The 72,089-nt window shown below is 44.5% G+C and overlaps 1 protein-coding gene and 1 long non-coding RNA gene across 2 annotated transcripts; both read left to right on the top strand.

Annotated features, from left to right (window-relative positions):
• Positions 1–26,764: 26,764 nt before the first annotated feature.
• On the top strand, positions 26,765–42,586 carry LOC140723255 (uncharacterized). Its single transcript, XR_012097849.1, has 4 exons — positions 26,765–26,881; positions 30,536–30,700; positions 31,903–32,079; positions 42,474–42,586. It is a non-coding gene; the product is annotated as an uncharacterized lncRNA (long non-coding RNA).
• Positions 42,587–42,593: 7 nt separating this feature from the next.
• Positions 42,594–45,422, top strand: LOC140723254 (uncharacterized). The gene has a single exon (XM_073037866.1). The coding sequence runs from the start codon at positions 42,881–42,883 to the stop codon at positions 44,234–44,236; it is 1,356 nt and encodes a 451-aa protein (XP_072893967.1). The 5' UTR covers positions 42,594–42,880; the 3' UTR covers positions 44,237–45,422.
• The last annotated feature ends 26,667 nt before the right edge of the window (positions 45,423–72,089 follow it).

Genomic DNA, 72,089 nt, shown 5'->3' with positions numbered 1-72,089 from the left:
CTGGTATCTGGAATGACCATCAATTCGCTGATGCTCTTCCTGTCTCTAAAAGAATGGGGCATTTCTGCCATCTCCAATTTGTGTTTTGGCTCAGTTTGACTCTCTCCATTGGTATTATTCCTTGTTCCTGCTGAGCAGCATGGGTGCCTGGCCCCACAGTATCTGAAACAGTCTCACGCAAACAATCTTTCTTGACGTGCAGCTGGGACCTTCTTTTATGTATTATTAACTTAAAGTGCCACAATTTTAAAGCAATATAAAAAATTCTTGCTGAAATGAATGGTTGGTCCACACAGCTGTTAAAAGATCTTAGAGTAAATTTTTGTAATATTTCAGGTTTCTGTAGAAAAGTACAACACAGAAACAGGCCCTTTGGGCCATCTAGTTTGTGCTGAACTATTTAAATTGCCCACTCCCACATCCCTACCATCCAGGTACCTATACGAACCTCTTAAATGTTGAAATTGAGCTCACATTCACCACTCATGATGGCTGTTCATTCCACACCCGGATGACCGTCTGTGTGAAGAAGTTTCCCCTCATGTTCCCCTTAACATTTCACCTTTCACGCTTAACCCATGGCCACTGGTTGTAGTCCCACATCAATCAGTGGTAAAAGCCAGCTTGAATTTAGACCTTCACTTTAGTCGAAAATACTCAACAGGCGCTTTCTAAATGGTCACCTATGTCGATGTCATTGATAGGTCGAATAAATGCTATAAAAATGGTTATTCTACCAAAATTTTTATATATATTTCAAGCAGTTCCCTCTTTTGTTCCAAAAACATTTTTTGATAAAATAGATTCTTTGATTTTATCTTAGGTTTGGAATAATAAAATCTCTAGAGTAAATAAACTTTCATTACAAAAATCAAAAAAGATGGAGGACTGGCTTTACCAAACTTTAGATTTTATTATTGAGCAATTAATATTCGTTATATTACTTTTTGGATTTATGATATAGACGACCACGATCGCCCTTCATGGCTACAGTTGGAGGAAAATTCAGTAATGGGGTTTTCGTTAGCTTCTTTATTAGGAGCTCCTCTTCCGTTTTCGTTCTCCAGAATAGGTAGACAAGCTCTTAACCCTATTGTTAAACATACTTTAAAAATTTGGTTTCAATTTTGTAGATTTTTTAAATTAAATGATTCTTTACTTCCTAGTAATATTTATTCTAATTTCTTTTTTATACCATCAACTTTAGGTAAGGCTTTTTTAACATGGAAGATTAAGGGAATTAAAACTTTTTTAGATTTGTTTTTACAAGACTGTTTAATGTCTTTCTCACAGTTAATGGATAAATATGGATATCTCTAATACACATTTTTTCAGGTATTTACAGGTTAGGAATTTCTTACGCGATTTTTTACCGAATTACCCCTTGGCCTGCTCTTCAAATTTGGCTTATGTTATTTTTCAGTTTAAACCTTTTCAAAAATGATTAATAGCTATCATTTATAAACAGTTAATGAATGCTCACATGTCACCTAATGATAGGGTTCAACGTACCTGGGAAGTAGAACTTTAACATTCACTTTCAAATAATCAATGGAGTAAAATTTATTATTTAGTCAATAGTTCATCTATCTGCACACAACATATCTGAATTCAGTTTAAGATAGTACATAGGGCCCATATGTCCAAAGATAAATTGGCGCATATATTTCTGAATATAAGCCCTATTTGTGACAGATGTAACACAGAAATGGCTACTTTAACTCATATGTTTTGGTCATGTGTAAGTTTAAATAATTTTTGGAGGGATGTGTTTGGAATATTATCTAAAGTTATAGATATAGATGTTCAATCTAATCCACTTACAGCAATTTTTGGGATTATTCCAGAGGAAGCAAGCAAAGTGTCTGCTTCCACCCAACATGTGATAGCTTTTTCAACTTTACTGGCGAGGACAGCTATTTTGCTACACTGGAAAGAATCTAACCCGACTACTGTTTTTTATTGGCTCTCCTCCATTATGTCATGTCCAAGCTTGGAGAAAATTAGAAGTAGGATATTTGATACATCCTTTAATTTTGAACAAGTCTGGCGACCTTTTATTCAATATTTTCACATGATTTAATTTATTTTTATTTATTTATTTTTTAAATTCTCTTTGGGGAAAATCCTTATCCATGAAGGTTTGGAGATGACTGGAAGGATGTGTTTTTCTCTCTCTCCCTCTCTCTCTCTCTGCTTTCTTTAATTCTATCCTCAATTAGACTGCCCAATCTTTCTTTGTCTTTCCTTTTTTTCTCTTTCTTTTTTTTTGTTTTTTATTTCAGTTTAGTTAGTGTATTTTTTCCCTTATCAATAAAATCTCCAATCTTTTTTTATGATTATTATGAGGAATTGTAGTTCTTTTTTTGACCATTGTATAAATAACAGCATAATATTTTACTTATTTGATTTTGATATTATATACTTTTTGTTTTTACTATTGCTGTCTATATGTCTTTTAAATTATCTACTTGTTAAACTCCTCTTCCGATTTGTATATTCTTTATTTGGAAATCAATAAAAAAGATTGAAAAATGAATTTTTCAAAATCAAATCTCCCCTCAAATCTTTGATATTCCAAGGAATAAAGTCCTGAGAAGATGAACTGATCTCCAAAAGTCATGAAGTTAAAGATGAAACATTCTTTTCAACATTTTAAGCAAGATTAGAGTATTATTTTTTTTTACAATTTCAGAGTGGAAAAAAAAGGAAAGGAGCACCATGCAAAAGTTTGGGAACCCCAAGAGATTTGAGCTCTCAGATAACTTTTACCAAGGTCTCAGACCTTAAGTAGCTTGTTAGAGCAATGGCTTGTTCACAGTCTTCATTAGGAAAAGCCAGGTGTTGCAAATTTCAAAGCTCTATAAATACCCTGATGCCACAAACCTCGTCCCAACAATCAGAGCCATGGGCTCCTCTAAGTCCCTGCCTAGCACTCTGAAAATTAAAATACATGATGCCCACGAAGCAGCAGAAGGCTATAAGAAGACAGCAAAGCGTTTTCAGGTAGCCATTTCCTTAGTTCGTAACGTAATTAAGAAATAGCAGTTAACAGGAATGGTGGAGGTCAAGTTGAGGTCTGGAAGACCAAGAAATCCTTCCGACAGAACTGCTCGTAGGATTACCAGAAAGGCAAATCAAAACCCCCGTTTGACTGTAAAAGACCTTCAGGAATATTTAGCCAACTCTGAAGTGGTGGTGCACTGTTCTACTGCGCAGGGACACCTACACAAATATGACTTTCATGGAAGAAACATCAGAAGAAAACCTTTCCTGTGCCCTCGCCACAAAATTCAGCATCAGGTGTTTGCAAAGGAACATCTAAACAAGCCTTATGCATTTTGGAAACAAGTCCTCTGGACTGATGAAGTTAAAAAAGAACTGTTTGGCTGTAATAAGCAAAGGTATGTTTGGAGATAAAAGGGTGCAGAATTTCATGAAAAGAACACCTCTCCACCTGTTAAGCATGGGAGTGGATTGATCATGCTTCGGGCTTGTGTTGCAGCCAATTGGCACAGGGAACATTTCACTGGTAGAGGGAATACTGAATTCCATTCAATACCTGCAAATTCTGGAAGCAAACATCACACCGTCTGTAAAAAAGCTGAAAATTAAAAGAGGATGGCTTCTGCAACAGGATAATGATCCTAAACGCACTTCAAAATCCACAATGGACTACCTCAGGAAGCGCAAGCTGAACATTTTGCCATGGACCTCACAGTCCCCCGACCGAAACATCATCAAAAATCTGTGGATAGACCTCAAAAGAGCAGTGCATGCAAGACGGCCCAAGAATCTCACAGAACTAGAAGCCTTTTGCAAGGAAGAATGGGCAAAAATCCCCAAACAAGAATTGAAAGATTCTTAGCTGGCTACCGAAAGCATTTAGAAGCTGTGATACTTGCCAAAGGGGTTGCTACTAAGTACTGACCATGCAGGGTGCCCAAACTTTCACTTCAGGCCCTTTTCCTTTTTTATTATTTTGAAACTGTAAATGATGGATACAAAAGAGTAATCTTGCTTAACATATTAAAGAGTGTGTCATCTTTAACTTTATGCCTTTTGGAAATCAGGTCATTGTTTTACTCGCTTAGCTTTTCACAGGAACAGAAAGGTGCCCAAATTTTTGCATGACACTGTATGCAATTTTCTTGCTAAATGATGCTTTAAAAAGTCGGGCTTCCAAATATCACTCCCCTTTTTCCCACTTGCAAATTCTCCAGCAATTTTTGCATCACCACAATACACACAGGTAACACCAGTTTCTGTATTGGACATAAATATTTCCCCTGTACCCTCCCTCAGGTGACTGACGGTGATGAACTTGGTGATGCCAATGAATATGAAGGGAAGGGCAGTAGTCTGTCTCATTGGAGTCTGGCACATTTGTGATGTGAAAGCTACTTGTTGCCCAGGGCAAAGTTGTTTGATGTCATTATGTACCCAGACAGAATAGGTCAAAACATATCCTCACGTGTAGAAAACTCCAGAACAAGCAACACACACAAAATGCTGGAGGAACTCAGCAGGCCGGGCAGCATCTATGGGAAAGAGTACTAATGCTGAGTTCCTCCGGCATTTTGTGTGTTGCTTGGATTTCCAGCAGCTGCAGGTTTTCTCTTGCTGTGGTTGGAGGCAGAACAAAGGTGATTTTCTCAACAACTGATAGAAAGATTGTGTTCTCTTTTTCCGAGTTCCTAATCCTTGCATTCAGATTGCTCGAGCTCAGCTCTGTCTGTGAGATCCATCTGCTCCCATTCCCTGATTAGCCGGAAGCTCCCCGGGGCCCTTGTACGGATCGTGGGGCTGAGAGAGAGGAAAAAGACCTGGCCTGTGCCGAGTTTGCGGGCCACAGTCTCCGGTTCTCACAGCAATTGTCACTCAATTAGAGTCGAAAAAGCCCTTACCTTTCCGCTCCTCCCGACATTTTGTATACTGCGCGCATGCGTAGTTATCGGAGACGGCCGCAACTCTGCGCCTGCGCATTTGATCGGTGCTTCAAACGACAGCGAAATTTTAAACGCGCGACTTTATGGGTAATCATGGTACCATTCAAAATTTATGCAAGCACCGGTTCCACGTCCATATCTCAATTTTTTTGTGTGTAGAAAACTCAGCAGCTTTCTTAACGCAGAAAGCGGCTCCCATAAACGATACACTCAATATCAACAGGCATTTCGTGTATCTGATGCCAAAGTACAATCCTCTTACAAATGCAGATGTGAAACAAAAGAGATTCTGCTTTTGCTGGACATACAGAGACGCACACACACTCTCTCCGGTCCTGTTCACCCTGTACACATCAGACTTCCAATATAACTGCCATGTGCAGAAGTTTGCTGATGACACGGCCATAGTGGGGTGTGTCAGGAATGGACAGGAGGAGGAGTATAGGAAACTGATACAGGACTTTGTGATATGGTGCAACTCAAACTACCTGCGTCTCAATATCACCAAGACCAAGGAGATGGTGGTGGACTTTAGGAGATCTAGGCCTCATATGGAGCCAGTGATCATTAATGGAGAATGTGTGGAGCAGGTTAGGACCTACAAGTATATGGGAGTACAGTTAGATGAGAAGCTAGACTGGACTGCCAACACAGATGCCTTGTGCAGGAAGGCACAGAGTCAACTGTACTTCCTAAGAAGGTTGGCGTCATTCAATGTCTGTAGTGAGATGCTGAAGATGTTCTATAGGTCAGTTGTGGAGAGCGCCCTCTTCTTTGTGGTGGCGTGTTGGGGAGGAAGCATTAAGAAGAGGGACGCCTCACGTCTTAATAAGCTGGTAAGGAAGGCGGGCTCTGTCGTGGGCAAAGTACTGGAGAGTTTAACATCGGTAGCTGAGCGAAGGGCGCTGAGTAGGCTACGGTCAATTATGGATAACTCTGAACATCCTCTACATAGCACCATCCAGAGACAGAGAAGCAGTTTCAGCGACAGGTTACTATCGATGCAATGCTCCTCAGACAGGATGAAGAGGTCAATACTCCCCAATGCCATTAGGCTTTACAATTCTACCGCCAGGACTTAAGAACTTTTTAAAAGCTATTATTAATGCTTTTTGAGATAGTGATTTAGATGTATATCATATTTTATTTTACTTTTACTGAGTTAAGTATTGTATGTAATTAGTTTTGCTACAACAAGTGTATGGGACATTGGAAAAAAGTTGAATTTCCCCATGGGGATGAATAAAGTATCTATCTATCTATCTATCTATCTATCTATCTATCTATCAATGCTGGAGGAGCTCTGCAGTTCAGGCAGCAACTAAGTAGAGGAGTAAACAGTCTAGACATGCTGAAGGGGCTCGGCTTAAATGCTGCCCATTTATTCCTCTCCACATTTGCTGCCTGATCTGCTGATTACCTGCAATGTTTTGTAGAAATTAACCATTTTGTTTTTCAATTAAGCAGTCTCCAAATGTTTCTCATCTTTCATTCATAGCCACATCCTGCTGATCTGGTTCCTCTTCCTCCTCCTGCTTGTAACCTCCAGACCCCATCTCTCTCTGGAACCCCAAAGCCCTGACTCAGGCTGGCAACTCTTTGGTTTCTGTCTCTGCTCCATCGAAGATTCACTCGCTAGTCTGCTGTCAGGCTTAAGAGGTGCATTGCAGCAACCCAGCTGCCTGAGGCACACTCCTTTGAAATTGGTGAAAATGACCCAAAATTTGAAAAGAGCAGGGAAAAAGGAGTTTAACCACCTTCGTCCAGAGCCCTGGGGAAGGTCAAATACTCAGCGAGATCATCGTGTTAATTAGCCTGGGGAAAATCATGCAGGAAATTCATGCAGGTGTATCAGATGATGAGAGGCATTGATCGTGTGAAAAGTCAGAGGCTTTTTTTCCCCCAGGGCTGAGATGGCTAACACGTGGGGGGCATAGTTACATACACAACGCTGGAAGAACTCAGCCGGTGAGGCAGCATCCGTGAGAAAGGAGTAGCCAACGTTTTGGGCCGAGACCCTTCATGAGGAGTGGGGGGGAAAGAGAGGGCCGAAGCCCAGTAATAGAGATGGGGAGGGGGAAGGGCTAGAGGTGCCAGGTGGAAAACCAATCAGTGGAAAGTTAAAGGGGGAGGGGATAAGCCTGAAAAGGGGGGAGGGCATAGTTAAGGTGCTTGGAAGTAGCTCAAGGGAGATGTCAGAGATACAGTTTTTATACAGATAGTGGTGGGTGTGTGAAATGCACTGCCAGCGACGGTGGTACAGACGGGTACAATAGAGTCTTTTAATAGAATCTTAGAGAGGTACTTGGAGCTTAGGAAAATAGAGGGTTCTGTGGTAGGGTAATTCCAGGCATTTTCTAGAGTCGGTTACATGGTCGGAACAAAATTGTGGGCCGAAGGGCCTGTAATTTGCTGCAGATTACTCTGATTCTAAGAAATTCAAGGGAAATCTCTTCTCCCACGGAGTGGTGACAAGTTGCAACAGGGAGAGTGAGAGATAGATTTTAAAATACTGATATGGAACAGAAACCTGGGCAGGGAGCAGATAGATCGAGTGGCCTCTCTAGTGTACATTGTGAGTGTGACAGAGACTGTAAGTACCTGAGACACGGGATTTGATACAGAACTGATTTATCTTTCACAGATCCACAATATTAAACACCAGTCTAGTTTAAGGCTAATATCAGCAGAACGGACTCCTCCAAGGCTCAGTGACCAGGGTTCAGTCCTGGTTGCGATGAGCAGCCGCAAGAACTGCAGAATCTGACAGTAACAGTCCCTCATGAACCTGCAGCTGCCTTCAGTCACCGTGATGGTTAAACATTTAACACGGAGCTGATTTGAACTTCCTCCCTGATGTGAAGTTGCTGGTGTTGCAGCAGCTGGGATGATGGAGTAAAACTCTTTGCTCACTCCGGACAGAAATGTGGCCTCTATTTATTGTGAACTCACCGGAGCATCACAAGGTGGGTTAACTGAATGAGTCTCTTCGCACACACGGAGCAGGTGAACGGCCACTTCCCAGTGCGAAGCTGTTGGTGTATCTGCGATGGCCGACTGAATCCCTTCCAAACTGAGAGCCAGTGAATGACATCTCACTGCTATCAACCACATGACAACGTATGCAGTCAGATCAAGGATATGGACACGTGTTCGGGCTCTCCTTGTAGCGAGTGGGGCACTGTTTTCTCCCGCATCTCCAACTCCACATTCAAGGATTGGTGGCATTCAAACGCTCGTAAAGGCAACACGTACAACACACTGGAGGAACTCAGCAGGTCGGGCAGCATCCATGGAAATGTTGCGTAGAGGGGGTTTCTTCTTTGTGAGGGTATTTTTTTCTTTTTTGTTACTGCGTATGTTAATCAAATGGGTTCTTTGTTTTGTTAAAAGTAGGAATGCTTCTTTGCTGCGAGAGAGTGCTGGAAGCTTGTTTGGGTTAAATTTACTGATAACGAGAATTGTATCCCTTTGTAAACCAATTGGGATTAATGTTATTCTCTCTCTTCTGGGTCTGTAAGCTATTGTTGGCGGGCTTTTGGGGAGATCGCCGCGAGGGGGTGAGAGAGAGAGAGAGGACGCGATGCTGTAAACTGGGTGAGGAACGGACCCCGAGTGGAGGTCCGAGGCCAGGATGTTCGGCGAGGAGAGAAGACGAAAATAGATGTGCTTGGTTGATCACTTCGAGTGGTCCTGAGCTACGAGTCGAGGAGTTCGAAGGGGATCAAATGGTGGCCAGAAGACTGTTAATTGAGCTCCAACGGTTGTGCACGAAGTGGTTTGGACTTTGATAAGTTTGGCGCCTTTTCTTTATTTTCTTTTCCTTCATATATACTGTATCATTATTAATCACTTAGTTCTAGTAATATTTATAAAGTGTAATCATTTAATCGCATATGGTGTACTGTCTGTTATTTGGCGGGTTGGGGGACATCACACAGCATCCACACAAGCTGGCTACCCAGTTTGGCGGGGCCGAAGGCTGCTCCCCCTAGACGGAAGCGAGCTGAACGAGCCTAAGGCCTGCCAGGGGCTACATTGTGGGGGCTTGTCCGGGATTGAAATTTAGCGGGAGCTATGTGATCCCCCTCTTCAACTTATGCATGCTGCAGTGATGGAATGCTGTCTGCCTCTGCTGGTGTGCGATTGCTGGTTATCACTGCACGCGTGTTCGGTGGGGTGGCTGTTGTTAGCCCGGAGGTCGTTGTTTGAGTTCAGACTAGCGCTGACGAAATGGTGGTGGGAACATGGGCTGTCCATACTGTTAGGAGAGTAAAGAACGACAGGTCGGGATGTTTCAACTCTGATTGTAGGAACACGGTTGTAGGAATAATGTCCAGCCCTAAAGGGGCGGAGGCGTGGACGGAGCGGACCTCTCAGATGTTAGGCGAGTGGCAGTGCTTGGCTGAAGGAAATCGACAGGGATTGGTTGAGAGTTTGAGTAGGCAGGCTGGTGACGTTGTTAGACCTGTCTGTTCCAATTACCTGGAGGTGACAGCTGCCAGTTATGGGAAAGCGGGAGAAAATGCGTTTGGTTCGACTGGAATTCAAATGCCACAGCTGGGGGGCTTACCATATCTGTGGCAGGAAAATGGTGGAAAGTTTCCAGGGTACCGTCTTTGACTGGGGGGGGGGGCAGATAAATTGCTTGCGGTGCCAGGGGGATCTGTGAAGGGGATCAGCTCCTCCCTCAGTTGTTCAGTAGATCCGAGAGGTGTCGGGAAAATTAGAGGAGGCCCAGTGGGGGAACGGCTTGGGGTCTCTGTGGGAGCACGTTCCCAGCAATGTACCACGGAACTTCCGAAAGGAACAGACCCTATTCCTGAAGGCTTAGAGGGACCACGCACTCAGGTGTCGTTACGGATGGATGGAAGCCACGTTAAAGCCATCCTCGACACCGGGGCGGTCAATTTGCTGTACAGTTTGTTTTACAACCGGTGTTGGAAGTATTTACCCTTGACGACAATGAGGGCACTGGAGATTTGGGGTACCAGTGCCGGTGATTATCCAGGCGACGATTATTGGTCAGTGAAAATGGAGTTCTTAGAGGCCAATGCGGGGTGACTGAGGTTCGTGAATCGTCAATGCTGATGTGTCCGGACATTGTTGAGACGGGCAGCGTTTCGATTCTGGAGGGGACCAACACCCTGCTGGTGTGGATGCGCCTGGGGACCTGCCCGGAGGAGGCGTGTGAGTGCTGTTTGGAGGCATTGTCGATGCACCCAGAGTTTCGAGCTGCTTGTGAGGACTTGTGTAATAGCATTGGGCCGGTACCGACTTCAAACGAGAGCCGGTGGTGGTACGGCCTGGGGGAAGTATCTGAGGGTGAGACGCTCTTAGTGGACGCTCCGAAATACCACGAGGGAGGGGAGTTGACCGCTGAAGACACCTCGGTGAGAGAGGTCGCGGCGACTGGGCCCTGAAGCCGTGGGAGACGTAGGCAGTGTGAGTGTGGAGTATAGTGCGCTGAAGAGGCGCAATGTCAGTGATCAGAATACGGCCCTGAGGGCCGAAGAGGCGATGGCCTGTCTGAGTGGTGCGAAGTGGTTTAAGGTGCTGGATCTGTGGAGTGGATTTTGCCAGATCCCGATGAGCGAGGCCGACAAGGAGAATACGGCCTTTATAGATCCCCTAGGATTCTTCCCGTCCGGAAAGATGCCACAGGGCATATCCGGAGCCCTTGCAACCTTCCCGCGGGGCATGTGGAAGACCATGGGGGATGTGGAGGTGTCTGGAGTTTTGGCGTATGTGGATGTTCTCCTGGTATTTGGATTTGCCTCGGGAGAATCTGAAGCGAGACTGTTGCAGGAGCGACTGAGAAATAAAGAGCTAAAGCTTTCTCTGGTCACGTATCAGATCTGGCGAAGGTCGCAGCTCGTGAGTGACTGTCTCTACGGAATCAAGTTTGATGTGGAGATGCAGAGGACAAATTCTCAGCAGAGACCGGAGAAAGTGATCCGGAATCAGTTGGAAGACCAAGAAAGTTATCTGATTAAGAGTAACAGCAAACCGAGAGAGCGGAGAGGGGAGTTTGAGGAGGTGAAGCAATTGCGGACAGATCTTGGAAGAGGGAATCGGAAGTTTGAAGGGAACCTGAAGATGACCATCGACAGTCCAAATGAAGTGGAAACCCTGAAGGTTGACCTTGAAGAAGTCATCAGGAAAGAAAAGCTGGAGATAAGTGCAGTGAATACAGAATTGTTGAGACTGTGGCGGGAGTTGGAGGAGCCAGAGAGGAAGCTGATATCTCGATTGCGGGAGGCTGAAGAGGCTGGGGGAGCAGTGCAGGCCACGTGCTTCCATTTGGAGAAGATCAAACAGCAGCTACCGATCGCAGAAGTGAGGAAGAATACGGATTCGAAGGATGATGCGCTGGATGTGTGGTACATGCTGCCTTTTGCTAACTTCCTCTCGATTGAGGAAGAGAACTTTAGCCCTTCTACCACTGAGTCCGGTGTAGTAGGGAAGGTTAGCCGTGGACAGCAGGGGGCTCAGAGTTGCAAGGGGTTATGAGTGAGAGATTGAGAGAGGAGTTGGCAAGCGGACCCGAGGTATCCCCGGTTGTGTCCGGGCCTGGAGGGTTTTGCTGAAGGGGTACGGAGGTCTCGGAGGGTTAAGGAACTCCCAGATAAGTTGACCTATGTAGCGCCTGAGGAACAGGGTGTGAGGTCTACTGTTTGGGGAGCAATGTCACTGTTTGTGCCTGGGTTAGGGTGTGCATTGGCAGGAAGAGTTGGGGAGTTATTTTTGGTGGGGGGAGAGTGTAAAGGGCGTTTCTTCTTTGTTACTCCGTCTGTTAATCAAAATGGCTTCTTAGTCTTGTTAAATGTAAGAATGCTTCTTTGTTATAAAAGAGTGCTGGAAGCTTGTTTAGGTTAAAATTTACTGATAACGAGAATTGCATTCATTTGTTAACCAATTGGGATTAATGTTATTCTCTCTTCTGGGTCTGTAAGCTAGTTTTGGCTGGCTTTTGGGGAGTCGGCCCGAGGGGATGAGGGAGAGAGGACGCGATGCTGTAAGCTGGGTGACGGAACCGAGGCCAGGTTGTAGATGTACATCTGTACAAAAATGACAGGAACAATACAAATGGACCGTGAGCAATGGCTACAACCGCGACAGCGCAGGGATCTACCTGCAAATTAACTGTGATTGTGCAGGTAGCTCTTTGCATTAGTTTCCATTCAATAGTACCGATCACAGAAACAACATACCATCTCGATTTCAGACAAAACCTAGGTTCAGCAGCAGATTCTATTGGTGCCAGATATTGTTTCAATCAGAAACCATTTCTGCCCAATCAATTCTAAGCGCTGACTATAGACAGCGCAATGCGACAGATTATGTGAACACAGGACAGGGCCTTTCTGTGAAGTTTCTGTCCATATTCCACTTCAATCGACCGCTTCAACGTCGAAGTTTTGCAATTCCCGCGATGTGCTCTTCGGTGAGATTAAACAATGTTTCAGTGTCGTCAGGGACAGTGAATATGGAGCACAGAAGCAGATATAACGGCGGTCTGAAGTTATTTATTTATGTCAATTTGACAGATATTTAAAATATCCATTTTAGTAATGCAGTGAATAATGTTCCATGTTTGCCGGAGCATAGAGAGCAGGTGTTACTGAGGTTAAAGTAATGGAGAGCCCTGTCTGTTTACCTATGTCAGTAACCGAGGGATATACTGTGCCCATGATTGTAAGCAGGTTCCTCAAAGTCGTTCTGCACAGCAGCCGCTTCATGTGACGTCACCGCCGACTGTGCAGTGAAGCTCCTGAAGTTTTCAGAGGTAGTTATGTCTCTCAGAAGGCAGAATTCTGAGCAGCGCCAGTGTGACCACGGAGTTAATGTTACAATCCACAGCCGCTTGCCATACTACAATTACCTATCATGGAGCATGAGAGTCTGTGGAACGCTCTGCTACAGTCTGCGGTGTAGGACAAGTCTTGCTTAAATCTCAAGCGCAAGTCGATCGTTTCCTGACCGGTCAGGGCATCAAAGGATATAGTGTGAAGACAGGTGTATGGGGTTGTGTGGAATCCGGGATCAGCGATGAACTGGCGGAGCAGACTCGATAGGATGAATGGCCCAATTCTGACATTTCGTCTTCTGATCTTATGGTCTTCTGGAGTTAGAACTGGAACATAGAGAGTCCTTCATATCCCTCCCGTCCATGTGTATTTGGTATTAGATTAATAAATCGGGAAGATGGGGAGTTAGAATCTCTGCTGAAATTAGAGAAAACACGTTCGACAATTTACTCCCACTCAACAGGAACAAATGTTGTCAATTATTTTCTCAGTGACTCTAGAACTAAAGGAGTCTAATCACGTTCATTATTTAACACAAACGTTAAGAGATTATAGCCATACCATCCGGACAACTGCTGTCGCAAGAAACCCCCTCCTCCGCGGTAAACAGCGGGTTTCATTTCACAAGCAGGGGTTGTTGACCCCACCCAACCGGAATCATTTGTGGAATTTGTCTCCCTGAAAGTCCACAAGACAAAATGACCATAAGACATCGGTGCAGAATCAGCCCATCAGATCCATCGAGTCTGCGCCGCCATTTCATCATGACTGATTCCGTTTCCGTCTGAGCCCTAGTCTCCTGCCTTCTCCGTGCATCCATTCATGCCCTGACCAATCAAGAGTCGATCAAACTCTTCCTTAAATATACATAAAGAGTTGGCCTCTACAGCAGACTGTAACAAGTAATTCCACACATTCACCACTTTCTGGCAAAATAAATTTTTGAGGTTGCGTCCTCTGGTCTCAGACTCTCCCACCAGAGCAAACATCCTCGCCACATCCACTCCGTCAAACTCTTCGGTCAGGCTTCAATGACGTCACCTCTTAACCTTCTGAAATCCAGTGAATACAGGCCCAGAGCCATCAAACACTTTTCATATGACAAGCCGTTCAATCGCAGAATCATTTTCGTGAACTTCGTTTGAAGTCCTTCCAGGTTCACAGCATTTTTTCTACGGTAATAGCCTGAACTGCTGACAGTGCGGCCTCACCAGTGCTTTACAAAGTCTCAAAACTAACCTTTAGAGAATCCAGCACAAGGACTCCCAAGTGCATTGTCAACTCCGTTTTTTTTGTAATTTCTCTGTTTCGAAAATCCTCAATCCTTCCTCCCACTTCTTCAACCAAAGTGCATGACAGCACATTTGTGGACACTGTATTCCAACAGCCACTTCTTTGACAATTCTCCTAATCTGGCTGTCCCCCTGTACCTCCTCAACTTCCTCAAAACTACCTGTCCCTCCACCCTTCTTCAACTCACCTGAAACTTTTCAACAAGGTAATCAATTACATCATCCAAATTCTGGCATACAACGCAAAAAGAAGCAGTCCCAACACATGTCCCTGTGGAACACCGCTAGCCATCGCCAGCTAACCAGAACAGGCTCGATTTATTCCCGCTCTTTGCCGCCTGCCAATCAGCCACTGATTTATCTATGCCAGAATCTTCCCTGTAATACCACGAGTTCGTAACTTGTTAAGCAGCCATAATGTATGGAATCTTGTCAAAGGCCTTCTGAAAATCCGAGTCCACAGTTTCGACCGATTCTCCTTTACCTCTCCTGCTTGTTATTTCTTCAGATAATTTCAACAGATTTATCAGTCGAGATTGTCCTTTGAGGAAACCATGCTGACGACGGCTTATCTTATCATGTGATTCCAAGTACCGTCAGAGCTACTTAATAATAGACACCAACACCTTTCCAACCCGAGATCAGCCTAACTGGCCTACAATTTCGTTTCTTCTGACTCTTTCCGTTCTGGAAGAGTGGAGTGACACATGCAAACTTCCAGTGTTCCGGAAACTTTCCAGATCCCAGTGCTTCTTGAATGATCATTACTAATGCTTCCACAATCTCTTCAGACACCACTTTCAGAATCCTGGGATCTCACCATCTGGTCCAGGTGAATAATCTTCCTTCAGACCTTTTAGTTCCCCAACAACCTTCGCTCTAATGATGGTAACTTCACACACTTCATGAACCATGACACCCGGAAATCCCACCATATTGCTCGTGTCGTCACAGTGAAGACTGATGCAAAATTCTCAATCAGTTCGTCCGCCATTTCCTTTCCCCATTACTATCTCTCCAGCGTCTTTTCCCAGCGTCCGACACCTAGTCTCGCATTTTGCTTCCGACTGTATGTTTCGAAAGAAACTTTCGATATCCTCTTGGAATGTCGCTTATTCCAAAGGGCCAAATGATTTAACACGGGAAAGAGTGATGGGCTGATCCAAAATGGGAACCATGGAGGGAGTGAGGGAAGAACTTCAGTAAAAAATTGTTGTCAGAATGTCGTTTGGGAGGGAGAGATGCATTCACTGAAAATTTTCACCTGTGTTAAAATGCCCGAAGGGAGGGTATGACGACCTGATTGACAATCAGCGAAGGAGTGAGCCGCGGATTGAAAATGGCCACCTGTGATGAAATGCACTGACCTCTTCAGGCTGTAGACCGGGGAAGGTGTCTTCAATGGATTTCTGTGCCAACTGGAGGCGAGGTTTAAAGGTGCGAGTTGGTTAGCGTCAATCAAGACCATCTTCTACAGGGGACATGGAGAGCGGGAGAGGGGATGGGAAGAGAGTGGGGAAAGCGAAGTGGAGAAGAGGAGGAAAGATGTGTGAAACCATCATCACCCCTGTGTCCTCCATCTCCACTTACCCTTCACATTTCTGTCCCTCTCTCCACCAGTCTTTCCACTCACTCTGCACTCTCTCAACCCCCTCGCTCTCCGCCCACACTCTCGCCTCTAGCTCTGCACCGCTCCGTCAGCACCCCTCTAACCACCACTATACTCTCCTCTGCACATCCTTTGTCCTTCATTCCCCTTTCCCCCGGTCTATCCCTCTCTTCCCATCCCTCCGCTCCATTAACCCTACCTGTAAGCCTCATAATTTGTATAATCTCTATCAAATGTCCCGGAAATCTACATTCCAAGGAATGAAGTCCTAACCTATTCAATCTTTCCTTATAACGTAGGTCCTCCAATCGCGGCATCAACCTTGTAAATTTTCAAAGTATTCTTACAAACCTATTTACATATTTCATGCAGTTAAGTGACCAAAACTGCAGACAATACTTTACATTAGGCCTTACCAACTTCAACATAACATCCCATCTCCTGCACCCAGTACATGAAGTCCAATGCGTCAAAACATTTCCTTACGACCCTATCCACATAGGACGCCATTTCCAATGCATTGTGACCTTGTATTCTCCGAACCCATTGTTGTACACACTCATCAGTGTCCTACTTTTAATCTGTAAACCCTAGCCTCGGTTCCTACCGAAGGTCCATTTGCTATTTATCCAGCTGATCCAAATCCCTCTGCAAGATATGATGGCCTCCTTCGCTGTCCAATATACACTCACTTGGTGTACATACAGAAACTTGGTTAAGTACATGGATGGGAGGGCATGATCTGACGGATTTACAGTTCGACACAATGATCGGGAGCAGTGCGTGGAAATCGCAATACCCCCAACCCCCGCCTCACCCCACAACACCCCCTACCCCACCCCAGCGTCGGGTTGCAGAACCGGGGCCATGTGCGGTAAAAGTTTCGCTGTGGGATTCCGAGACGAGGGCCACAATCTCAACCATGACTAACATATTCGCCACTGTGGATAAATAACTGGTTAGTTTAATCATTCGGACCAGACGCACCGCCTCTCACTCATCCATGACTCCTCACTGCCGCTCCCCTTCGCAGTGGACTCTTCTTCCAGCCTCTCCCTCTTCCCTTCCAAATCGCTCCACTCTCCTCGCCACCCAAAACACTGAACCCTCCTTTCTATGAACCCGGTCAGTTTACGACACCCTCCACACTGCACTCATTCACTCATTTACGCTGCAAACTCGTCTCCCCCTCTCCTTTCTCTTGACGCCATTTTCACTCACATCTCCTTCCTCGCTGCCCCTATAGCTCACCCCCACCACCTCGGTATCCTGCACACCCATCCTTCCTCACCCCTTTCTGTAGCCCACCACGCCGCCTCCCCCCGCACCAATTCCACCTTTCCATCCCAGTCTCCATAAAAAAAACCCTCCCACTCCCTTTCTTTTAGCCATCTATCTCTTTCTCTCTACCTCGCTCTCCTCACTCTCCAGCTCTCTCCCCTTGCTCCAACCATCTCTAAATCCCCCTCTCTATATCCCCCGTGACTGTCCACTCTCAACATCATACATTGCCAGGTATGATGATGCGGCCATCACTGAATCGTAACTGAAGGATGATTGCAGTTGGGAGCTGAATGCCCAAGGTTACATGTTATACAAGAGGGATAGGAAGGCAGGCAGAGTGGGTAGTGCGGCTCTACTGGTAAAGGTAGGGAGATGTTACATAGGACCGGAAGATGTTGAATCCTTGTGGATTGAGTTAAGAAACAGCAAATGTAAAAAGACGCTGATGGCAGTTATATAGAGGCCTCTAACAGTGGCTGGGAGGTGGACCACAGGTTACAACAGGTAATAGAAAAGGCGAGTCAAAAGGGCAGTCATGGGACATGTTAACATGAAGGTCAACTGGGAAAATCAAGTCAGTAATCAAGGGAATGAGTTTGTTGAATGCCCGAGGGATAGCCTTTCAGAGCAGTTTGTCGTTGAGCCTACTACGGAATCAGCTGTACTGGATTGGGTGCTATACAATGAACGGGAGGCGATTAGCGAGCTTAAAGTAGAAGAACCTTTGGAAAATGTGATCGCAACACGAGTGCGAGCAACTAAAATCATTAGAAGGGAAAAGGTGAAATATGAAAGCAAGCTGAGAAATAATATCAAAGTGGAATATAAAAGTTTTTCCCCAAGTGTATATTAAAAATAAAAGAGAAATTGGAGTGGATCAAGGACCGCTAGAAAACGAGGCAGGAGAAATAATAACCGGGGACAATGAGATGGCTGATGAAACTAATTGAGTATTTTGCATCATTCTTCACTGTGGAAGACACTAACAACACGCCTGATGTTGTGGTGTGTGAAGGAAGAGAAGTGGGTGCAGTTACTATTACAAGAGAGAAGCTGCTCAGAATACTGAAAGACCTAAAGGTACACAAGTCACCGTGACCAGAAGAACTGCACCCTGCGGTGCTGAAAGAGGTAGCGTTATTGATTCTGCTGGCATTAGAAATTATCTTGCGATAATCATTAGACTCCAGCATGGTGTCGGAGGACTGGAACATTGCAGATGCCACTCCACTCTTTAAGAAAGGAGGAAGGCAGCAGAAAGGCAACTATAGACCAGTTAGCCTGACCTCAGTTGTTGGGAAGATGTTAGAATCAATTGTTAAGAGTGGGGTGATGCAGTATCTGGTGACACAGGACAAGATAATATAAAGTCAGCATGGTTTCCTTCAGGGACAATCCTGCCTGACGACTCTTTTGGAATTCTTGAAGGAGATTACAAGTAGATTAGATAAAGGTGATGAATTGGATGCTGTACATTTGGAACCCCAGAAGCCCTTTGACCAGGTGCACCCACATGAACTGCTTACCAAGTTAAGAGTCCATAGTATTACAGGAAATTCACTAAAATGGTTAGAACATTGGCTGATTGGCAGGATGCAGGGAGTTAAAATAAAAAGGACCCTTTTCTGGTTGTTTGCCAGTCACTAGTTCCACAGGGGTCAGTAATGGGACCGCTTCTTTTTATGCTTTTTATAACTGAGTTAGATAATGGAATAGATTGTTTTGCTGCCAAGTTTTCAGATGATGCGAAGGTTGGTGGGGGGGGGCAATAGTGTTGAGGAAACAGGTAGGATGAAGAAGGATTAAGATTAGGAGAATGGGGAAGAAAGTGGCAAATGAAGTTCAATGTGGGAAAATGCAGGGTCATGCAATTTGGTAGCAGAAACAAATGTGCAGACTATTTTTTAAACTGTGAGAAATTCCAGGAATCTAAGATGCAGGGGGAGATGGGAGTCCTTGTGCAGAACACCATGAAGGTTAACTTACAGGCTCATTCGGTGGTGAGGAAGGCAAATGCCATGTTAGCATTCATTTCAAGAGGTCTAGCATACAAGAGCAAGGATCAGATGCTGAGGCCTTATAAGGCACTGGTGAGGCCTCACCTTGAGAATTTTGAACAGCTTCGAGCCCGTCATCTTAGAGAAGATGTGCTGCCATTGGAGAGGGTTCAGAGGCGCTTCACAAGGATGATTCCAGGAATGAAAGGGTTATCACACGAGGAGCGTTACATGGCTCTGGGTCTGTACTCGCTGGAATTCAGAAGGATGAGGGGGAATCTCATTGAAACCTTTCGAATGTCGAAAGGCCTGGACAGAGTGGGTGTAGAAAGGATATTTTCCATCGTGGGACAGTCTAGGACAAGAGAGCACAGCCTCAGGATAGAGGGGCGCCCTTTCAAAACAGATCCAGAAAAATTTCCCAAGCTAAAGTATGTTGAATGTGTGGAATTGGTTGCCACATGCAGCGGTGATGGCCAGATCATTGGGTATGTTTAAGGCAGAGATTGACAAGTTCTTGATTAGACATGGCAATGAACATTACGGGGAGAAGAGCGGGAACTGGGATTGAGATGGAGGGGAAAAGGTTTAGTCATGATTAAATGGCGGAGCAGAATCGATAGGCCAGATGGCCTCATTCTGCGCCCATATCTTATGGTCTCTCTCTCTCCATCTCTCTTTTCCCCACCATCTCTCCACACACTCACTTTCATCTGCAGCTACCCGCTCTCCACTTTCCACAAACAACTTTCTCAACACCTCACTCTCCTCCCATTCCTCAGCAATGGAGGGAGGTAGCATTCTATCTCTACCTCCACCCTCATATAAAGATCACTTAACAAGTCAGTAGCTCTGTAACCGCGAACGCTGCAGATTCCAGATTCTCGGTAATGTTCGTTATATTGAGGAAATCACAGTTAGGAACGCCACGGGCTGGTTTATGTATGTTGCAAGCGGGGGAGGGGGGGGGGGGTGGTGGTAGCGGATCCAAAAGAAAGACACAGACACTGAAGTACTGGGAACAGGGCTAAGATTATCATGAAAGCAAGGGAAGTCAGGAGGAAAGAACGCTGGACATGGATACAAGCCCTGGACGAGACACGCACACTGAGCCTGGTCTTGGACTCAGACTGTGAAAGCGGGACCTGGATGAGGAACTTGGAACTAGATGTCTGGACTAGGACTCCGAGTCAGAGACTGGACAGGGACCCGGGACATGGGTCTTGACTCGGGCTCGGAACCCGGATGCAGTCGAGGACTCGGGACTAGGAACAGACTAGACACAAGATAGCACTGGGATCACAGGGACGTGGCTTGGACTAGACCAGGATCTTGGACGTGGCTAGGGCTGGGCGAGGAATCTCCAGCACCAGGCTGGGCGAGGTACTCCTGGGCTCAGGGAGGCACCAGAACTGGATGAGGACACGAAGCTCGGACTTGGACGGGGCTGGAACACGGCGCCCTGACTTGATCTTGGAACACAGAGCCTTGGTATTGGAGTGCAGGGTCACAGAGTCGGGACCCCTCCTTTGGAACAGGTCTGAGAGCCGGGGTTCTACACAGAACACAGAACCAGCACCCCTTCTTGGGAACAGGACTGAGAGCCGGGGTTCTACACAGAACACAGAACCAGGACCCCTCCTTGGGAACAGGACTTAGGGCCGGAGATCTATACAGAGTCAGGACCCCTCCTAAGGCCGGGACTCTTTCCTTGACGGACACTAAACACAGGGACACAAAGAGACAGATCCAAACTCAGCAATAGATACATCCATATCTTGGCATGGCGAGGCTCCAGCCTCACTCCGGCGGTTGAACTTGACGGCGATACAGGCAAGGACGCAGGCGAGGTTACAGGCAAGGTAGCAGGCGAAGGAAACTGACGAAGGTTAGTGCCAAAATAACTGTTTTTTAAAAAACTTTTTTTATTGAGTTTTCAGATAATTACAGAAAGAAGAAAAAAATACCCTTCCCCTCCCCTTAGCCCCTCCCCCTATCATCCCTATAGAAAAAGAAAGAAAGTAAGAAAGAAAGAAAGAAAGAAAGGAAGGAAGGAAGGAAGGAAGGAAGGAAGGAAAGAAGGAAGGAAGAAAGAAAGAAAGAAAGAGTGCCTGGATATCGGAAGATCCCCACATGCTTCACGGAGTTCGTAATAACTTTAGTATATATATTTCTTTCTTTCCCCAAATAGCCAATTACTTTATCTTCAGAGCACCTATATATTTAATCCTGTCTTTTGTAAATGAGGGCGCCAAATGTTCAAAAATGTTTCATATTTATCTCTTAGATTATAAGTAATTTTTTCAAGTGGAATACAGCTGGAAATTTCATTCTTCCAACGATCTATACTTAAGTATGCATCCGATTTCCAAGTAAATGCAATAGCCTTTTTGGCTACTGCCATTCCATTTTCATAAATTCTTTCTGATATTTATTCAACTTGGGTTTCGATTTTATCCCTTCAATATCGCCTAATAAAAAATAATATTGGATTATGTGGAAGTTGTGTTCCAGTAATTTGGTCCAATAAAACTCTTAAATTTGTTCAAAAAGGTTGAATTTTAGAACAAGACCAAGCAGAATGTAAAAATGTACCAATTTCTTGGTTACATCGGAAACACTGATCAGATAAATTTGGGTTTAATTTATTTATTTTTTGTGGTGTAATATATAATTGATGTAAAAAATTATATTGCACTAATCTTAACCGGACATTTATTGTATTTGTCATACTATCAAAACATAGTCTTGACCAAGTTGTTTCTTCAATTTTAATGTTCAAGTCACTTTCCCATTTTTGTCTTCACTTATGGACTCCTTGTTTAAATGCCTGTTTTTGAATCAAGCTATACATACAAGAAATAAATTTTTTAGTTTTTCCTTTCTGAATTAAAGTTTCTATTTTATTTAGATTTCGGCAATAACATTGTTTGACCTAATTTTTCTCTTTAATAAGCCCTTAATTGGAAGTAACAAAAAAGAGTGTTGTTTGATACTTTATATTTATTCTTTAATTGATCAAATGACATTAATATACCTCCTTCAAAACAATCTCCTATATATCTAATCCCTTTTTGAAACCAATTATATAAAAGTTGATCATCGATTGTAAAAGGAATAAGTCTATCTTGAATTAAAGATCTCTTTGCTAATAAAGATTTCTTTGTCTCATCATCAACATTTATCTTATTCCATTAGTCAATCAAATGTTTTAATATAGGAGATTCTTTCTTTTCCCGTATCCATTTAGATTCCCATTTATATATAAAATCTTCTGGTGTATTTTCTCCTATTTTATCTAGTTCTATTCTAATCCATGCCGGTCTATCTTTCTCAAAAAAAGATGCAATAAATCTAAGTTGATTTGCATTATAATAATTCTTAAAATTTGGAAGTTGTAACCCTCCTAGATCAAGTTTCCATGTCAATTTTTCCAACGATATTCTTGACATCTTACCTTTCCAAAGAAACTTCCTCACATATTTATTTAACTCTTGAAAAAACTTCTGGGTTAATTGTATTGGTAGTGATTGAAATAAGTATTGTAGTCTAGGGAATATATTCATTTTTACGGTATTTACTCTACCTACTAATGTTATTGGTAATATCATCCATTTATCAAGATCTTCTTGAATTTTTTTCAATAATGGTAAGTAATTTAATTTGTATAAGTTCTTTATATCATTATCAACTGTTATACCTAAATATTTTATACCATTTGCCGGCCATCTAAATTGAGTTATTAATCGACATTGACTATAATCTCCTTTAGTAAGAGGTAAAATTTCACTTTTATCCCAATTTATTTTGTAACCTGATATTTTCCCATATTCTTCAAATCTATAGGATAATTTACGCAACGAGTGCAATGGGTTTGTTAAATAAAGCAGAACATCATCAGCAAATAAGATAATCTTGTATTCTTCCTGATTAACTCTGCAACGCTTAATATCTGGGTCCATTCTAATTAATTCAGCTAATGGTTCTATCGCCAACACAAATAAAGCAGGTGATAATGGACAACCTTGCCCTTGTTAACTGAAATGGTGTTGAAATTTGACCATTTGTCACTACTTTAGAGATATTATGAACTAGGTGAAAGATGACGTAAGGTCCTTGCATGGCAGTTAAAAACAGACCAGACTTCTAAAACGATAAATGCAATTCGAACAAGAGTAAATAAAATTACTTATAAACCTTTAGAAATTAATGAAACTTTCAAGAATTTTTATTCTGAATTGTATGAATCAGAATCACAAAATGATAATGTCAAGATAGAAAGGTTTTTATCACAAATAACTCTTCCAAAATTAAATACGGAAGAACAGAATGCAATAGATATGCTTTTTACATTAAAAGAGGTTGAAGAAGCTCTAGGATCATTTCAAAGCAATAAATCTCCAGGAGAAGATGGTTTTCAACCTGAATTTTATAAAAAGTTTAAAGATTTATTAATTCCTCCTTTTGTGGAGTTAATACATCAAGCGGAAAGAACTCATAAACTTCCAGAATCTTTTTCGACAGCTATTTTAATAGTATTGCCAAAGAAAGATAGAGATCTTTTAAAGCCAACATCATATAGACCTATTTCTTTGTTAAATACGGATTATAAAATAATAGCAAAAATCTTATCCAACAGACTATCTAAATACTTACCAAAATTAATACAGATGGATCAAACAGGATTTATTAAAAATAGACAATCGGCAGATAATGTAACTCGGTTATTTAGCATAACTCATTTGGCTCAAAAGAGGGAGGAAATTAGTGTGGCAGTTGCTTTAGATGCAGGAAAAGCATTTGATAGATTGGAATGGGATTTTTTATTTAAGGTATTGGAAAAATATGGATTAGGGGTATCTTTTATAAAATGGATTAAAATAACTGTTGAGATAAGCTGCCGAACTAACTGCCAAGGATTCAGAAGTGCGGGAACAGGAAGAAAGGAGAGAACAGTCCAGCAGACTGAAGCTGAATCCCGAAACGATTTATGGAGCCAGCCCAAAACGAGAATCAGGTGCCTCAATTAAGGCAGCCACTGGACCCAGGGAAAACAGAAAATCCCGGAATGAGGATCGATGAACCGGACCGTAAACCGGAATGCGGATTTCACGGACCGGACCATGACACTCACTCCATGTTTATTGTGATTCTTTTTCTCAGTTAATCTGAGAGGGGGTAAGTTCAAAGGAGATGTGAGAGGCAAGTTCATTCACACAGAGATTGGTGGGTGTCTGGAATGCCTGGGGTGATGGTAGAGGCAAATATATTAGAGACTTTTAAGAGACGCTGAGACAGGCACATAAATGTGAAGAACATGGAGGGAGATGGACATTGTGCAGGCACAAGGAATCAGTTTAGTGGCCATTTGGTTGCTAACTTATTTGGCTGAGCTCAACATGATGGGCCGAACTTTGTTGACGTACTTTGTTACGTCAGCAATATTTCAATGTTATTTTCAGTTCGGTGCATTGTTTTACCATACCGAGCTGCAGAAATCTTTTCAGCATTTTGTCCAACTTTGCAAACTCATTCCTGATTCCCACATCACTCTCTGGGACTGGGAGCCTTTCCCCATCACCAGGTCTGAGGAAAAGCGGGGAATCCTCTGTCACGGTTTCCTTCTCTGTGAGTTCTGTGATTTCCTGTAAACTTGGAAGGTGTTGAGTGATGGACTGAGTGAAAGAGAATGGAGAAGATATTATCTGCTCAATGATGAAACGTCTCAGTGACTTTGATCACAGGAACAGTCACTGGGCAGCCTCGCCACCCATACTGTAAATTACTGTGTTCGGTAATTAGCAGCAAAGCACTGACATGTGGAAATTACAAATCAGAATATTATTAGAATCACAGAGCCCAGCAGCACGGGAACAGGCTTTTCGGCCCTTCTAGTCAATGCGGACCCGTTTTTGTTTTTACTGCCAACAACCTGCATACACTTCCCATCCATCTCCTTACCCAAATTTCTCTTTAGTGTCTAACTCGAACCCACATCCACCACTTCCACTGGCAGCTCATTCCACACTCTCACCAACCTCTGAGTGAAGAATCCCCCTTCAGATTCCCCAAAAATATTTCACCTTTCACCCTGAAATATCAAGTGTGACAGTGGGAGAGTGGGTATGGAACCGAAGGAAATAGCAGAGGTACTTAATGAATACTTTACTTCAGTATTCACTATGGAAAAGGATCTTACTGATTGTACTGATGACTGGCAGCAGACTGAAAAGCTTGAGCATGTAGATATTATGAAAGAGGATGTGCTGCAGCTTTTGGAAAGCATCAAGTTGGATAAGTCGCTATGGATATGAACATTTGGAGAGGTATAATGTGATTAGTAATAGTCAGCATGACTTTGTGAAGGACAGTTCATGCCTTACGAGCCCGATTGAATTTTTTTGATGATGTGACTAAACACATTGATGAAGGAAGAGCAGTAGATGTAGTGTATATGGATTTCAGCAAGGCATTTGATAAGGTAACCCATGTAAGGCTTATTGAGAAAGTAAGGAGGCATGGGATCCAAGGGGACATTGCTTTGTGGATCCAGAACTGGCTTGCCCACTGAAGGCAAAACGTGGTTGTAGATGGGTCATATTCTGCATGGAGGCCGGTGACCAGTGGAGTGCCTCAGGGATCTGTTCTGGGACCCCAAGTCTTTGTGATTTTTATAAATGACCTGGATGAGAAAGTGGAGGGATGGGTTGGTAAGTTTGCTGATGACACAAAGGTTGGATGTTTTGTGGATAGTGTGGATGGCTGTCAGAGTTTACAGCGGGACATTGATAGGATGCAGAACAGGGCTGAGAAGTGGCAGATGGAGGACAGCCCAGGTAAGTGTGAAGTGGTTCATTTTAGTAGGTCAAATATGATGGCAGTGAAAATGTCGGGACTGAGATGAGGGGAAATGTCTCCACGCCGAGGGTGGTGAATGTCTGTAAATCCACACCATAGAGGGTGTTGAAGACTCGGTGATTGTCCTCACATAAAACAGAGGCTGGCAGATTTGTGGAGACCGAAGGGATTGAGAAAATGAGGGTCGGTAGAAGCATGTGGCTGAGATGGGAGAGTAGCCTCCATCTTGCTGATGGTTAAAGGGGCCGAATGGCCTCCTCCTGTTGTTTCTCACTTAATGTTTCAGTGTTCCTGTCCAGTGAGGCCAGAGGAATGTGAATAGAAATGAGTGTTTATAAACATAGACTGATTTAAATGACAAACACGAGGAAATTTGCAGATGCTGGAAATTCAAGCAACACACACAATATGCCGGTGGAACGCAGCAGGTTAGGCAGCATCTACAGGGAGAAGCGCTGTCCACGTTTCGGAACGTTTCAGGACTGACGAAGGGTCTCGGCCCGAAGCGTCGACAGCGCTTCTCCCTATAGATGCTGCCTGACCTGCTGCTTTCCACCAGCATTTTGTGTGTGTTGACGGATTTAAAAGAAACCAGCTCATTTCTGTGTGGGTCTGAATTGTGTGTTGGGTTGGGAGGTGAATCAAAACTAAAACTCTGTGACCTGGGGCTGGAGGGAAAGGGATCGGGGAAGATACGGAGGGAAAATCTAAATACGTATGGAAATGATATAGGGAAATAATCAAATAATGTGGGAAATGCGGCGGTGGGTAGGGCAGTATGTGAAGGGCGAGGAACAGTCACCGGTCACATGGGAGACCCTCCAGCGAAACGTGATCATGTTTTACCGCAGATCGGCAGCATTTGCGGGTTTGTTTCCGTGGCCCCGCCCACCGCCTGTGACGCAGATTGCGCATGCTCACAGGCACGAGCCGCCAGGTAGTGTTTTTTTCGTTCTTTGTGGAAGTGGGTCAGCGGCGGTTCCGGGTTCGGGATCGGGATCGGGAGGGGGTCCTCGCCCCCTTGGACGGGGTGCCGGAGACGGATTATTCTCTGCGGGGCAACACCAACAATTTCCCTTCGGTGAGTATTGAAGCCGGTCCCGAGCGGGGAGGTCTGACGTTGAGTGGTGAGTTAACTTTCCCGAACTCAAACAAAAGAAAATCTGCAGTTGCTGGAAATTCGAGCAACGCGCACAAAATGCTTTAGGAACTCAGCAGGCCGGGCAGCATCTAGGGGAAGAATACAGTCGCCATTACCGGCCGAAACCCTTCGGCAGGACTGGAGAATAAAAGGTGGGGGTGGGGGAGGCCTCGCCTCGCTTCCTTCACAGAATCTGCCGGGGTCGGACAGGGTTGTGAGACCTTCACACCGAACCGTCTGAGATGAGCCGCCGCTCAGCCCCTGTTGTTCTGGTCCTATTAGCAGGATGACGTAAAACACGTTTCTATACTGTTACTGACAGAGAATTGTATAATTGCTGTTCTGTGTGTTATCTGAATGTACTTGCCTGTGATGCTGCCACAAGTCAGTGTTTCTCTGTACCTGTACCTTCCCGTACTTGTGCACTTGGCAATAAATTCAACAGGACCTGAGAAATCTCAGTGAGATTTGATTAGTGATGATCATCTTGGCAGCTCGGTAGGTCGAATGTATGAGACAGTACACTGTTAAATGCGAAACCCTGAACAGTGTTGATGATCAGAGGGATCTTAGACTCCAAGTTCATCACTCCCTGAAAGAGACTGCACAGATTGATCAGGTGGTTAAGAAGGAAAATGACATGGTTGTCTTTATCAGTTGAAGCATTGAGTTCAAAAGTCGGGAAGTTGTGATGCAGTTTTATAAAACTAGTTAGACCACATCTGGAGTGTTTCATACAGTTCTGGTCGCTCCCATTCTCGGAAGGATGTCGGGGCTTTGGAGTGGGCGCAGAAAAAGGTTTACCAGGATATTGCCTGGATTAGAGGGCCTGAGCTATAACGGGAGGTTGGACAAAATTGTGTCGTTTTCTCTGGAGCCTTGCCGGCTGGGGAGAGACTGGATAGACGTTTATAAGATTACCAGAGGATTAGAAGCCATGTCTCAGAAAGGCAGCGTCCATTATCAAGGACCTCCAGCACCCAGGGCATGTGGTTTTCTCAATGTTACCAGCAGGTAAGGAGGTACAGAAGTCTGAAGGCTCACACTCAGTGATTCAGGAACAGTTTCTTCCCCTCTGCCATCCGATTGCTAAATGGATATTGAACCCTTGAACACTACCTCACATTTAAAATATATAGTATTTCTGTTTGTTGCACGATTTTTAATTTATTCACAGAAACATAGAAAACCTACAGCACAATACAAGACCTTCGGCCCACAAAGTTGTGCCAACATGTCCCTACCTTAGGAATTACTATGGTTACCCATAGCCCTCTATTTTTCTAAGCTAGTATTTCTTTATTTTTCTCCAGTGTCTCCAGGTACCTATCTAAAAGACCATATTCTACCCACCTCCACCACCGTTGCCGGTAGCCAATTCCACACACTCACCACTCTCTGAGTAAAAAAACTTATCCGTAACATTTCCTCTGCAACTACTCTCCAGCACCTTAAACCTGTGCTGCCTTTTCATAACCATTTCAGACCTGGGAAAAAGTCTCTGACTATCCACACGATCAATGCCTCTCATCATCTTATACACCTCTATCAGGTCACTTCTCATCCTCCATTGCTCCAAGTAGAAAAGGCCGAGTTCATTCAAACTATTCTAATAAGGCATGCTCCCCAATCCAGGCAACATCTGTGTAAATATCCTCTGCACCATTTCTATGGTTTCCACATGCTTCTTGTAGTGAGGCAACCAGAATTGAGCACAGAGGGGTGTGACCAGCGTCACATATAGCTGCAACATTACCTCTCGGCTCCTAAATTCAATCCCACGATTGTTGAAGGTCAATGCATCATATGCCTTCTTAACACAGAATCAACCTGCGTAGCAACTTTGAGTGTCCTATGGACTGGGACCCCAGGATCCCTCTGATCCTCCAGACTGCCAAGAGTCTTACCATTAATGTTATATTCTGCCATCATGTTTGACCTAACAAAATGAACCACTTCACACTTATCTTGGTTGAACTCCATCTGCCACTTTTCAGCCCATTTTTGCATCCTATCAATGGCCCACTGAAACCTCTGACAGCCCTCCACACTATCCACAACTCCCCCAACCTTTGTGTCATCAGCAAACTTGCTAACCCATCCCTCCACTTCCTCATCCAGGTCATTTATCAAAATCACAAAGAGTAAGGGTCCCAGATATACTGTAAATGATTTAGTTGTTTATTTTTATTATTTTATTTTGTTTTTTTTCCTTCTATAATATGTATTGCATTGAACTGCTGCTGCACGGTTTTCAAATTTCATGACACACACCGGTGATAATAAACCTGATTCTGATTCTGAGTGGACAGACAATCTATTTTTCCTGGGGGTTGAAATGTCTAATATATTTAAGGTGAGAGGAGATGTAAGCAGCAAGTTTGTTTCTTTACACAGAGTGGTGGGTAGCTGGAAAACTCTGCATGGGGTGGGAGACCCGACTGGTCACGTGATCCCGTTTGCCCCTCCCATTTAACAGCAGATGGGCAGCACCTGTGCATCTGTTTCTGAGGCACTGCCCTCCGGATGATGTGACACTCACTTCACGCATGTTCACTGTCTCCGGCCGGGCGGTGTTTTCTTTTCCGCTCAGTGCTGAAGTGCATCATCTGTGGGATCGAGCGAAGGGTCCTCACCTCCTGGGTGGGGGAGCCAGGGGTCGGGATCACTGTCTGTGGGCCGAAGATATTGCGTTCCCATCGGTGAGTACTGAGACCGATCCCCAGCGGGGAGATCTGATGTTGGCCGTGAGCCCCGAACTGAGAACCAATTACTCATTTATTTTCCGATTATCTGGGCTGGTCAAAAATGTGTCGACTTCACAATCTGCATTGAACGATCCAAACCTGGAGCCCAGGCTGTCTATTTCCGCAGAGCTGAAATGGGAGACCCACCAACAGGTCATGTGAGGCTGTTTACCGTCGATCAGCCCTACCCTTCACTTTGTGATGCAAGATGACATGGTGTGTGCTCAGAGTCCGCGGATGGGTCAGATTGCTTCCTCTATGTTGTGTTGGGGGATCTGATGTTGGTCACTGAGTCCCGTTAACTTCCCCCAACTCGCCTCACTTCCTGAGGCTGCTCACATTTGTCCGTGAGCTTTGTGGCTGGTGTCTTCTCCCGGACTGGGGTGGGTGAGAAAGGAGAACATCCCAGGTTTTGGGGATCTTTGATTTCACTGCCTGCTTTACTGAGGGACTGGGAAGTCTAGGGGGAGAGTGGTTTCTGTGATGTGCATGTGGCCGAGTGGTTAAGCAATCTGAAGGTCATGAGTTTGAGCCTCAGGCCAGGCAGTGCGTTGTATCCTTGAGCATGGCACTTAACCACACATTGCTCCTGCACGTTTATAGCCCAGATGGATCAAATCACCAAATCCTGTTCCTGTGTCTTATGTATTACCATGACAGAATGATGGCTCCTTCTTATCCCATATTGTTATGTGTGAGGGACAATAAAAGATTGTTCACAGAGATTATTATATTTGGCTTCAACATTTAAATTTCAGTGGGTTTTGTTCTTAGTAACATTAAGCAGAAATGTTTGGTTCTCCTTTTCATTGTTAATGTGCTTCATTATCTCTCTGGTTAATGTTAGACCTGCGGTGAGGGGTTTATTGGAAGAAAAACCCCAACTGGAAGCAAACCATGACTGAAGATGTGGGAACAGCAAGAAGTGAACTAGCCCGAGGACTGAGAGCATCAACTGGAGAGAACAACTCTGAATCAGCAGATTTGGAGTTCCCAGTGAGGAGGAAGTTTGGTGAGTCTCATTTACTCAAACACTGGTCCTTTATACATTACATACCTGTACAATAGAAGGTGGGAAATAGTTGGTGAGACTGAATGTGCCCAGAAGAACCATTTATGCCTCTGTCAGACACAGCTGCAATCACACCAGGTCTGGTAATGTGCTTCCAGCAGCCCAGCCCTTTAAAATCACTCGCATTTTGTGTAAGTCAAATCTGGATAAAGTGGTGAAAATCGGGCAGAATCTCAAGTTGCTGGAGATCTGCACTAAAAACTGAAAATGTTTGAAGTCATTCTGACAAAATGTTATTAACCTGAATTGTAAAGATTGTTCCTCTCCCCACAGCTGTTCCTTACATACTGAGCAGTTTGGTAATTCCAATTTCTTTTTATTACATTCACTCTGGATTGGTTTATGTTTCCTGAAATGTACCATTTTTAATATGGAACTGGAAATGGCTCACTCTGTGACAGTTGAACAATAAAGTAACCACAACTTTTCCCTGCAAATTACCCTAGTGCCAATTAGTTTGTTATTCCTAGAAATGTGTTCAGTACAGTTGTTGTGAACAAGGTTTACAAGAATAATCTCAGGAATGTTCGGTGTTATGTATGAGGAGCATTTGATTGTTTTGGACCTGTGCTCAATGCAGTTCAGAGGGACGGTGGGGGGTTGTGGGGGGGATGTTTGGTTAAGTAAACCTACCAAATGCTGAAAAGCCTGGTTACAGTGGACATGGAGAGGATATTTCCATTAGACTGTGATCTGACAGCACAGTCTCGGAATAAAGAAGCTTCCCTTTAAAACTGAGTGAAGAAAAAATTTGGCCAGAAGATGTCTAATCTGTGGAATTTGTTGCCACAGAGGTTGTTGAAGCTGCCATTTGGGTATATTTATGACAGAGATTAACATATTCATGATTGCTGAGTAGCTCAGGGTTACAGGAGGAAGGCAGGAATATGGTGTTGGAATGAAAATCAGCTGTGGTTAAATGGTGGGGCAGACCAGATGGATCGAATCACCTAATTCTGTTCCTGACTGAATGATGGCTCCTCCTTATCCCATATTGTTTTGTGATGTGTGAGTGACAATAAAAAAAATGTTTACTGAGATCATTATATCAGCCTTACACGTTTTGTTCTTAGTAACATTAACCTGAAATGTTTGGTTCTCCTTTTTATTGTTATTGTGCTTCATTGTCTCTCTGGTTAAAGTTAGACCTGCGGTGAGAGGTTTATTGGAAGAAAACCCCCAACTAGAAGCAAACCACGGCTGAAGACGAGGGAACAGCAACAAGTAAACCAGCCTGAGAACTGAGAGCATTAACTGGACAGAACAGCTCTGCCTCATGAGACTCTGAGATTCCATTGATTCAGTCAGGAGAAAGTTTGGTGAGTCTCATTTACTCAAACACTGATCCTTTAGACATTACATACCTGTATAAGGGAAGGTGGGAAATAGTTGGAGTGAGACTGAATGTGCCCAGAACAACCAGTTATGCCTCTGTCAGACCCAGTTGCAATCACTCCAGGTCTGGTAATGAGCTCCCAGCAGCCCAGCCCTTTAAAACCACTCCCACTCTGTGGAAGTTGAATCTGGATTAAGTCACTCAGAGACCTTACGGTGCAAACTCTGTATTCCAAGTACCCGGGGCTTACTTAGTTAGTCGCTCAAACAGGAACAGTCTGTGACTGTTCCCACCCAATCCACTAACTGACTAACAATTCCCCTTACACCACAGATATATCCATCCAGATACCCCCAAACAAGACAGGCTGGAACCAAAGATATTTACTACATGACAGGCTGGAGCCCCTAAAGACAAACTACAAAATAGTCATAATGGTTTACACACACAGAACAGACTGAAGCTATCCTATCTCTACATGTGAATGTGCAAGGAGATAAGCATCTTGAAACTCTAGCTAGCTAACCACAAGAAGAAACATGGCTCAGCACATCGGTTGATCATCAGCAGTTTCTTTCAGAAAAACAGCCTGCTATTGTTTAACAAAGTGTTAACCATTTCACAGACTTTATCCTTCCCTCCTTTTGATCATTACATTATCAACAAAGCAGAAACTTTTTACAGAGAAAGCAATTGACGACAGCATTGACTTATCAGTCGGTAAAGACTGTGTACAACAGTAATTGTAACAAAGATATGTACAACTATTAGGACATAATGCAGTATCATGCCCCACATATTACCAAACAGGCCTTCAAAGATCACCATTTCGACCCTTCGGTGAACCCTTGTAAATCCTGCCCTACTTTCCTGATCCTGTCAATCTCCTTTGCAGTGTGCTCGGAGAGGGGAGTAATGTTAGTAGATTCATCATGGATATACGTGCAGCATTCTGTGTCAATAACAGCACAGGTTCCCTATTTCTCAGCTGGGATAAACTCTAAAGCTGTACGATTCTGTATGACTATTTGCCAGATTGCAATCATTTCAGTGGATATTTCTGTTACTTGGGCCTGTGTTACTGTCAGGGCCCCTGCAGTGTTGTGGCCAGCTCCTCAAGTGCTGTATCCAAATTGATTATCTCTCGTGAATTCCTGGCTACTCCATAGGAGAGAAAAGTAATCATCCAAAATGAATCAGTCTCAGTTGTTCCTCTCGGCTGCTGGGCACCTGCAAGTATGGCCAGGATGCATGTTTCCCAGTATTGGAAGTTCCGTTTGGTGGGGGCCTGAGACACCATTCCTCAAAACACTGACAGCCACAGTCATCTATGACTGGACTACAGGTCCTCAACTCACTTCCCCGGATGTTATTTGAGAAAGCCCAGGCTGAGAGTTCCTCACTCTGGTTGAGCGGGATTACTGACATTGGAACCTTAGTTTTACCATGCTGTGGAATCTCAGCACAAACCCAGCAGGCCCCTAGTTCTACCTGTTTGGCATAGGTATGACAGAAAGACAGAAATGTGTTAACATGGGGGCCCCCTTATGTCTCAAAGACATAAACATGAACACCACTAACAACCAATACATTCCCGTTAGTCCGAGAGAGACCTTCTACTCAGTTCCTTCAGTAACATGTTTGGCACCTAATTGATGTATCCACCGAGATTGCCCCTTCAGTTTCACACCCATGTGAGTGGTCGGCACACCTAATATGGTCCTCTCCACCGAGGTCCAAGATTCCCTCAATCCCAGTTGTTTGTCAGGAAAAAAATATCCCAGGTTCCATGGTGGGATAGTCACCCCCCTCTGCAGAGTAGTTCTCTTCCTTGTAAGTCTGTTGTACCTGTGAATGTATGCTTGGAAAATTTTGGTTAGTTGGCATATATATGTCCCCATGTCTTCCCCTCGGGTATGAATATCCAATTTTGCTGGTAGACTTTCTGGGAGCAATGGTACAGAAGGTCTTAGTCCCCAGGGTGTCATCATGGGCCATCCATAAATGATTTCAGCTGGTGACAACCCTGTTTTCCCCTGTGGGGTAACCCTCATGTGGAACTGGGTGATGGTAGGACCTTCAACCGAGTCCAGTCTCCACTGTTAGTTTGGCCAATTTACTATTCAGAGTGCCATTGGCTCTCTCCACTGTGCCAGCGGCCCGTGGGTGGTGTACACAGTGGAATTGTTGCTTGATAGCTAGTTTGTTATGTATTCCTTTGTTTACTTTCATCACGAAGTGTGGGTCATTGTCAGAGCTCAGCATCTCTGCCAGGCCGTACCCGGGAAGTATTTCCCGTAATAATACCTTCACAACAGTCATAACAGTATTATTGGTAGTTGGAACAGCTTCAACCCATCTACTAAACACATCTATAATATCTAAGCAGTATCTATAACAATGTACTCTAGGCAATTCAATAAAATCAACTTGTAGACACAAAAAGGTCCACCTGGCAAGGGAGTCATACCCGATGTGCAGGGTACAGGTTACCAAATATTCCCTCCTTTTCCAGGGGTGTACAATTATGTATATAATCGACCAATATTGGTAAAAACTGTGTAGGAACACAAACCTGTCCCACTGGGGTGATCCAAAAACCTAGGTCAGGGTCTTTCTGGCACCCCCATCTGGGACCACAGTTTGTGCTCCTCCTCAGAGGCGTCCCTCTGAGAAGAACAAAACTCGAGGTAGCTGTAGAGCGGTGAGTAAGTTGTTTACAAAGGTGACATTACTAATGGGGTGGCCAGAGGAAGTCAGGAATCCCCATGTTCCCAGAGAACCCTGTAGTCATGTACAATTCCAAATGCATAACGGGAGTCTGTGTAAACGTTCCCACTTTAGTCTGTTGCTGGGATACAGGGATGAGTCAGAGCAAACAGCTCAGCCTTCTGGGCGGAGACAGCCGCTTCAAAAGAGGCTTGCTCAATTACTTCACTGTCCATCAGTATCGCATAGTCAGAACATCGTTTTCCTGCTGGATCCACAAAGGAGCTTCCATCCTCATAAAATGTTGCCTCGGGATTGAGGGGATATTGCTAAATGGATGGGAGAGTCAGTCCTTCTTTCATGGTGATCCAGACAGGGGGACAGTTGGTGCGACAGACTTCTTGGCCTGAAATTACACAGAGATGGGGTACAGCATCTTGGGATTGGACACTATTAAAAGGTTGTCTTACCAGATATCCCGTCTTCACCTCAGACTCCTTCCCGTATTGGACTAGACCCGCGGCCAAGTGTTGCCAGTCTCCATCGGTGCTGGAGGCTTGTTTCGTTAGGGTGTAGGCCAGGAACCCTGGGCTCTTTGGCTTGAACCTAGTGCAAATCCTAATGGTGGTATGGGGAACTACCAGTTCTGTCTGTCACCAAAGGAAATCCGGAAATTCGGCCAGTAATGCAATACCGTCTCTTCCTTTAACCTGTCTAACCACGGTGACTGGGAATTTCTGTCCATCGAGGGGTGCATAATATTGGCTTTCCTCAGTGGCGCACCCCGTAGGGTCAAAGCACAGAGTCACATGAGGGTCGGCTGCTGGCAGAAGGAGTGGAGTCCAAATTAAGTGCCCTCCACTTGGGGGTCAGAAACTGGAGAAGCTGTCGGTTGTTCACCTGTCAAGGGTGACAGCATTGTCTGTGCAAAGAATCTCAACTTCCAACAGACAGAGCAAGTCTCTCCCTGCTAGATTACACCCCCGTCTGGTGGTGACTGTAAATGAAACCTCACACTGGCTCCCCTGGAATTCCACCTGCAGTGGCTGGGTAAGTGAATATGTACGTTCCGTGCCTTCAAACCCTGACAGAGTGATTATAACGACTGATAGCTGGAATCCCTTTTCTGATACTATTTCCTGATCGAGAGTGGTTGTGGTTGCCCTCATATCAATCATAAACGGAACTGGATTTCCAGCAACTTGCAATATTACATTGGGCTCTTCCTGAGGGTTGGCACTCATGGTTGGAAGCATCTTCTTCTCAATTTCTAAATGGGTTGTTGTCCCCACCTGTCCCTTGGTAGGTTTTTGCTCCCATTTCTGTTCCTCAGATATAGCCCGTTCGCATCCTTCTTCCCACTGAACATGTTCACTTTAAATATTAGTTCCCTTTGGGGTTGATCGAGATTCGAAAGTTGGGTCCTAATGATATGTCAAAGCTTGTCGCATTCGATTTCAGTCATTGTCAGGCCAATCCATATTATTTGTTCTAATCATGTTGGCTAACTTAGTTGGTAAGCATTGGAGCAGTAGGGCATTGAACTGGGGGGAGAGATTCCCATCATTAAAGTCTTGGTCTCCTGCGAAGGTGCCGTAGCAGGCCACAAATCACTCTCAATAGTCTGGTCCCGATTCCCCAGGCTTAGGTTTGCATTCAGGTACTGCTGTTCAGGAGGATTTAAACTAATGTGGCAGGGGGATAGGAACAAGTGCAGAGAGACAGAGGGGTGCAAAATGAGAGTAGCAAAATTCCATATCCACCGTCAACCCTTTAAGTATCATTTGCCAGTCTATCTTAGCTAATTCATATCTCATACCTTCAAAGCTACCCTTCTTTAAGTTCAGAACCTTTGTTTCTGAATTAACTATGTCACTCTCCATCTTAATGAAGAATTCCACCATATTATGGTCACTCTTGCCCAAGGGGCCTCGCACAACAAGATTGCTAACTAACCCTTCCTCTTTGCTCAATACCCAATGTGGAATTGCCTGCTCTCTAGTTGGTTCCTCAACATTCATATGCAATGGCAAGCATTTAAAGATTGCAAGGATGAAATACAACAAGTGTTCATCCAGTTTGGCAAAAGAATAAACCAGGGAAGGTAGTGCACCCATGGCTGACAGGGGAAACTAGGGATAGTATCAAGTCCAAAGAAGTAACATACAAATTAGCCAGAAAAAGTGGCACACCTGAGGACTGGGAGAAATTCAGAGTCCAGCAGAGGAGGACAATGGGATTAATTAGGAAAGGGAAAAAATATTATGAGAGAAAGCTGGCAGGGAACATTAAAACTGACTGTAAAAGCTTTTATAGATAAGTGAAAAGAAAAAGATTGGTTAAGATAAATGTAGGTCCCTTACAGTTAGAATCAGGTGAATTGGTCATAGGGAACAAGGACATGGCAGACCAATTCAATAACAACTTCAGTTCTGTCTTCACTAAGGAGGACATAAATAATCTTCCGGAAATAGTAGAGGACCGAGGGTCTAGTGAGATGAAGGAACTGAGGGAAATACATGTTAGTAGAGAAGTGGTGTTAGGTAAATTGAAGGGATTAAAGGCAGATAAATCCCCAGGGCAAGATGGTCTGCATCCCAGAGTGCTTAAGAAATTAGCCCAAGAAATAGTGGATGCATTAGTGATAATTTTTCAAAACTCCTTAGATTCTGGATTAGTTTCTGAGGATTGGAGGGTGGCTAATGTGACCTCACTTTTTTTTTAAAATGAGGGAGAGAGAAACCGGGAAATTATAGACCGGTTAGCCTGACATCGATGGTGGGGAAAATGCTAGAGTTGGTTGTGAAAATGTGATAACAGCACATTTGGAAAGAGGTGAAATAATCGGACAACGTCAGCATGGATTTGTGAAAGGAAAATCATGTCTGGAGAATCTTATAGTATTTTTTGAGGATGTAACTAGTAGGATGGATAGGGGAGAACAAGTGGGTGTCGTATATTTGGATTTTAAAAAAGTCTTTTGACAAGGTCCCACACAGGAGATTAGTGTGCAAATTTAAAGCACACAGTATTGGCGGTATGTTATTGATGTGGATAGAGAATTGGTTGGTAAACAGGAAGCAAAGAGTGGGAATAAACGGGACCTTTTCAGATTGGCAGGCAGTCAGCAGTGGGGTACTGCAAGGCTCAGTGCTGGGACCCCAGTTGTTTACAATATATATTAATGATTTAGACGAGGGAATTAAATGCAGCGTCTCCAAGTTTGCGGATGACACGAAGCTGGGCGGCGGTGTTAGCTTTGAGGATGCTAAGAGGATGCAGGGTGACTTGGATAGGTTAGGTGAGTAGGCAAATTCATCGCAGATGCAATTTAATGTGGATAAATGTGAGGTTATTCACTTTGGTTGCAAGAACAGGAAAACAGATTATTATCTGAATGGCCAATTAGGAAAAGGGGAGGTGCAATGAGACCTGGGTGTCATTGTACACCAGTCATTGAAAGTGGGCATGCAGGTACAGCAGGCGGTGAAAAAGGCAAATGGTATGTTGGCATTCATAGCAAAAGGATTTGAGTACAGGAGCAGGGAGGTTCTACTGCTGTTGTACAAGGCCCTGGTGAGGCCACAGCCGGAGTACTGTATGCAGTTTTGGTTCCCTAATCTGAGGAAAGACATTCTTGCCATAGAGGGAGTACAAAGAAGGTTCAACAGATTGATTCCTGGAATGGCAGGATTTTCATATGAAGAAAGACTGGATCGACTAGGCTTATATTCGCTGGAATTTAGAAGATTGAGGGGGGATCTTATTGAAACGTATAAAATTCCAAAGGGATTGGACAGGCTAGATGCAGGAAAATTGTTTCCAATGTTGGGGGAGTCCAGAATGAGGGGTCACAGTTTAAGGATAAAGGGGAAGCCTTTTAGGACCAAGATGAGGAAAAACTTCTTCACAGAGTGGTGAATCTGTGGAATTCTCTGCCACAGGAAACAGTTGAGGCCGGTTCATTGGCTATATTTAAGAAGGAGTCCGATATGGCCCTTGTGGCTAATGGGATCAGGGGTATGGAGAGAAAGCAGGTACAAGGTTCTGAGTTGGATGATCAGCCATGATCATACTGAATGGCGGTGCAGGCTTGAAGGGCCTAATGGCCTACTCCTGCACCTATTTTCTATGTTTCTATGTGTGGAAAATTAAAATCTCCCACAATCACAACCTTGTGCTTACTACAAATATCTGCTATCTCCTTACAAATTTCCTCGCTCCCAATTAGGTGGTTTATAATACACCCCTATAAGTGTTACTATACCTTTCCCATTCCTCAATTCCACCCAAATAGGCTCCCTAAATGAGCTCTGTAATCTATCCTGTCAAAGCACCACTGTAATATTTTCTCGGACAAGCATTGCAATACCTCCCCCACTTGCCCTTCTGATTCTATCACACTAGAAGCAACAAAATATTGGAATATTTAGTTGCCAATCACACCCCTCCTGCAACCATGTTTCACTAATAGATACAACATCATATTTCCAGTTATCAAACCATACTCTAAGCTCATCCACCTTTCTTACAATGCTCCTAGCATTAAAATAGATGCATTCAAGAAACTTTCCACCTCTTCCCCTCTGTTTATCCCTAACGGTGCAAACAACTTTATAATCTCTTTTTTTCCCTTCTCCCCTACACCTTCAGTCTGAGCGCTCCTACATCAGGGAGGAAGTTCAAATCATCTGTGTGTTAAAAGTATAGCCATCATAGTGACTGAAGGCAGCTGCAGGTTCATGAGGGACTGTTACTGTCAGATTCTGCAGTTCTTGCGGCTGCTCATCGCACCCAGGACTGAACCCTGGTCACTGAGCATTGGAGGAGTCTGTTCAGTTGATGTTAGCCTTAAACTAGACTGGCATTTAATATTGTGGATCTGTGAAAGATAAATCAGTTCTGTATCAAATCCTGTGTCTCAGGTACTTACTGTCTCTACCACACTCACAATGTACACTAGAAAGGCCACTCAGCCCATCTGATTCCTGCCCATGTTTCTGTTGCATATCAGTATATCAAAATCTATCCCTGCCTTTCCCCTCTCACCCTCCCTGAGATGACAGGTTGCAACTAGTCACCACTCCGTGGGATAGGAGATTTCCCGTGAATTTCATGGAAACATAAATGCACAACACATTACTGATGCTTTGTCTCACATTGTATCCCTTTGACCATGTATCTTACTCTAGAAGCTGCTTAGAATTACCCTGCCGCATAGCCACCTATTTTCCTAAGCTCCATGTACCTATCTGAGAGTCTCTTAAAAGACCCTATTGTATCTGCCTCTACCACCGTCGCTGGCTGTGCATTCCACACACACACCACGCTTTGCTTAAAAAACTTAGCTCTGACATCTCCTCTGTACCTACTTCCAAGCAGCTTAAACCTATTCCCCCTCGTGTTAGCTGTATCAGCCCTGGGAAAAAAGCCTCTGGCTATCCACATGACCAATGCCTCTCATCATCTTATACACCTGCATGATTTTCTCCAGCGTGAATAAGACGATGACCTCACTGTGGTTTTGACGTTCTCTCTCTCTCTCTCTCTCTCTCTCTCTCTGTTTCTGACGTCACAGTCCCGCCTCACTAAGGCGCTTAAAGCGACACTCACAGTAAGCGAACCTGCGGTCTCGTAACACAATGCGCCTCTGAAGTCTGACAGCAGACTAGCGAGTGACTCTTCGATGGTGCAGAGTCATAAACCGAAGAGTTGCCAGCCTGAGTCAGGGCTTTGGGGCTCCAGAGAGAGATGGGGTCCAGAGTTTACCAGGAGGAGGAATCAGACCAGCAGGATGTGGCTACAAAAGAGAGAAAAGAAACATTTGGAAACTGGTTGACCGAAATAATGGTGGTTAATTTCAGGCAGCAAATGTGAAGAGGAATAAAAAGACAACGTTTACGCTGAGCCCCTTCAGCATGCCCAGCCTGTGTACTCCGCTGCTTAGTTGCTCTCTGAATTGCAGAGTTCCTCCAGCGTTTTGTGTGTGTGCGTCTCTGTATTTCCAGCAACTGCAGAATCTCCTGTGTTATATATCTGCATTTTACTTTGGCATAAGATACACGTTGATATTGAGTATATTGTTTATGGGAGCCACTTTCTGCGTTAAAACAGCTGCAGATTTTTTCTATACGCACTATAAAAAAAATGAGGTATGGACATTGAACCGGTGCTTGCAGAAATGGTTAATGGCACCGTGATTACCCAGAGGGCCATGCATTAAGAATTTTGCCGGCGCTGAAGCGCCGATGAAATGCACCAATGTCAGGCTGAGGACGTCCCCGAGTATCACGCATGCGCGCAGTACACAGAAGGCTTTGAAAATCTCGGTTGCAGGTAAGAGCGATTCTCCATGTTTTTATCTTAAACACCGACTTCGGGACAATTCCTGTCAAATCCGGACACCGTGGCCAACAATCCCGGGACAGTCCTGCCCTCTTCCCTCTCTCTCAGCCCCACGATCCGTGCACGGGCCCAGGGGAACTTCCGGTTGATGAGGGAATGGGAACCGATGGATCTCTCAGACAGAGCTGAGCTCCAGCGATCTAAATGCAAGGATTAGGAACTCAGAGAACAAAATCTTTTACATCACCAGTTGAGAAAATCACCTTTGTTTTATCTCCAATTACTAACAACAGAAAATCTGCAGATGCTGGAAATCCAAGCAACACTCACAAAATGCTGGAGGAATTCAGCATTAGTACTCTTTTCCCTAGATGCTGCCTGGCCTGCTGAGTTCCTCCAGCATTTTGTGCCTGTTGCTTGTTCAACCTCCTCTTGTTCTGGACTTTTCTACCCGTGAGAACATGTTTTGACCATTTTCTCTGGGTACTTAATGATGTCAAACACCTTTGTCCTGGGCAGCAAGTAGCTTTCATATCCCAAATGTGCCAGGCTCCAGTGAGACAGACTACTGCCCTTCCCTTCATATTCATTGGCATTGCCATCACTGAGTTCACCACTGTCAGTCATTGGGGGAGGCTTCAGGGGAATACAGAAACTGGTGATACTTGTGTGTATTCTGGTGTTGCAAAAGTTGCTGGAGAATTTGCAAGTGGGAAGAAGTGGAGTGATATTTGGAAATCTGACTTTTTAAAGCGTAACTTAGCAAGCAAACCACATATGGACAATATGCAAAAACTTTGGTGAGAAAATCCTTCATTACCCATTACAGGCCTGCTACATAGGTTGTGAGAGAGTGCAGATGAACTGGATCGAACCCAGAGGAGATCAATGTTCCTATCGACAGTGATTTGCCAGCTGTTAAAATGAATACCTCTTTATAAAAATTCACTGTGCACAACTTGTCACTGGGTAAAAAAAATACACAGTGCAAGATTTATGTACACACTGGTTATTACAAGTTAGAGGGGGTATTGGAGGGAAGATGGGGAGACCTGTAGTGTCCCTGATGCCCTCACGTACAAGAAGTGCATCCAGCTGCAGCTTGTAACCCTGCGCTATAAGGAGTTGGAACTTGAAACGCATATGGGAATTGATGGTCATTCCAGATACCAGCACTCTGCCCAGTCAGGAGATGATTTATCTTGCAACTTGTGTTTAACCTCACTGTAACAGTGAGATACCAAATCAAACCATGGCATCTCAAGTAATCTCATCTGAAATGTTGTCCTACACCCATTGATGGATTTTGTAAATCTTTTACAGGTTAAAAACGAGAAGGAATTTGTCTCCAGGAATCTCAAACACGACACGCCAGTTTTGTTGTCTCTGTCTAGATATTTAAGAAGTGGAGCAAGGGATTCAATCGACCATCCTTCCTGCTCAGACTGTGGGGAGGGATTCACGTGGTCATTTGAACATCTAGCAAGCCCGTCATCTTACAGAGGAGAAAGGCCTTTCACCTGCTCAGACAGTGTGAACGGATTCACTCGGTTATCACAATTGAAGGTACATCAGCAAGTTCACACTGGGCAAGGCCATTCACCTGTTCTGTGTGTGAGAAAGGATTCTGTCAGGCATCCCACCTATGAAGACACCAGTCAGATCACAGTGGGCAGATGCTGGTCATCTGCTGAATTTCGGGGAAGGGATTCCCTTGGTCATCTGACCTAATGGCACACCAGCGTGTTCACACCAGGGGGCGGCCATTCACCTGCACAGTCTGTGGGAAGGGATTCACTGCATCATCCAACCTACTGGTACATCAGCGAGTTCACACTGGGGAGAGGCCATTCACCTGCTCAGTCTGTGGGAAGAGATTCACTCAGTCATCCCACCTACAGAGTCATCAGCAAGTTCACACTGGGGAGAGGCCGTTCACCTGCTCAGACTGTGGGAAGAGTTTCACTCGGTCATCCCGACTACTGGCACACCAGTCAGTTCATACTGGGGAGAAGCCATTCACCTGCTCAGTCTGTGGGAAGGGATTCACTCAGTCATCCCACCTACTGAGACATCAGCGAGTTCACACTGGGGAGAGGCCATTCACCTGCTCAGTCTGTAGGAAGGGATTCACTGAGTCATCCACCCTACAGAGTCACCAGCGAGTTCACACCGGGGAGAGGCCATTCACATGTTCAGTCTGTGGGAAGAGATTCACTCATTCATCCCACCTACAGAATCATCAGCGAGTTCACACTGGGGAGAGGCCATTCACCTGCTCAGTCTGTGGGAAGGGGTTCACTCAGTCATCTGACCTGCAGAGACATCAGAGAGTTCACACTGGGGAGAAGTTGTTCACCTGCTCAGAATGTGGGAAGGGATTCATACTGTCATCCTACCTACAGAGACATCAGCGATTTCACACTGGGGAGAAGCCATTCACCTGCTTAGTCTGTGGGAAGGGATTCACTGAGTCATCTACCCTACAGAGACATCAGAGAGTTCACACTGGGGAGAAGCCGTTCTCCTGCTCAGTCTGTGGGAAGAGATTCACTGATTCATCCCACCTACACAGTCATCAGCGAGTTCACACTGGGGAGAAGCCGTTCACCTGCTCAGTCTGTGGGAAGAGTTTCACTCGGTCATCCCAACTACTGGCACACCAGTCAGTTCATACTGGGGTGAAGCCATACACCTGCTCAGTCTGTGGGAAGGGATTCACTCAGTCATCCACCCTACTGGTACATCAGCGAGTTCACACTGGGGAGAAGCCGTTCACCTGCTCAGACTGTGGGAAGGGATTCACTCATTCATCCAGCCTACAGAGTCATCAGCGAGTTCACACTGGGGAGAAGCCATTCAACTGCTCAGTCTGTGGGAAGAGTTTCACTCAGTCATCCCACCTACAGAGACATCAGCGAGTTCACACTGGGGAGAAGCCATTCTCCTGCTCAGTCTGTGGGAAGAGATTCACTCGGTCATCCCACCTACAGAGACATCAGCGAGTTCACACTGGGGAAAATCCGTTCACCTTCTCAGTCTGTGGGAAGAGATTCACTGCATCATCCAAACTACTGGTACACTAACGAGTTCACACTGGGAAGAAGCCGTTCACCTGCTCAGTCTGCGGGTAGAGTTTCACTCGGTCATCCCAACTACTGGCACACCAGTCAGTTCATACTGGGGAGAAGCCATACACCTGCTCAGTCTTTGGGAAGGGATTCTCTGAATCAATAAACATTACTGAGTCATCAGCGAGTTCATACTGGGGAGAAGCCATTCACCTGCTCAGTCTGTGGGAAGAGTTTCACTCGGTCATCCCAACTACAGAATCATCAGCGAGTTCATACTGGGGAGCAGCCATTCACCTGCTCAGTCTGTGGGAAGGGATTCACTCAGTCATCCCACCTACAGAGACATCAGCGAGTTCACACTGGGGAGAAGCCGTTCACCTGCTTAGACTATGGGATAGGATTCACTCAGTCATCACAAATACTAGCACACCAGTCAGTTCACAGTGGGGACTGGCCGTTGTTATGAATCCCTGGGTTTCCTTTGCTGTGGACTGTCATTTTAAGAGAGAGAGACAGAGATTAGGATGCCGACTCAGTCTGACTTGCAGCTTGTTTACATCGCTCGCAGCTTGTTTAGTTTTAACTGAGGACACAGATACTCAGAGTCAGTTGGAGACGAAGGAGGAAAAACTGAAGGATCGAAACCAGGGAACTAGTGGCCAAGGGTCACTGTTTGGAACTTTCCTATGCCCACAATGGTGGGTTAATTATCGATTCATGTGCATTGAATGTGTGGTTGTCACATTGTTTGATCCATAGGAGTGGATCTGATTTGGGATATCCTGTGGAGACCAGTTATGTGTTAACCCTTGCCTGGCTGTAGTGTGGTAGTTCACTTGAAGACGATACCCCTTGTGACAAGTCACTTTCGTTGATAATCAGTATGTGGATTTGGAATGATGACGGATAAAGTCTACAGCGACTGTTCTTTCATTTTACAACCATGGAACCTGAGGAATTCTACATATTTGCCTTCTCTTGCCATTTACCCTGGATTACAAATATCTCTCTCTTATCACCTATTCTGTAGTTGAACTGAACTTTCATACTTTACCACCTCAAGACTCCAAGCCTTGTTTCCCCCGAGCTCAATAGTTTGGGAGTTATATTTACACACATTTACAAACTTTACACTGTTAACTTCTTTTTATCTTGTTTAAGTTGCAATGTTACAAGTAGATTCTAATAAAGACAGATTTAACATCAAAATCAGACTCCAGGTGTAGTCTATTGCTGCTGGCTTGTTTCTAAAGCATTATGGTTCGTAACAAATTTGGGGCCTGCGTCTGGGATATGAACAAATTTGGGGGCTATTGATCGATGAATTATCGATTTGATTGGGGAAATCCCTTTTGATTTATTTGTGTGTGGAAATCAGCAGCAATGGACATTTATAAATTTCTGGAAGCGCCAACCCCTAAGGCATTAGGAAAAGCCAAAAAGAATGAATTGCTGACTGTTGCTAATGGGCTGAATCTTAAGCAGGTAAGGGGGTGTGAAGGACCAGGGCAACCATAAAACTGGGAGAGGAGGTAAAGGTAAAACAATAGGGGTTTTATTATAAAATATAGGCATCCACCCCCTTTTTCAGAGACTGGGATCCCTGGTTCAACCGGTAATGATGTACATTTCAATGTGTTCACCTCTCAGTCCTCGATTCTCTAAATGAAATCACATTTGATCTTCCTTCATATGATGACCCAACCATTTCAGGGATCAGTCTATTGAAACTTCATTGCACACTCTATAACAAATACTCTCTAACCACTTTGTTAATCCTCTGTACATAAAATGTCCATCTTCCGCAGCCCCGTGTTGCCCCAACCAGTCACCTCCTACCCCTGTCATTGGCCCCACTTACAGGTCAACCATCTGCCGGTGTTTCCCCCCCAATGTGAATCCCTCTGCTCGCCACCATCGTGGGCTCAGACATTTCCACAGATTTCCACCGGGACAAACATCCTGTCCGCCCCCTCTCACACCATCTTTTTCCTTTCAATAAAATCCCTCCTCTCCCTCCCCAGGGAACTGGCATCAAACCGACGGGCCGAGCGGTCTCCTCCTACCTCTCGGTGACACATCAGACTCCGGCCGCAGAAGAAGCTTCACAAATGCCCCAACTTCCCTTGGAGGGAAATGGAAATAAATCAAAAAACGGACATTTACTCCGCTGTGATGTGGAGTTTGAGGCCTGAGCGGGAGGCGAACTCAGCGGGGGAAACGCCCTCTGGACTTGTCCACCTCTGCGACTGGTGGTAACAAGTGATTGACATCGCTTTGCACCAATGGGAATAGAGCAGCCCCTGAATCCTCTGTTGACAGCGGTGGGGGAGGGCTGGTCACGTGATTATTAACCCAGCTATTAAACTGATAAAGCCCGAGCTTACCAGCGCATGGATGACGTAAGACGCTGTGCACGTAAGGGCAGATCCCGGTGTGGGAAGCCCATCCGTGACGTCAGGCGTGATGGGGTCTGTGTGACGTCACCTGTGGGATGCACTCGCATTTAAATGCACCTTAATGTGCGTTTCTTATGATTTCAGAGGGACAACAACATTAATCACCGGTTTCGTAACTGAATCCAGTGTTGTGAGATGTAAAGTCCCCTGTTATGTGTCCGGCTGTGCCGTGTTGTTTGGGGGCTGTTGATCGATTAATTATCGTTTTGATTAGGCATATCCCTTTTGATTTATTTGTGTGTGGAAATCAGCAGCAGTGGATATTGATAAATTTCTGTGGGTTGGATGACTGAGTGAATCCCTTCCCACGTACTTCCTCATCCAGGTCATCCACTCTTGGTCTTCCTGGAATCATTCTTTGACACTTCTCCGGACCCACTCCAATACAAGCACATCCTTTGCTCAGATAATAAGTCGGAAGTACAGATCGGAATCTGCTCACCATACACCAACAGTGATCTGCCCAATGCGTTATAAAGCTATAGTATCGCATCCTTGCTCTTATATTGCTAACATTGCAGTTGTCATCCTTAATCAACTCAATCTGCAAGCAAACCTTTAGCGCCTCTTGCTCAAGGACTCCCAAGCACTTATGCACCTCTAATTTTTTCAAGTTTCTCCCATTTTTTTTTCTACACCCAATTACTTCTACCAAATGTACATGACTTGCATACACTGTATTTCAACTGCTACTTTGCTGGCATTCTCCAGATCTATCGAAGTCCTTCTGCAGACTCACGCTTTGCTCTAAACTACCTGTCCCGTACCTATCTTTGTATCAACTGCAATGTTCGTCACCAAGGTATCAATTCCATCATCCATATCATTCAGATTTAACATGAAACGATGCGGTCTCAATACTGACCCCTGCAGAACAGCATTAGTTACCGACAGCAAAACAGAATTGCCGACATTATTCTGACTCATTTTGCTCTTTGAGGAGGGAGGAAGGCAAAAGAAAGCAAATTATAGTCCAGTTAGCCTAGCCTCATAGTTTCTGCATAGGGAAATCTTGCCTGACAAGTCTGTTACAGATCTTCGAGGAAGTCATAAGCAGGATGGACAAACGAGAGGCGGCGGATATCATTTACTTGGATTTTCAGAAGGCATCTGATAAGGTGTCACACACGAAATTGCTTAACAGGATAAAGTCAGAAGTAATACTGGCATGGATAGAGGAATGGCTGACAGCCAAGAGGCAGCGAGTGGGAATAAAAGGGGCCTTTTCTGGTTGGCCAGCAGTGACTTCTGAGGAGGAATTCCTAGAATGCCTACAAGATGCATTTTTTTTAGAGCAGCTCGTGGTTGAGCCCACTTGGGGATCAGCTATTCTGGATTGGGTGTTGTAATGAACCGGAATTAATTAGGTCACTTGAGTTCAAGGAACCCTTCGGGACAAGTGATCTTAATATGATCAAATTCACCCCGACATTAGAGAAGGAGAAACTAAAGAAAGATATGGAATAAAGAGAATTAGAGAGGCATGGGAGAAAAAATTGTCAAAATTGATTTGAAAAGAACACGGGCAGGAATGAAAACAGAGCAACAATGGCTGGAATTTCTAGAAGCAATTCGGAAGTCACAGAGAGGAAGTGGTATTCTAAAGGTAAGGTGACAAAACCGTGGCTGATAAGAGAAACCAAAGACAACTTATAAAACAAAGAGAGGGCACAGAAGAAAAAATACTAGAAGTTGGAGGATTGGGAAGCTTTTAAAAGCAAACAGAATGCAACTAAAATCATTAAGAAGGAAAAGATGGAATACTTAGGTGAGTTAGCCAGTAATATTAAAGAGGATACTATTTTTTCTTCAGGCACATATAGTGTAAAAGAGAGACAGAAGCGAATATCAAACCACTGGAGAATGATGCTGGAGAGATAGTAATGGGGTGAGGGTGAAAGATGATGGCTGATGAACTGAATAAGTATCGTACATCACTCTTATCTGTAGAAGACACTGGCTGGAATATGGAAGCCCCAGATGTCAGTGGTCAGAATGTGTAAAGTTACGTTACTCGGGAGAAAGTAGAAGGAAAGGTGGGCCGTAATTTTTTTTTACTGGAAGGAGAAATCGATGTTCATGCCTTCAGGTTGGAGCTATGCAGTTGGAATATGATGTGTTTCTCTTTAACCCTGAGGATGTCAGGTGGAGCAACTCCAGCCATTGCTATTTTGCCATCATCCCTGCTAGTGTCCCCTTCAATCAACTTTAGTAATCTCCTCTCCCGTGCCTCCGTAGTTCCCCTCACCCTATTAATAATGATGCATCTTGTTGTACCTTTCCCCTCTCAAAGTGCAGGGTGAATTGTAACATGATCACAGCGTCAACATGGTTCCTTTACCATAAGCTCCCTAATCCAATTTGGTTCTTTGGACAACACCCAATCCAGAATCAACATTTCTCAATAGGGCACAATTACAAGCTATTCTAAAAGCATCTCATTAGTATTTTCCAAATGCCCTCTCTTGAGATCAAGTACCAATCTAATTTTCACAATCTACCTCCACCCATCCCACTCATGGACTACTCATCTCACTCTCATTGGTGGGTAGATGCGCAGGATCCTCACCAGGACTACCAGCCTCTGAGACAGCTACTTTTTCCAAGCAGTAAAGCTGATAAATATCTCTACCCTCTAACCCACCCTTCCACACCACCAGGCACCTCTAACATTTCCTGTCTGTCATCCTATGCAGGCATCCTATGCCGAGCGTCACTTTATGGACTAACAATCAGTCCGTGCACAGTATATAAGCTGTGGATATATGTTGTTACTATTATGTTTTTGTGCTGTATTGGAGCCGGAGTAATAATTATTTCGACATCATTTACACGTGTCTGCTGGAAATGGAATTAAACAACCCTGAATCTTGAAGAAACATTTCAGCAGGCTGCAGCGTCACATTTCTGTCTCTCAGCGTTATTGCGTCAGAGCGCCACCTGGTGACAATGGAGTCCACAAATCAGGGGGTCCTGTTATTGTGGTAAATCACCACCAAGTGGCAGTGTTGTCCACAAAAGGGAGAGGTTTACAGCGATAAGGAGGAGTGCAGGGGCTGCAAGTCGATGAAGTTCCAGACCTGCCCCTAACCACTCTCCTGACCACGAGTCAGAGTCCCAAACAGTCCTTCCATATGAGGCAACTTTTCAGCATCGTGACTGTTGGGGTTATCCATCGTTTCCAGTTTTGCTAGTGTGGCCTCCTCGACATTAGTGAGACCCGATGTCGTCTCTGCATTCTGCACTCTGTCCCGATGAGATTCTGCAGATGTTGGAGATGCAGAGTAACATATACAAAATGTTGGAGGAAGTCAGGAGGTCAGGTAGCTTCTATAGAGGGGGATAAAGCAAAACAGAGATTTCCTGCCGGGACCCTTCATCAGGACTGGAAATCGGGAGAGGCCGGAATAAGATGGTGCGGGAAGTGGAAAGAGTCCAAGCTGGTAGATGATAGGTGAAGCCAGATAAGAGTGAAGGTGAGTGGGTGGGGGAGGTGGGAGATGAAGTGAGACGCTGTGAGGTGGTTGGTGGAAAATGCAAAGGGCTGAAAAGGAGGAAACTGATAGGAGAGGAGAGCGGACAATGGGAAAGTAAAGGGGAACCAGAGGGAGACGATCCGCAGTGGAGAAGAGAGAAGTGAGGAGACAGAATGGAGGAGACTGGCGTGTGGGTTGATGAAATGAAAAGGTGGAGATAGAAGTTAAAGATATCGATGCTCATGCTACCCGAATGTAATTTGAGTTGTTGCTCCGCCAACCTGAGAGTGCACTCATCGTGTTAGTTAAACAATGAACCGGAAGGGGGAGTGGATTAATAATTTTCCCCTGGGATCCCTATTAAATCAATCCTCCCTCACCTTAAAACCGGTGCTCTCTGGTTGTTGATTCTACAAAAATGGGGGTGAAGAAAAATAAACAGAAATACATATACAACCTACAGCACAATACAGGCCCTTTAGCCCACAAAGTTGTGCTGAGCATGTCCCTACCTTATAAATTACTGGGGTTACCCATAGCCTTCTATTTTTCTAAGCTCCATGCACCTATCCAGGAGTCTCTTAAAAGACCCTATCGTTTCCCCCTGCACGAACACTGCCGGAGCCCATTCCATGCACTTATCACTCGCTGTGTAAAAACGTACCCCGACATCTCCTCTGTACCTATTTCCAAACACCTTAAAACTGTGCCCACTGTGGCAGCCATTTTACCCCTTGGAAAAAACCGCTGACTATCCACACGATCAATGCCTCTCGTTATCTTATACACCTCTATCAGATCACCTCTCATCCTCAGTCGCTACAAGGAGACAAGGCTGAGTTCTCTCAACTGTACACATTCCCCATTTCTGTACACTTATCGTTTGGAACACCTGCATAATGTCACCTCAATCTCCAGCACTTCAAGGTGTGAAATCCCTACCTGCCCGACCTCTCTCCAGAACTCAGTCCCTCGAGTATCGGCAGCATTCTCGTAAATCTTTTCTGCCCTTATTCTAGCTTAGCGTCCTCTTTCCTATAGCAGAACGACCAAAACTGAATACAATAATCCAGGCATGGATACCCGAGCAATACCCTAATCCTAATGCAACCTCACTGACCTCTTCTTCAGACCATGAGCCATGAGATATGAGACAGAGGCTGCACAGCCAATCGAGTCTGCTCCGCCATTCCTTCCTGTCCAATTGATTACCTCTCGCAACCCCATTCTCCTGCCTTCTCCCCATAATCTTTGAACATCCCTTTAAAATACACTCAATGACTTGGCGTCTACGCTTGGGTAGCTTTTAAAATCTAGAACAGGCAACTAAAAAAACAAGCTATATGAAGGGGAAAGGTGAAATATGAGAGCAAACTAGACAATTCAATAAACCATTATAAAAATGCGAAAGGGAGGCGAGAGTTGATATTGGACCACTGGGAAATGATGCTCATCTGGTAGAAATGGGGAAGAGATGGTAGATGAACTTGGTAGGTATTTTGCATCAGTCTTCTCCGTGGAAGACACTGGTAGTGTGCCAGAAAGAGTGTCATTGCTATTACAAACGGAAATGTGTTAGGCAAACTCAGTGGGTAAGTCTCCTGGACTAGATGGACTACATCCCGGAGTCTTGAGAGAGGTTGCTGAAGAGATAACAGGCGCAGTGGTCATGACTTCTCAAGAATCACTGGATCCTGGCATGGTCCCGGAGGACCAGAAGAATGCAAAAGTCATTTTACTCTTTGAGAAGGGTGGAAGGCAAAAGAAAGCAAATTATAGTCCAGTTAGCTTAACCTCATAGTTTCTGCATAGGGAAATCTTGCCTGACAAATGTGTGAGATTTCTTCGAGGAAGTCATAAGCAGGATGGACAAACGAGAGGCAGCGGATATCATTTACTTGGATTTTCAGAAGGCATCTGATAAGGTGTCACACATGAGACTGCTTAGCAGGATAGAAATCCGAAGTAATACTGGCATGGATAGAGGAATGGCTGACAGCCAAGAGGCAGCGAGTGGGAATAAAAGGAGCCTTTTCTGGTTGGCCAGCAGTGATTAGTGGTCTTCAGGGGTCAGTATTCGGTCCGCTACTTTTTACATTGTTTGTCAATGATTTGGATAATGGAACTGATGGCTTTGTGGCAAGGTTTGTGGATGATACAAAGATTGGTGGAGGCGTTGGTAATGTTGAGGAAGCAATGCGATTGCAGCAGGACACAGACAAATTTGAAGAACGGGCAAAAAATGGCTGATGTAATACAATATTTCGAAATGTACGATAATGCATTTTGGGAAAAGGAACAATGGTGAAACTGACTGGGAGAAACTTCAAAAACGGAAGTACAGAAGGAAATCTGAGTCTTCGGGCAAGACTCACAGAAGGTTAATTTACAGGTTGAGCCTGTGGTAAAGAAAGCAAATGCAATGCTGGCATTTACTTAAAGTGATGTAGAATATCTAAGCAAGGAGATAATACTGGTGTTTATAAGACACTACTTAAGCCGCACTTAGAATATTTGGGACCCATATCTCAGAAAAGGTGTGTTGTCGTTGGAAAGAGTCCAGAGGATGTTCAAGAACATGATTCCGGGAATGAAGCGGTTAAGGCATGAGGAGCGTTTCCAGCCTTGGGCCTGTACTCCTGCACTGACATATGTTTAATAAATGTGGGTCGGGGGTGTTACATCTCACGGAAAACCAACGAATGTGGAAAGGTCTGGATAGGGTGGATGAGGAAAGGACTTTTCGTATGGTGGGGGTAGCCATAATGGAGCGCACAACCTGAAAACTGAGGAGCGACCTTTTAGAGTAGTTAAAGAGGATTTTATTTAGTCAGAGAGCAGTGAATCTGTGGAATTCTCTGACACAGACGGCGGTGGGGGACAAGTCTGTGGGTACATTTAAGGCAGAAGCTAATAGTTTGCTGATCAGTCAGGGCATTACAGGATATGCCGAGGAGGCAGGTGCGTGGGGCTGAGTGAGAACTGGGATCAGCCATGATAGAATGGTGGAGCAGGCTTGATGGGGCTGAATGGCCTAATTCTTCTCCTATGTCAGATAGTCTTATACTGCGAGAGTCTGACACAGTGAAGACTGACACAAAATACTTATTACATTCGGCCGCTATTTCTTTGCTCTATTACTCACTGCTCTATCATCTTCCAGCGGTACAATATTAACTCTTGACTCTCTTTTACTCTTTATATATCTGAGCAACTTTTGATACTTGATATTATTGGCTCACTTACCTTAATTTATCATCTTGTCTCTCCTGTGTGTGTTTTTTGTTGTCTCCTGTTAATTATCTAAAAGCTTTCCAATCCTCTCACTTCCCACAGTTTTCTTGCTATATTACGTGACCCCGCTTTTGGTTTTATCCAAAACAGGAGAAAATCTGAGGATGCTAGGAATCCAAGCAACACAAACACAAAATGCTGGCGGAACCTAGGAGGCCAGGCAGCATATATGGGAAATAGTAAACAGTCGACGTTTCGGGCCGAGACCCTTCATCAGGACGGGGGGGCGGGGGGGAAGATGAGACGTCAGAGGAAGAAGTGTGGAAGTGAAGGGGTGGACGAAGTGGTCGGTGACAGGTGAAACCGCGAGAGGGGGAGTAGTGAAGTGTGAGGATGAGAGGGGTGAAAGAAGTGTGAGGGTGAAGGGGTGGAAGAAGTGGTCGGTGATAGGTAAAACTGCGAGAGGGGGAGTAGTGAAGGAAAAAACTTATTAGGATTTTATTTCCTTAACGATTCTTGAAAAAATCAATTGCTAATGCCTCCACATCTCCTCAGTCACCTCTTTCAGATTTCTGGGGTGTACACCATCTGGTCCAGGTGACCTATTTACCTTCAGACCCTCTCTGTTTCCGAAGAATCTTCTCTCGTGTAATGTAACTTTACACATTCTGAGCACTAACATCTGGGACTTCCATATTCCTGCTGGTGCCTTCGAGAGATAAGATTGACGTACAATACTTACTCAGTTCTTCTGCCATCACTTTGCACCACAACCCCATTATTACCTGTTCAGCATCATCTTTCAGTCCACCCCTTTTTCAGAGACTGGGATCCCTGGTTCAACCAGTAAGGATGTTGTGCATTTCAATGTGTTCTCCTCTCACTCCTCGATTCTCTAAATGAAAGGGTTATCATATTTGATCTTTCTTCATATGATGACCCCACCACTCCAGGGATCAGTCTGATGAATCTTCATTGCACTCTCTCTAACAAATACTCACTAACCTCTTTGCTAATCTTCTAAGGAGTTAATTTCCATCTTCTGCAGTCCCGTGTTGTCCCGACCACTTCCGCCTCTCTTTTGCACTATATGTAGCTGAAGAAAAATTTGGTATCCTCTTTAATATTACTAGCTAGCACACCGATGTATTACATCTTTTCTTTCTTAATTATTTTAGTTACATTCTGTTTGTTTTTAAAAGCTTTCCAATCCTCTAACTTCCTAGTAATTTTTGCTCTATGCCCTCTCCTTGGGTTTTACGTTTTCTTTGGTTTCTCTTATCAGCCACGGTTTTGTCACCTTCCCTTTGGAATACTACTTCCTCGTTGTGATGTATATATCCTGTGCCTTCCGAATTGCTTCCAGAAATTCCAGCCATTGCTGCTCTGTTTTCATCCCTGCCCGTGTTCTTTTCAAATCAATTTTGACCAATTTTTCTCTCATGCCTCTCTAATTATTCTGCATCAGACTTTTGCTTCTCCTTCTCTAATGTCAGGGTGAATTTAATCGTATTAAGATCTCTTGTCCCTAAGGGTTCTTTGAAATTAAGTGACCTAATTGATTCCGGTTCGTTACATCACCCAATCCAGAATAGCTGATCCGCAAGTGGTCTCAATCATGAGCTGCTCTAAAAATGCATCTTGTAGGCATTCTAGGAATTCCTCCTCTTGAGACCAACACCATCCTGATTTTCCTAATCACTTGCATGACAATCCCCCATGACTATTGTAACATTGCCCTGTTGGCACGCATTTTCTATCTCTCATTGTAATTTGTGGACCACATACTTACTACTGTTTGGAAATCTCTATACAATTCCCATCAAGGAGTTTTTTTTTACATTTGCTATTCCTTCATTCTACCCACTGATTCTACACGTTCAGACCCTATGCCGCCTCTTTCTAATTATTTTATTTAATATTTTACCAACAGAGCCACAAACCCCACTACCAGCTTGTTCTCTCAAGAAATATATAAGTATCTGGGAAGCAAGAGGGCCTGCAGATGCTGGAAATCTAGAGAACTACACACAAAGTGCTGAAGGAGCTCAGCATGTCAGGCAGCATCTATGGATGGGAATCAACATTTCGGGCCAAGATCCTTCCTCGGGACTCTTTTTATTGTAATTTATTTTTTTAATGATGTTCATCATCAACAAACATTTCCATAAGATGTATTTCAGGTACTTTACATATATATTTGCCACGAATCTCCACATAATATTCATCTGAGGTATACACTTATAGAAAAGAGAGGAAAGAAAGAACAAGCGAAAGGAGAAAACTATGTACAAGTAGGCAGTGATCCTTTTTACAATACTTTCATTCATTTGTGAGAATAAAATCAGGTCTATGAGGTGTTATGTAGTTAAACCATTTTTTCCAGTATGAATCAAATTGTTCCAACTTATGACTAACAGATGCTGTTATCTTCTCCATTTTGTAAATGTCCATTATAACTTCCATTCATGCGTTTAAGGTGGGGCTGTCCTGTGATAACAATTTCTTGGTAAAAAAAATCTTTTTACCAGCAACCAGCAGAAAATTCATTAAATATTTATCTCTTTGTTAGCATTCTTGAGGTGTATACCCAAAATATATGGTCTTACTTTCTATGGGGACGTCACATTCAAAATGTCTTTCAGGGCAGTGTGTATCCCACTCCTATAGTCTTTGACAACAGGGCAATCCCAGAACATATGATAATGGTTTGCATTTTCATTTCCACAATTACTCCAGCAAACAGGAAGTTAACTATCATAATGGGATTTCTGAGAGGGTGTAATAAAATATCTTATCAAGGTTTTCCATCCAAACTCCGTCCATTTCTGTGAACTGGTACACCTCAATTGATAACTCCATAATATTGTCCATTCTTCCTCAGATATAAATATTCCTCATTCCTTGTCCCATTTTGTTTTAATGTACACGCTCGAAATTACTCTACTACCATTATCTGAATTATACTTTTCTTTTTTCTAAATAGCTCTATCAAACATGAATTTGCCTTGGTTCCATTTTTAACCCTCTTATTAACATAAGGTGGAGTGGCGGAGCAGACTCACCTATTTCTGCTCCTTTGTCTTGTGATCTTGTAATATTGCCCTTTTGGTACGCATTTTCTATCTCCCATTATAATTTGTGGACCACATACTTACTACTGTTTGGAGGTCTCTATACAATTCCCATCAGGGGGTTTGTTTTTACATTTACTATCCCTTCATTCTACCCGCAGATTCTACCAACAAACAAACAAAGCAGTAAGTGCAGAAAATGCCAAGAGAAACCAAAGACAATCGAAGACGTTCCAGGCTCCTGCAGCAGTTTAATTCAATCTGATTACTTACAAAAGTACAATCAAGTGGCAAATATCATTTACCAAAATCTTTAAAATACAAACTCATGAATGCCCTCTATCACTTCTTAAAGGCTCCATAAATTCAAGCCTGATCCGGTTTTAGAGTCAAAATATTACAAATTATATGATTATCAATACAATGTTTCAGATAGGACAATCCATAATAACCATCCGGATATAATACTACAAGATAAACAATCAGGAACAACAACCTTAATAGATAAAACCAATCCCAACACACACATGTTCCACAACCAGTGGAGCACCTCACCACAGTTATTGTTTCTCTCATCAGTCAGACAAACAAAAGATTTTCTCTGTCAATCAGCTTCCAAATGTTGCTACTCTGTCATTCGTTGCCACGCCCCGCTGCTGATTCCCTTCTCATCATCATACGTTCATAATCCAGAGCCCCAAACTCTGCCCTGTGCAGACACCCCTCGGGTTTCTGACCCTGCTTCGTTGAACATCCAACAGATGGTTTTCCATTCTGCTTTCAGTCTTTAAAGGACAGGGGTGTTTTCAACAACTTTTAGAAGCAGGGAAAATGACACATAATGTGGAAATCAGTCGTGAATAAGGAGGTTAACTACCAAAGTCATTCTTCTTCAGTCCAGAGATGAGAGGGGTGAAGAACATCTCAGACAGAACTGCAGTCAGCTCGTCTTCTTCAGTCAGCAGGGAATTCAAGGGAAGCCTCTTCACCCACAGAGTGGTGACTGGAACCCATCCCACAGGGAGAGAGAGAGAGTGGAACAACAGGGGAGGATTTAAAGGACTGTCCTGGAACAGAATCACTGGCAGGATCCAGCTAGCCTGAGTTGACTCCCTACTCTGCACTAGGCGTGTTATAAATTCACTAAGTACCAGAGACAGAGTTTAAAATATAACTAATTTATTTGTCTCAGATCCAGAATATTAAACTCCACTTGTCACAAGGTTAGATTACTGAGTGAATTCCTACCCACATTCACAACGGATGAACGGCCTCTCCCCAGTGGAAACTCAATGATGCACATTTGGTGGAGATGGCTGAGAGAATCTCTCCCGAAAGTCTGAGCAGATGATCGGCCTCTACCCAGTGTGAACTCGCTGGTGTCTCAGTAGATTAGATGACCGCGCGAATCCCTTCCCACAGTCTGAGCAGGTGAACGGCCGTTCCCCACTGTGAACTCGCTGGTGTCTGTGTAGGTTAGATGACTGAGTGAATGTCTTCCCACAGACTGAGCAGCTGAATGGCCTTTCCCCGGAGTGAACTGACTGGTGTGTCTGTAGGTGAGATGCGAAAGTGAATCCTTTCCCGCAGACTGAGCAGGTGAACGGCCTCTCCCCAGTGTGAACTCGCTGGTGTCTTTGTAGGTCGAATGGCCGCGTGAATCCCTTCTCACAGACTGAGCAGGTGAACGGCCTCTCCCCAGTGTGAACTTGTTGGTGCTTCTGTAGGTCGTATGATCGATTGAATCCCTTCCCACAGTCGGAGCAGGAGAATCGCCTCTCCCCAGAGTGAACTACCCGGTGTCTCCTCAGGTAGGATGAATGAGTGAATCCCTTCCCACAGTCTGAGCAGGTGAATGGCCCCTCTCCAGTGTGAACTCGCTGATGTGCCATTACTTCAGATGACCTTCCCCACAAATTCAGCAGGTGACCGGCCTCTCCTTAGTGTAAACCGACTGGTGTGTCCGTAATTGGGATGACCGAGTGAATCCTTTCCCACAGTCTGAGCAGATGAACGGCCGCTTCCCGGTGTAAAATGACGGGTATGCCAGTAGGTCAAATGACCGAGCGAGTCCCTTCCCAGTCGAAACAGGTAGGATCGGGAAATGAGCAGGAAGGATGATTTTACGAATACCCCGTTCCACTTTTTAAATATCTGGGCAGACACAGCGAGACTGGCGTGTTGTGTTCGAGATTCCCGTAGACAAATTTCTTGTCGTGTTTAACCTGAAAAAAAAGCAAAATTAATCAGTGGGTGAAGGACAACATTTAAGATGAGATCACTTTGGTCGCCGAGGTGTGATCTGACATCACACTGTTACAGTGAAGGTCAACCCAAGTTGGAGAGAGAAATGACCTTCTAACTGGGCACAGTGCTGGGAAATGGAATGTCCATGAAATTCTCTGATGCTCCTCCTGCCTCTATAAGAATCTGTGCCGGTGAGTTATCAGGCGTAAGATTTTTACACAGAGAGTGGTCCGTGTGTGGAATGGGTTTCCGGCGACGGTGGTGGAGGCGGATACAATTGGGTCTTTAAGAGGATCCTGGGCAGGTATATGGAGCTCAGAAAATTAGAGGACTATGGCTACCCCTGGGTAATTTCTCAGGTAATAACATGTTCGGCACAGCTTTGTGGGCCGAAGGGCCTGTATTGTGCTGTTGGATTTTTTTCCATGTTTCTGCTGTCTCCAAACTGTGACTTGGCTCAGTCTGGCTCTCGAATTGGTATTATTCCCTGTTTCCACTGAGCTGCATTGGTGCCTGGCCCCAGGGCAACTGAAACAATCTCACACAAGTAACCTATGTTGACTTTCTTTCATGTACTGTCAATTTAAAGTGCCACATTTTTAAAGCCATGTAAATATATCCTGCTGAGATGAATAGTTGTTCCACACAGCTGTTCAAAGGATTTAGAATGAATATTAGTATTATTTCAGGTTCTTGTAACAGTCATAGAAAGTACAAGATGGAAACAGGCTCGTTGGCCATCTGCCCACTCCCATATCGCTACCATCCAGGTACCTGTACAAACCTCCAACATGCCGAAATCGATCTCCCATGCACAACTTGAGCTGGCTGCTCATTCCACACTCGCACGATGACATGATGACGTTTCGCCTCATGTTGACCTTAATGTTTCACCTTTCACTCCTAACCCATGACGTTTGGTTGTGGTCCCACCCAATCTTAGTAGCAAAAGTCAGCTTGAATTTACTCTATCTATGCCCTCATAATTTTGGTACACTTTCATCAAATCTCCCCTCAGTCTTCTGCGTTCCAAGGAATAAAGTCCAGTTCAAACTCTCCTTATAACCCAAGACCTCCTGACCTGGCAACATCCTTGTGAATTTTCTCGGAACTCTTTCAACTTTTTTAAAATCTTTCCTGGGGATGGTGACCAAAGCTACACACAATACTCCAAATAAGGCCTCATCGTTGTCTTGTACAACGTCAACATCACATCCATCTCCTGTACTCAGTACTTCGGTTTATGAAGGCCTATGTGCCAAATTCTTTCTTTTTGTCCCTATCCAACTGTGACACATCTTTCAGTGAATTATAGACCTATTGTCCCATCCCTTTCTTCAACAACACTCCTCAGTGCCCTATCAGTCACTGTGTAAGACCTATCCTGGTAGATCCTACCAAAGTGTAATACCTCGAAATTGGCTGCATTAAATTCCATTTTCCATTTTTCACACCATTTCTCCACCTGGTCTGGTTCGCACTGCAAGCCATGATAATCTTCTATCAGTCTGCTAAACCCCCAGTCTTGTTTTCATCCACAAATTAGCTGATACGGCGATCCATGTTATTACCCGGATTACTGATATAGATGACAAACAACAACAGATCCAGCACTGATCCCTGTGGCTCACCACTAGTCACATGCCCCCAGTCAGAGAGGCAATCATCTGCTAGCACATTCTGAATTCTGCCAGAGACAGTGTCTCATCCAATTTACTGTCTCATCTTGAATGCTGAGTGACTGAATCTTCTTGACCAACCTCCCATATGAGACTTCGTCAATTGCCTTGCTAAAGTTCATGTAGACAATATCCACTGCCTTGCCTTCACCCACTTTCCTGATAACTTCCTCAAGAAACTAGAGAGAAGATTGGTTAGACATGACCTACCATGCACAAACCCATGCCATCTATCCACGTAGATCCAAATACTTATATATTCTGTTTCTGCACAAATGTTCCAATAAGTTTCCCACTACTGATGTCAATTTCCTCGTTTATTTTTAGAACCTTTCTTGAACAGAGGAACAACATTGGCTGTCCTCCAATCCTCCAGTACCTCACCTGTCACTAAGGATGATTTAGATATCTGTGCTTAGGCCTCGACAATTTCTGCACTTATCTTATGCAGGGTCCTGGGGAACAACTTGCCAGGCCCTGGGGATTGATCCACGCTAATTTTCCTTGAGACAGAAAACACCTCCACCTCTGTAATCTGTACAGGGCCCCTGAAGTTGATGCTGCCTTGCCTCACTTCTATAGACTCTGTGTCCATCTCCTGTGTAAATACAGATGCAAAACTACTATTTAAAACCATCCCCATCCATTTTGTCTCCCGTATAGATTACCATTCTGATTGTCCAGAGTAGGCATGTTTCTGTTCTGATCTTCTCCATGTTTCTGTGACAGAGAAGCTGGTCAGACTTGACTGGAAGGGGAATCTGGTAGGAGTGACGACAGAGCAGCAATGGCTGGAGTTTCTGGGAGCAACGTAGGAGGTGCGTGGTAGATACATCCCAAAGAAGTGGAAGCATTGGAAAGGCAGGAGGACACAACTGTGGTTGAAATGAGAAACCAAAGCCAGCATAAAAGCCAAAGAAAGGGCAAACAAACGAGCAAAACCCGTTGGGAAGCTTTTAGAAACCAACAGAAGACCACTAAAAAATGTCAACTGAGCTCACGGCGTGGAATGATGTAGTCATGTTGTCATGATGCAATGATGTAGTCATTAATGACTCTTGGCTGCACCCAACAGTCTGAGGCATTTAGAGGAACAAAATATCCGGGGCCTCAATATTTCTTGAAAACCAAGGTAACCTGCACCAGTTCCCTTTCAACTTTTATTTAGGCAAGCATATACAAACTAGACATCCTCAATATTTCACTTCTGAAGGCCTCCCACTTACCAAGTACTCCTTTGCCAAAAATCATTCTGTCCCAATCCACACTTGTCAAATCCTTAAAATTGAGCTTTCTGCAATTTGGAATCTTAAGAGAGGTCCAGGCCTCTGTCTTTCCGTATTTACTTGGAATCTCATGGCATTATGATCACTAGACACAAAGTGTCCCCATACACTAATATATGTCTCTCGTCCTGGATCATTTCCTAACCTCTACGTCGAGAACTCTACGTACTGATTAAGGGAACATTTGACGCCTCTACCCCATCTAGTCCTTTTACAGTACGGGAGTTCCAGTCAATATATGGAAAGTTAAATTCACTTACTAAATGAAAAATTGTTTCTTGGCATAGTCTGCGATCTCTCTATAAATAGGTTCCTCTAAATCCCTCAGACTGTTGGGTGAAACCAAATTCCAGTAATGGCTACAATATCATAATTCCATGTCCTGACGTCTGAACAACATCTGTCTTTTGTCAACAAAAACAACCTCTCCCTCATTGTCACAAAACTAAGGAGCCGATTGTGAACTACAGGCGGAATGGAGACAGGCTGACCCCCTTTGACATCAGTGGATCTGGGGTTGAGAGGGTGAACAGCTTTATCAGTACTCCATCAGTACTGGAAAGGAAGGGGGAAGGGCCAGATGTTTGATTGATTAGGGAGAAGTGGGTTGTGGTTCTGTGGGACTTGGTTCTGTGTGTCAGCTGCTCCCTATCCGCGCAAACTCCAATTTACCCAACAACTCACTCTCGTTTGGGTATGATCAAAGTCGCTTTCATATTTCACTCAACCCTTTGCCCTGCGGGGAAACAGATAAAACTTATAACCTGATATAGGAGACACCACTTACCTCTGATGCTGTAACCGGATGGCGTTCGGTGTGGTCCCGGGTAACCTCACCCTGACTTCCCGGGTGGGCGGCAGTGGATCTGGACCAGGGTGCTTAACCTGCGCGGAGAGTTCAGTCTGAGATGAGGCAGAAATTGACACTTTTCGGCACCAATGGAGCTAAATAACTCGTACGTCTCCTGACGACGGTTGTCTGGCATATGACGGGCACACAAGGTTCCCCAAATCGTCTCACCGTGAGCCCCTCACCTTAATTATAAATTAAGTTATTTAAATTCCAGCTTTGTGTGTTGATTATTTATCAGCAGGTAAATAATATTAATATTTGTTTCCAGTTCAAACCTATAATAAAATCATATCCCTCTTCGCATGCCGTCATTATACTAAATTGCACTGATTAAATTGTCAGAGCTTTTCGTGTCAACATACCAATACGTATAACTGGACCACACGGCCGCTAGAAGCTGCTGCTGCAGATAAAGAGGTCACGGCAGATCTGATCTAAAATGTCATTACGCATTCTCCCAGCCCCCCCTTCCCCCCCGTCCATCCCTGAAACACTTCAATCCCGCTGTTTATCAACAATATCGGCTGTAAAATGAGTCAAAGACTTTGCTTTCACTAGCCATTGAGGAGTAGAGTTCAAAACTCTCCCAATCGGCACAGGAACAATCGATATATTCGTCTGAAATAAGACATTCTGAAAACGAAGCAGGTGTTCTTAATCTTTACTTAACTTGTGGAAAATGTAAATTGTGCAGATAGGTAACAGTCGGAAGACAAAAAGCACCACAGACAAAAGTGGCTTAAAATATCTCCTTGACCGCTGATCCAATGCACAGAGGACTGGCTAATTGGAAATAAAGATCCGAAATAAATATCAGAAGCTGAATTATTCTCACCGTAATTCCCCAAGAATATTCTGTGAGTGTGGATACCGTGTGTCGTTTCTGACAAATAACCCCGCCCACTGCCCCACATGGATCTCTCGTAACCATGGCAACACACACAATGCTGGAGGAACTCAGCAGGTCAGGCAGCATCTATGGATGGGTGTAAATAGTCGACGTTACGGACCGAGTCCCTTCATTAGGACTGGAATGGAAAGGGCAAGCGGCCAAATGATCGACTGATTGGGAAGGTGCGGCTTGTTCTGTGCGTCTCGGAGCTCTGGGGCTGCGTGCAAGTATTTGCCTGCTCGTACACATTCCTCTGAACGGGGAGCGGCCGCTCTGCAGAAACTAAATCCAACCGGTTGGACAAAACACTGCCCTTCAAATCTGAAGGAAGTTTAACCCTTTCTGCTACAGGAAGAGATAGTCCCAATGACGTGCTGCACAGAACATTACGTGTGGTCTCGATCCCACAACGTTACCAGTTACTTTGCTACGAGTTTCCAGCATTTTGCTTTTAATCTCAGACTCGCTTCATCTGGAGATGTGCTAAAATAATTTTCAGTCTTTCTTCAAATAAATCGAACCGAGGCATTACCAAAAGCGACATTCCGTAATATAACTGGGATCTCGTCCTGTTATTTTAAGTAGTTGTATTTTAATGAGGGAGAGAGAGACCGGTGATGAGTCACTACCCCATGGGATTTCATGTGTCACTATCGGGGTGAAAGATGCCTTCAGTTCCCACTCATTAGAAACCACCCTGGAGAGTATTTCTGGTTGAAGGCAACGGCACCGTTTCTGTTAATCCATTTGGACAATGATTGTCTCGCTCCGCCCACTACACCAAACGCTCCCTCTCGCCAGACGGGGAAGAGGCCGGGTTACTGATTGATTCGGAAGGTTCGGGTTGTTGTTCTGAGAGACTCGGGGCTCAGGTCTGTGTGACAGCAGCCCACATTCCTCAGGACAGGGAGCGGCCTTTCTGCTGAAATGAAATCCTACCGGTTCGACGATTCACTCTCATTCAGGTGTGAACAACGCCGCTTTAATATTGTATTTAACCATTTCTGCTGCAGGGAAGAGTGATAGGATCATTAACGTGATTCAAAGAAAACTACCTGGGGTCTTCAACGCGCAACTTCACCGGTCACTCCACCCCGTTCGCAGCGAGTTTCCAGCATTTTATTTTTACTCCGGACTCGCGTCATCTGCAGTTTTTAAAGTACTATTTAAATAAATATTTAAATATTAAAAACAAATTTAAGAAAGTTGAATTGTAAGGAAAGATTGAATAGATTCGAACTTTATTAATTTGAACGAAGAGGATCGTGTGGAGATATGACAGAGGTCGACAAAATTTTTAGGGGTATAGATAGGGTAAATGCAAGCAGTCATTTTCCACTGAGGTTGGGTGCAGCTAAAACCAGAGGTCATGGGTTAAGGGTTGAAGAAGAAAAGTTTAAGGGGTATATGAGGGGAGCCATCTTTAGTCAGAGGGTCGCGGGAGTGCAGAACGAGCTGCTGGCTACACATGTTACAAGCGGGTTCGATTTCAACCATTTAGAGACAGTTTGGATGGGAGGGGTGTGGAGGGGTGTGGAGGGCTTTGGTCCCTGTACAGCTCGAAGGGATTAGGCAGTTTAAATGGCTCAGCCGAAAAGCCTGTTTTTGTGTTGTACGTTTCTATGTCACCTTGATCTCTGATTCATAACAGAGACAACGGGTTAATTAAACAAAGATCAGAAATAATTATCAGAATTTTAATTTTTCACAGCTTAATTCCCCAAGAATATTCTAACAAGGAGGATATGTTCTGAAGACTTTTCAAGCTTCCCTTCTCTCTGCCTCACGCGCTGATCTTTCATAACCATGGTAACACACAAAATGCTGGAGGAACTCAGCAGGACCGGTAGCATCTGTGGAACGGAGAAATAAATCGAGCTTTCGGGCCAAGACCCTTCAGTGGAACTGGAAAGGAAGGGTAAAGAGGGCAGACCATGGATGCGGGTGGTTGTTCTGTGAAACTCAGAGCTCAGAGTCTGTGTGGAAGCATCTACTGGACCCGCACATTCCTCGGAACAGGGAACGGCCCTTCTGCTGAAATCAAATCCGACCGGTTCGACAATTCACTGTCATTCAGGTGTGAAATAACTCACTTTTATAATGTGTTTAAACATTTCTGTGCAGAGAAGACCGACAGAAACATTAATGTGTCTTTAAGAAATTTACGTGGGGTCTTGAACCCGCAACATTACCGGTTACAGCGCTGCGAGTGTTTGCTGCGAGTTTCCAGAATTTTATGTTCCCCTCGGACTCGCATCATCTGCAATTACTCTACAAGTATTTTCAGGATTCCTTCAAATCATCAGTCCGTGGCATTCCTAACAGCAACATTAACTTGGCTATGTTCCCAGTTACCGCTGCCAGTAATTTTTAAATGCTTCCTGTAACCGCGAGGGTGAGGGGGAGGGAGAGACTGATGGAAAGGAGGAGAGTGCGGTTTGAAGGCATGAGCAGGCGGAGGAGGGGCAGGATGTGTGTGAAGTTGGAAGTTGGAGGGGGGAAGATGAGTTACGTCGGGAACAGGCGGAGTGGGAGAGAGTTAAGAGATGGGAGACATGGAGAGGGCGAGAGAGTGGGGGAGACAGAGAATGAGGGGGCAGTGAAACAGCTGGAGGGAAAGGGGAGAGAAAGGAAGGGGCAGATAGAGGTCAGACAGAGGGGGAGAGTTTGAGAGAAAATGTGTGAGGCATCGGGAGGGGGTAAGTGAGAGGGGTAGCGAGCGTGGCTGGGAGAGATGAGAATGAGTTGGAGAGGGGTGAGTCACGAGTAAGGAGGTGGTGTTGGATAGGAGATAGAAAGGTGGGAAAAAGGGTGAGAAGGGAGAGACTGGAGGAGAGGGTTCAGCAGAATGGGAGAGACGATGATGGAAAGGGGTGCGGAGGGTTGGGTGGAAGAGTGGAAGGGGTGTGTATGGGGAGGCGAGTGGGAGCGGTGACAGAGAAGTGCAGTGAGCAAGAAGGGTGATGACATGTAATGCATGGGGGGAGGAATGAGTGAGGTGGGCGGCAAGGACAGAAGGGTGTATAGGGGTACTGTTTGCCTCTCGTGATCACGCCACCAGTTACGAACCCACAGAGTGCCTAACAGAGTGAGACGGGACGCTGACGTCAGTCACAGACTGAAATGGTTTGCTGCGGGGGGGGGGAGGAGAGAGAGAGAGAGAGAGAGAGAGAGAGAGAGAGAGAGAGAGAGAGAGAGAGAGAGAGAGAGAGAGAGAGAGAGAGAGAGAGAGAGAGAGAGAGAGAGAGAGAGATTGATTGATTGATTGATTGATTGATTGATTGATTTAAAAGGCAAAGCCAGTAGCTTCAGTTTGTCGCAGCTGGTGTTTGGAAATCTCCTATGCCCTATGATTATCCATCCAGTGCACATCGAATGTGTGGCTGTCACCTCGTATAATCTATAGGAGTGGATTTTTAAATATCCTGTGGGACTACTCATGTGTTAACGCTTGCCTGATGTGTGCTAATACCTTCAAGATGACATCCCTGTGACAGGTCGCATTCGGTGATAATTCGTATGTGGAAGTGGAACGACAACGGACAAGATCTACAGCGAATGTGATCTCGTGGAATCTGTGGAATACTTACCTTTTCTCTCCATTACAACGTGGATTACAGATATCTCTCTCCCATCATTTATTCCGTGGGTGAACTGAACTTCCATGCTTTCCCATCTCAAGACTCTAAGCCTTGTTCCCCCAAGCCCAATAGCTTGGGAGCTGTATTTACACACCTGTGCACACATAACACTCTTAACTTTTTTTAAAAAATCTTGGTTAAATTACTATAAGTAGATACTAATAAATATAGTGGTTTTAACATTAAAATCTGACTCAGTGTGAAATCTCTCGCTGCTGGTTTGTTCCCTAAAACGTTACAATTCGTAACACATCAGATTCAAAGGAAATATGGAAAAGGGTATCTGCGGCGGTTGAGATTAAAATTTGGAAAGCACAATTTTGATAGTATCAGAAATGACCTGGCCGCTGTGGAATGGGACAGGCTGTTTTCTGGCAAAGGCATTCCAATAAGCGGGAGACCTTCAAAGGTGAAATTTTGAGAGTATAAAGTATGCCGTTCAGAATAAAAGGCAAGGATAACTGGTTTAGGGAACCATGTTTTTTTGAGAGATGTTGAGGCTCTGGTTACGAGATAAAAGGAGTCCCACTGTAGGTATGGGCAGGTCGGTAATTATTGAGAATACGAAATGCAAGGTAACACTTAGTAAGAAATCAAGTGTGCTAACTGAATACTTTGGGTGAAGGCCAGTACTAACGGATTATACAGATTAGACCAAAAGGATTGCAAGGATAACATTGGTCCCCTGGAAGATCAGAACAATAAACTATACGTGAAACCAAAGGAAATGACGAGATGGGAAAGATGGCTTTTCTGCATCTGAATTTGCGAGGGAGATGGATACAGAATCTGTATAAGTACTGAGGTCCTGGATACTCTGTGGATTAGACAGGAACCTCTGTTTCAGAAAGTGTCTAAAACTCTGTGAGAATGTTTTAGGCAGGTGAGTCTGATATGAGTAGCGGGAAAGATATTGGGAGCTATTCTAAGGGACAGGATATATGAATTATTTGATATACATTGACTGATTATGGACAGTCAGCATGGCATCATACGTGGTTGGCCTTGTCTCAGCAACCTTATAGATATTTTTGAGGGTGTTACCACGAAAGTTGATGAAGACAAGGCAGTGGATATAGTCTTCATGGACTTTAGAAGGGAATTGCCAAGGTGTCGTATGGGAGGATAGTCAAGAAGGTTCAGACACTCGGCATTCAATAAACTGGGTAAAACATTGCCCTGGTGGGAGAAACCAGAGAGTTGCTGTAGATAGTTACCTCTCTGACTGGAGGCCTGAGACTACTGAAATGCTGCAGAGATCAGCGCTGGCTCGGTTGTTCTTTGTCATCGAAAGCAACAATCTACATGATAATGTAATTATCTGGGTCAGCAAATTTGCAGATAACGCCAAGATTAGGGGTGTAGTGGATAACGAGGAAGGTTATCGTGATTCTCAGCGTGAATTGGACCAGCTGCAATAATGGGCTAAAACGTCAAAGGTAATTTAACGCGGACAAGTGCGAGGTGTTGTACTTCAGCAAGACCAGCCAGGGTAGGACTGAAGCAGTGAACGATAGGGTACTGAGGAGTGCAGAAGAACGAAGGGATCTGGGGTTACTGTTCCATAATTCATTGAATGTAGCGTGACAGATAGATAGGGTCGTAAAGAAAACATTTTCAAACATTCGCCTTCATATATCTATGTATTGAGTACAGGAGATGGGATGTTATGTTGAAGTTGTACAAGACTTTGGAGAACAGTGTGAAGGATTGGTCACCGACCTGCAGTAAAGATGTGAATACGGTTGTAGGATACTGAAACATTGTACAAGGATATCGCCGGATCTGGATGAACTGAGTTATATGACAGATTGTACAGGTTTGGAAGATTGAGAGGAGATTTGATCGAGGTATACAAAATTATGAGGCATATACAGTGGGTAGGGTAAGTGCAAGCAAGCTTTCCACTGAGGGCGAGTGAGACTGCAACCAGAGGGCATGGGTGAAGTATGAAAGATGAAAAGTTTAAGAGGAACATGAGCGGAAACTGCTTCGCTCAGAGGGTCGGGAAATGAGCGGCCAGCAAGAGTAGTGCATGCGAACACGGTGTCACTGTTTAAGCGATCGTTTGGACGGTAGGTGTATGGTGGACGATGACCAGAGCGCAAGCCGATGAGATTAGGTAGTTTAAATTCCTCGGCCGAAGGTCTGTTTCTGTGCTGTACTTTTCTATAACTCTTTGACTCCTTGATCTCCGAGCCATAATACAGACAAGGGGCTGATTAAATGATGGTCCAAAATAAATATCAAAAGTTGAATTATTCACACCTAATTCCAAGAATATTCCAACAGTGTAGATATGTTTGAAGTCGTTTCACACTGCCTTGCTCACTACCCCACACGCTCCCTCTCGCCGATCTTTCGTACCCATGGAAACACACAAGATGCTGGAGGAAATCAGCAGGTCCGGCAGCATCTATGCAACTGAATAATAAATGGACGTTTCAGGCCGAGAGCCCTCAGTGGAATTGGAAAGGAATGAGGAAGAGGACAGATCATTGATTTGGAAGATGCGGGTTGTTGTTCTGTTTGACTCTGAGCTCATGGTCTGCGTGCCAGCAACTGCTGGTCCGAGCACATACCTTAGAACAGGGAGCGGCTTTCTGCTGAAATCAAATTGGACCAGTTTGACAATTCACCCTCATGCGGGTGTGAACAAAATTACTTTAATATTGTACTTAGCCATTTCAGCTGCAGGGTAAAATGATCGATTCTTTAACATGATTGAAAGAAAATTGCCTGGGGTCTCAAACCTGCAACGTTACCAGTTACAGTTGCTGCCCTGTTTGCTGCGAGTTCACAGCACTTTATCTTCACCTGAGACTCGCATAATCTGCTGCTGTTTTAAAAAGTACTTTTCACGATGGCTTTAAATAAATCAACCCGTGGCATTCCCAACTACGACATTCCACAATATAAAGAACTTTTTCAAATGTCTGGACCTGGACCATTCCCAGTCATAGTTGCCAGTAAACTTTTAAATGGTTTTGATGTACAGGTGAGAGTGAGGGGAAAGGGCACAGTGATGTGGATGAGGAGGGGGTGAGCAGGGAAGGGGAAAGGTAGTGTGTGGGTGTGGAATTTGGAGAGGGGAAAGCTGAAGATGTGTTTCCACTTTAGGGCAGATAGACTGAGAAAGAAGTGGGGAGATAGAGTGAGAGCTGGAGAGAGAGATGGAAAGAGTGAGGAGAAGGAGAGCGTGGAGGACAAAGAGGGGACAGAGTGTGAGTTAGAAGAGAAGACTGTGAGAGAAAGGAATTGAAGGAAGGTGAAAGGGTGACCGAGAGAGTTAAAGAGCAGAGGAATAGGATAATAGAGAAAGAGGTGGAGTAAAATGGGGAGAGGGGAGGGAATAAGGGGTAGGGAGAGAGTGAGGAATCAAAAAGTTAAGTATGAATTGACAACGTCCTGATGGTGATATGACTAATGCACGTCCAGGGTTCCGTTGTTTTAGACGAAAAAATATGGGAGGTATTAAACGGGGCTTGCGGCGTTACTTGTCGGGGAAAATGTCCTGTCATTGCTCACAGGGCAAACCCGAGAACTCGTCCACATAGAAGATAGAACAGCAGAGCACAAGAACAGGCCATGCGGCCCACAATGTTGTCCTGAAGCACCTCAGAAGCAAATCTAAGCACCCAAACACCAATCCCTCTTACCTACACCAAGTCCACAGCCCCCAATCTTCCTTACAACAATGTCCCAATCCAACCGTCTCTTAAAATCCTCTAATGTCTTTGCCTCCATACCAGGCAGCACATTCTCTGAACACGACTCTGAATAAAGAAACTTACTCCTCACATCCCCCTTGAAGCTACCGCCTCCAGCGTTCAATACAACCCAACTGGTATTAGATATTTCAACCCTGGGAAACAGATAACCCCTGTAAACTCTATTTAAGCCTCTCATACTATTTTAAGCCTCGATCCGATCTCTCCTCAACTTTTGTGCTCCAGTGAACAGCCCATTTATCCAGCTTCTCATGATAACTCATACCCTCTATACAGGGCAGCATCCTTGTAAACCTCTTCTGTACCCTCTACAAAGGCTCGACATCCTTTCTATAGTGGAGTGAGCAGAAATGTACCAGTACTCCCGATATGGCCTTACTAGAGTTAGACCATACGATATAGGAACAGAAGTCCTATATTCGGCACATCGAGTCTGCTCCGCCATTCAATTATGGGCTGATCAAATCCTAACCGACTCATCTACATTTTTATACAGATCATTTATATACAGCACAAACAGCAAAGGTCCCACCTCAGATGCCTGTGGGACTCTACTGATTGGAGACCTCCGTCTCGAAAAAGCCCCTTCAAACACGAGCACCCGCCGTCTGCGCACAAGCCAGTTCTGAATTCACACAGCCGGTTCCCCGCGGAACTCAGGTATCTGTATCTTACGGATTAACCTCCCGTGAGGGACTTTATCAAATGGCTTACTAAAATCCACGTAGACATCATCTACGCCCCTGAACATAGTCGCTGAACATCGACGGCTCCTCGGTAGAGATCGTTAACAGCACCAAATTTCTTGGTGTTCACCTGACGGAGAATCTCACCTGGTCCCTCAACACCAGCTCCATAGCAAAGAAAGCCCAGCAGCGTCTCTACTCTTGAGAAGGCTGAAAATAGTCCATCTCCCACCCCCCATACTCATCACATTCTACAGGGATTGTATTGAGAGTATCCTGAGCAGCTGCATCACTGCCTGGTTCGGAAATTGCACCATCTCGGATCGCAAGACCCTGCAGCAGATAGTGAGGTCAGCTGAGAAAATCACTGGGATCTCTCTTCCCGCCATTACAGTCATTTAAACTACACGCTGCATCCGCAAAAGAAACAGCATTATGAAGGACCCCATGCACCCCTCATACAATCTCTTCTCCCTCCTGCCCTCTGGGAAAAGGCTCTGAAGCATTCGGGCTCTCATGATCAGACTAGGTAACAGTTTCTTCCCCCAAACTATCAGACTCCTCAATACCCGAAGCCTGGACAGACACCTCGCGCTATTGTCCTGTT

Source organism: Hemitrygon akajei, unplaced genomic scaffold (genome assembly GCF_048418815.1).
Source record: "Hemitrygon akajei unplaced genomic scaffold, sHemAka1.3 Scf000105, whole genome shotgun sequence".
Lineage (NCBI taxonomy): Eukaryota > Metazoa > Chordata > Chondrichthyes > Myliobatiformes > Dasyatidae > Hemitrygon > Hemitrygon akajei.
Note: the sequence above shows the minus strand (reverse complement) of the source record. Positions and strands in the feature narration are given on the sequence as shown.

Bases quoted from the DNA above. Each gene is read 5' to 3' on its own strand.
- LOC140723254 (XM_073037866.1), top strand. From the start codon at position 42,881: ATGGCACACCAGCGTGTTCACACCAGGGGGCGGCCATTCACCTGCACA.